This window comes from Rana temporaria, chromosome 11 (assembly GCF_905171775.1).
Source record: "Rana temporaria chromosome 11, aRanTem1.1, whole genome shotgun sequence".
Classification (NCBI taxonomy): domain Eukaryota; kingdom Metazoa; phylum Chordata; class Amphibia; order Anura; family Ranidae; genus Rana; species Rana temporaria.
Genome location: NC_053499.1, coordinates 162,303,613 through 162,364,560, shown reverse-complemented (window position 1 = coordinate 162,364,560; position 60,948 = coordinate 162,303,613). Strand labels below are relative to the sequence as shown.

The following is a 60,948-nucleotide window of genomic DNA, read 5'->3' as shown; positions in this document are numbered from 1 at the left end:
TATACACACACATACAGTATGCATACACACACAGTATACATACAGTAGGCATACACAGTATATATACACACACATACAGTATGCATACACAGCATACACACACACACACACAGTATACATACAGTAGGCATACACAGTATACAGACACACAATATACACAGTATGCATACACAGTATACACACACAATATACATACACAGTATACACACACACATACAGTATGCATACACAGTATACAGACACACAGTATACACACACAGTATATACACACACACTGAGAAGGTACTGGAGAGGCGGGGCAGTTATAATCTTGGGGTTTTTAGACCAAAAGGATGTCGGTAACTCGGTAAGGACATTTCAGGGACAGTAAAAAAAAAAACCCACAGATTTTGACATGCTGTCCCTGGTTTTACTGAGGCTGGCAACCCTGATGGGGCCCCCTAGAGGCATGGGGCCCTCGGCAGCACCCGAATGGTCAGTCCGCCCCTGCCCTTTGTCCATTTACTATTGTAAACATTTTTTTTTTACCAAACCAATTAGTCAATGAGACTTACGCAGTCATTTCTTTCTGATCACGCCAAGAACGTCTCAACCGTACAAAAATAGGTGAATAGTTGTCCCGTCATAAATATATACACTTCACATTCCTTCAGCGAGGTTTTCCTGCAAAGCCTGGTAAGGATTGTTCCCTGATCGATAAACTTCAGCTGCGCCTCCAGCTTCAAAGTTCGGCGAAGAATGAAAGTCTTGCGGTAGAGTCAGGGCTTTGGGGCTCAGCGGTCACTCGTGTCCATACATGTCGGCCAGGCGGCGGAAGCGCGGACCCCAATCCTCCAAATAGTCGTAATCCTGATTGGGGTCCCCCTCGCTAGATAAGATGGAGCTCAGAGTGCCGGCCACGGAACCCTCCCCCTCATAGTCGTAAATCAGGGCCGTGTCATAGGGTGGGACGCTGGGATCGGAATCTGCGGTCCGCAAACCCTGGAAGGAGATGAAGGAGGTGCGCTTATTAGAAACCAGCCAGTAAAAGAAACAGGAAAAATATTCGGCGTTGGCCAATACACAACGCACCACATCACTATTCGTATAATCCGAAAATAAGAAGATGTGACTTGCATGAGAGGTGCAAAAACTTCCCCAAAGACAACATGTTTTATTAGGGGGACCCAATAAAGGGGGTCCAACCCGCTACTAGCAAGGGGGACCTAATAAAGGGTGTCTGACCCGCTACTAGCAAGGTGGACCTAATAAAAGGGGTCCAACCTGCTACTAGCAAGGGGGACCTAGTAAAGGGGGTCCAACCCGCTACTAGCAAGGGGGACCTAATAAAGGGGGTCCAACCCGCTACTAGCAAGGGGGACCTAATAAAGGGGGTCCAACCCGCTACTAGCATGTGGGAACTAATAAAGGGGGTCCAACCCGCTACTAGCAAGGGGGACCTAATAAAGGGGGTCCAACCCGCTACTAGCAAGGGGGACCTAATAAAGGGGGTCCAACCCGCTACTAGCAAGGGGGACCTAATAAAGTGGTCGGTAAGTGTATGTGTTAATATATGATACATGAGTACAAGGTGTACATTGTTATGTATGAGGTTGAGCGGCCGGAGTTATGCTTAGGAGCATGTACATAATAAATGTTGTTTTTAGATATAAAATGTGAGAAGTTTTCGCACCTCTGAAAGTCTCGCCTTCCGCTTCGTTATTTTATTTTTTTATAGTAAGGGGGAAAAAAATGCTAATTTAAAAAACTCACATCGTGTATGAAGTCTGCAATGTCGGAAGGACGGTCGGATGGTCTCCGCGGGTAGCGAGGCAATGTCTGGCTGTAGGGTGCGTCTCTGCGGATGGGGGGCTTCAGACGGGGTGATGGCGGCACTGGCATGGAGGGGTTCCTGAGCCGATTCATATCATAGGCATCCTGTTTAAGCACAACAGATTGTATTATTCCTAATGAGACTCTCGGGTCATAACCATTAGTTCATTACTGAATCAGACAAGGAAAGCCTTAATATAGGTTGCAAGCTTGCCCCAGGTAGAGTGGTCCTTACCTTAGTTTTGGGGGGGGGGGGGTGCTCGTTCCCTTATTTTCAATAGTGGTTTCAGGTTTGCAAAGTCAAGTTGATCTTCAAGGACCCCACTGCCTGACCACCAGATAGAGAGGCAGCCCACATTCTGGATGACACGAGAGATTCCCAATAATTGTTCTAGGTCATGGGGGCTCAACTTGTGGCCCTCCAGTTGTTGCAGAACTACAAGTCCCATGAGGCATTGCAAGCCGCTGACAGGTACAAGCATGACTCCGAAAGGCAGAGACATGATGGGACGTGTAGTTCCGAAACAGCTGGAGGGCCCCCAGGTTGAGCACCCCTGTTCTGGGACTTGCCTCTGTTTTCATTACTACCCGCACTAGATGCACCAACAGAGCTGAAAAGCACAACCATTGTGCAGCACTACAAAGCAGAGCCTCAGTATGTAATGACTACATATATACATATATGATTACAAGTTCTACATAGAAACAATCTGAGGAATGAACTGAACGCTCTGCACCATTATACTGTCAGGAGTGATGTGCACCACAATAACTAAGCACATAGAAAACCACCACACAGGTTCCCTCCAGGTGTGACCGACAGGACAGGATTTGGGCTCACATCCCTCTCTCTGCCCGTGTATTGATTACACAACACAAGCAGAGCCTGCAGGGTCAACAACCCTCCACCCTCCCGCTCTGAGCTGAGCGGGGGATGGGGATGACAGAGAGATCGGAGCATGCAGCTCCAGCTCTGTATAGAAAAACGGCACAGGTTCCCTCCAGGTGTGACCGACAGGACAGGATTTGGGCTCACATCCCTCTCTCTGCCCGTGTATTGATTACACAACACAAGCAGAGCCTGCAGGGTCAACAACCCTCCCGAGCTGAGCAGGGGATGGGGATGACAGAGAGATCGGAGCATGCAGCTCCAGCTCTGTATAGAAAAACGGCACAGGTACACAGCAGGCAGTGGCGGCCCACTCATTAGGGGCGCAGGGGTAATAATGTCATCCTGCTTCTCCTCCCAGCCAATTAAGAAGTGGCTCCTGAGACCTGGTTCTTAGGATGGATCTCAGGACCCGCCTCCTGTTTGGCCCGGTAGGAGAAGCAATGCCCCGGGCAGCAGCAGTCTCTTCTTCCTACCCCTGATACAGCAGAGCATGGCCACCTTGTCCTCCTCTCTGCACCTCTGCGAGAGGATTGTGTAGTGCCAGTCACCCCATTTTGATGGATCGGGAGCCGGGGGGGTTTGGGTTGGAGGTGCAATTAAGGGGGGCATGTCTGCTTGCCACCCCCCCCCCCCCAAAAAAAAAAATTGACCACCAGCCTCCACTGCTGCCAGGTGTGACCTTACAGGATAAGGGCCCACATCACTCTCTCTGCCCGTGCAGTGATTACACCACACGAGCAGAGCCTGCAGGGTCAACAAACCTCTTCTTACCTGCTCTGAGCTGACAGAGCGATCAAAGCACACAGCTCTCCATTCTCTGTGCTGCCTGACACAGAACAGAGAATCGATCACTCCTAACTAACAATAGGGGTTTGCGCCCCTTTGTTACCTAGCAGCGGCATCTGCTCCATTTTTTATGTTTAGGAGAGTGGTGCAAGCTTGTGCTTCCACAACTTTGTAAACCCCCCCCCCCCCCCAATGCATCCCCTTGACCCCCCTGTGTCAATGAGCAGTGGTTGCAGGGGAGAGGAGGGAGCACCACCAACAACAGCTGGGACAAGGAAGCCTATGGGTGACAACACCGCTCCTGGAATTCCCTGCTGTTGTTCAGCGCTCCCTCCTCTCCCTTGCAGCCGCCGCTCACTGGCTGACACATGGGGATCATATGACCAGACTGGAGCGGACTAAAATAGGTAAGTGTGCACATCTTTTTTTACACAGAGTAGGCAGGATAGGAAGCGGGAGGGGGGGTGGGGGTAATAGGGACATTTTTAAGGCATAGTTAGACTTAGGCTGGAATTCTACTGTAATTCACCCATCAGCACTCCATATTAGTATGACGGAAAGGGCAATATGATGCCGGTAGGTGATTGGTCTACCTACCTGGTCCTCTTCTCCTCCTCCCTGTTCATTGTAGTTGAACACATTGTCCCGCACGTCATCCTCCGATTCGGACAGTAACCCCTTGTTGGCTGCATTTCTGGAGTTGCATCGAAACATGAGAAGCAGCAGGACCAACACTGCAAATATATAAATACAACGTTACATACCGTATATACTCGAGTATAAGCCGACCCCAATATAAGCCATGGCACCTAAAAAGAGGGTCAACAATGCCCATCTGCAGTCTCACTGTGCCCATATATAGGGGGTACTCACCCATAAGGGGGGCAATGCTGCTCATGATGATGATGAGGGCAGTTAGGCTGATGCCACCCCTGAGCTGGGTATAGGGGGTACTCACCCATTAAAAGGGCAATGCTGCTCATGATGAATGATGATGATGAGGGCAGTTAGGCTGATGCCACCCCTGAGCTGGGTACATGGGGCACTCACCCAGTAGGAGGGCAATGCTGCTCATGATAATTATGAAGGCGGTTAGGCTGATGCCACCCCTGAGCTGGGTATAGGGAGCACTCACCCAGTAGGAGGGCAATGCTGCTCATGATGATGAAGGCGGTTAGGCTGATGCCACCCCTGAGCTGGGTATAGGGGGCACTCACCCAGTAGGAGGGCAATGCTGCTCATAATGATGATGAGGGGCGGTTAGGCTGATGCCAGCTCTGAGCTGGGCATAGTGGGTACTCACCCAGTAGGAGGGCAATGCTGCTCATATTGATGATAAGGGTGGTTAGGCTGATGCCAGCCCTGCGCTGGGCATAGGGGGCACTCAACCAGTAGGAGGGCAATGCTGCTCATGATGATGATGAGGGAGGTTAGGCTGATGCCACCCCTGAGCTGGGTATAGGGGGTACTCACCCAGTAGGAGGGCAATGCTGCTCATAATGACGATGAGGGCAGGTTAGGCTGATGCCACCCCTGAGCTGGGCATAGGAGGTACTCACCCAGTAGGAGGGCAATGCTGCTCATAATGATGATAAGGGTGGTTAGGCTAATGCCAGCCCTGAACTGGGTACAGGGGGCACTCACCCAGTTGGAGGGCAATGCTGCTCATAATGATGATGAGGGGCGGTTAGGCTGATGCCAACTCTGAGCTGGGCATAGTGGGCACTCACCCAGTAGGAGGGCAATGCTGCTCATGATGATGAGGGCAGGTTAGGCTGATGCCACCCCTGAGCTGGGTACAGGGGGCACTCACCCATTAGGATGCAATGCTGCTCATAATGATGATGAGGGGCAGTCAGGCTGACGCCACCCCTGAGCTGGGTATAGGGGGTACTCACCCATTAGAAGGGCAATGCTGCTCATGATGATGATGAGGGCCGTTAGGCTGATGCCGGCTCCAGAGCTGAAGAGAGAGGCTGCGCTGCCACTACAGATGCCCACCGCGTCACACTGGCACACGGTCACATTCAGCATATAGAGCTGTGCCAGGGGCGGATCTCCAGAGTCTGACACCAACAAAGGCAGCGGGTGAAGGCCGGGTTCCACCTCGGTCAGCAGTTCCAGCATGGCGTGGGTACCTGGGGAGGAGAGATCAGAATCACATCAGTACCGGTGCCCATCATCTGTCTGCAGTCCTCATCTCCTGATTTATGAGACACATTTAAGCTTGTTTGAGAGTTGAGAAAAAAGGGGGAGGAGAGGTGAAGTTACACTCTGCAGAGCTCAGTGAGAGCTGATTGGGGGAGGGAAGGAACACCCCACCCCCTCCCCCCTTCACACAGCACACAGGAACAGAGCTGAGGCTGTTAATCACAGGCTGTGTGCTGGAGCTCCTTCTCCTGTCACCTTTTTATCTCTTGGTGTCAGAAGTGACTAGATAGAAGAGGGAGGAGGCAGCAGACAGAAATGACATTTAGTGCTCTGGACTGAGACAAGTACACACTATAGAGGGCTGTGCTTTGTTCAGATTTCATGTCTGAGGTTTACAAAAAACTTTAATCCAGTTTCTGCTTTTGTGAAAAAAATCGAAAAAAAAATCACTCCACAAATTGCTTTGCGTATATTGTGAGTCCCCTTTCCCTCTCTCTCTCACCATTGAGGTCGCTGACACTCCAGTTCAGGGTCCAGGCCCCGGAGGACTCATCCAGCTGGTAGTGGAAGGGGTGGGCCTGGGGCGGCAGATCTTCATCGGCGGCGCTCAGTAGGGCGCCCTGGCCCAGGCGCGGGTCGCTGCACAGCTCCACGGAAAGCTGCTGTAACACCGGAGCGTGGTCGTTCAGCTCCACCACCTCCACCGAGAGCGTCCCCGTGGCACTGAGAGGGGGTGCGGCTGTGAGAAATAAAGAGCGGATCTAAATGGCATCTTTGTATTTATCACCTGAACAGTCAACTTCTCCTAGTGGCTCCATTGTGTTCTGTTCAATATACAATTAGAAGCATCAGTGGGAGGAATAGTGTCCCTTCATTGGTGTCAGTGGGAGGAATAGTGTCCCATCATTGGTGTCAGTGGGAGGAATAGTGTCCCTTCATTGGTGTCAGTGGAAGGAATAGTGTCCCATCATTGGTGTCGGTGGGAGGAATAGTGTCCCATCATTGGTGTCAGGGGGATGAATAGTGTCCCATCATTGGTGTCAGTGGGGGGAATAGTGTCCCATCATTGGTGTCAGTGGGGGGAATAGTGTCCCATCATTGGTGTCAGTGGGGGGAATAGTGTCCCATCATTGGTGTCAGTGGGAGGAATAGTGTCCCATCATTGGTGTCAGGGGGATGAATAGTGTCCCATCATTGGTGTCAGTGGGGGGAATAGTGTCCCATCATTGGTGTCAGTGAGAGGAATAGTGCCCCATCATTGGTGTCAGTGGGAGGAATAGTGTCCCATCATTGGTGTCAGTGGGAGGAATAGTGTCCCATCATTGGTGTCAGTGGGAGGAATAGTGTCCCATCATTGGTGTCAGTGGGAGGAATAGTGCCCCTTCATTGGTGTCAGCGGGAGGAATAGTGCCCCATCATTTGTGTCAGTGGGAGGAATAGTGTCCCATCATTGGTGTCAGTGGGAGGAATAGTGTCCCATCATTGGTGTCAGTGGGAGGAATAGTGTCCCATCATTGGTGTCAGTGGGAGGAATGGTGTCCCATCATCGGTGTCAGTGGGAAGAATAGTGTCCCATCATTGGTATCAGTGGAAGGAATAGTGTCCCATCATTGGTGTCAGTGGGAGGAATAGTGTCCCATCATTGGTGTCAGTGGGAGGAATAGTGTCCCATCATTGGTGTCAGTGGGAGAAATAGTGTCCCCATCATTGGTGTCAGTGGGAGGAATAGTGTCCCATCATTGGTGTCAGTGGGTGGAATAGTGTCCCATCATTTAGGATTTTTCACCATTGTCGGTGGCTCTGATCAGCGCCGTGTACCACCCCCCCTGCAGGAAGGGGGATTTCGGGTCCATGGTGAAAGTGGTCCATATCTTTCCAGTCTGTGGATCCAGGAGCAGCCAATTTGCCGGGTCAGAGACCACAGAGTACCTGGAGGGGGAGAAGACGGGGATTCATTATCGGACAGATCTGTAATATCAGACATTTCACAGTTCCAGGAATTTGTCGCCACCACAAAGGTGCATTTAACAGCCCAAACCAACCCAAAGTCGTCATTGAAAAGCCTTTAACTGACATGTTGGAAAAGCCCGGGCCCCAAAGTTGTCATTGGAGAGCCATTAACTGACATATTGGAAAAGCCCGGGCCCCAAAGTTGCCATTGAACAGCCTTTAACTGACATATTGGAAAAGCCCGGGCCCCAAAGTTGTCATTGGAAAGCCTTGAACTGACATGTTGGAAAAGCCCGGGCCCCAAAGTTGTCATTGGAAAGCCTTGAACTGACATATTGGAAAAGCCCGGGCCCCAAAGTTGTCATTGGAAAGCCTTTAACTGACATATTGGAAAAGCCCGGGCCCCAAAGTTGCCATTGGAAAGCCTTTAACTGCCACTGCTAAGCTCAGACATTAATAATGGATCTATGGTGCCAACATCAAAGCACAGGGGACAACGTCTCACCGGATGTCCTGGGCCAGACCACTGTCCGGATCCACCGCCACGTACACCGCGACGTCACTTCCCGGGGGGCTCCCCTCTTTCACTCTCGCCATCATGGGATTTTCCAGGAAGACGGGGGGCTCATTTAAATTCTTCACGATCACAGTGACGCGCGCTTTGGAGCGGGACGTGCGGGGAACGGAAGGAAGGAGCTGGGCCTCGTTCTGAACGGACACGGTCAGGTTATACAAGGCCGTCCCCTCGTGATCCAGAGGCTGCAGAATACAAGATGGAAAGACGTTTTACTGAGCGCTGTGATGTCATTGGATACATTACAATACAAAGCGAACACACCTGAACAACATGTGAAGCTCCTGCTGCAATACTCACCTCCTATCCAGTGCTGCCCCCCCCCAGCAGACTTACCACCCAGAGATCTGGTACTGTCGGTCTTCTTCAAGGTTGGGTAACGTCTAGCGCCATTCCACCCGCTTCCCTTAGACAGTTGTACCGACATTAGAAGGAAGCAGAGAATGGCGCCGACGTCATCGCGTCATAGGTTCATGTTACAGGAGGCGGAGTCATGAGCTTGTACTTACCATCCTTGTGATCCCCATTCTAAAAAATATATATAATTGTCATCATGGCTAATGATGACTTTGCTTCTTTTTACAAACTATTGTGGAGGGGATTTCCGACTTCACAGAAAATGTTGTCCTTTCCGACTTCATTTCAAATTCTTTATCTTTTCTTTTTCCATTTCTCTCTCTCTTTTTCTATCTTATGTCTCTCTTTTTTTAATATTCAATTATAGGTTGTAATTAGCTTTTTCCATTTACCTTCCTGTACATATTATTTTTTCCTTTTCCATTATATTTTTAAATACATATCCCATTTTATTTTATTTATTTTTCTCTTCTTTGTATTATTTTTTTTTTTTCACGGATACATATTATTTATGCATTAATATGTAGTAATAAATGATAATTAATTTACCTTTTTTAGTATGTCTTTTTAAGATATTGTATTTGTTACACAATACACGTTGGAGTGATATTTTATCATATGTATTTGTCAATATCTGTATATTATCTTGTCCCAGGATACTGTGTTGTAAAGCGCTGCGCAAACTGTTGGCGCTATATAAATCCTGAATAAAAATAATAATTCTAATGTTTATTAATTGCTGTCCTATTGACCTATCACACTTGTTTTTTTTTGTTTTTTTTTAATAACATGTACACTTACAGCCTTGATAAAAAGTTTAATTAACCACTTAAGACCCGGACCATTAGGCAGCTAAAGGACCCGGCCAGTTTTTGAGATTCGGCACTGCGTCGCTTTAACTGACAATTGCGCGGTCGTGCGACGTGGCTCCCAAACAAAATTGCTGTCCATTTTTTCCCCACAAATAGAGCTTTCTTTTGGTGGTATTTGATCACCTCTGTGGTTTTTATTTTTTGCGCTATAAAACAAAAATAGAGCAACAATTTTGAAAAAAAAATCAATATTTTTTACTTTTTTCTATAATAAATATCCCCGAAAAATATATAAAAAAAAATTTTTCCTCAGTTTAGGCCGATACGTATTCTTCTACATATTTTTGGTTAAAAAAAAGTTGCAAAAAGCGTTTATCGATTGGTTTGCGCAAAATTTATAGCGTTTACAAAAAAGGGGATAGTTTTATTGCATTTTTATAAAAAAAATTTTTTTACTACTAATGGCGGCGATCAGCAATTTTTTTTCGTGACCACGACATTATGGCAGACACTTCGGACAATTTTGACACATTTTTGGGACCATTGTCATTTTCACAGCAAAAAATGCATTAAAAATGCACTGATTACTGTGAAAATGTAGCAGCAATTCTTAGAATCAGTTACGCATAGATATCCATTAGATCCAACAGGTGTAAGTCTCTTACGCCATCGGATCGTAACTGCATTTTTAAGCTGACCGCTAGGGGCGTGTAAGCTGATTTACGCGGCGAAATATGTAAATCAGCAAGATACGCGAATTCACAAACGTACGCACGGCCGGCGCAGTAAATTTACGCCTTTTACGTTAGGCTTTTCCCGGCGTATAGTTGCCCCTGCTATATGGTGGCATAAGTGCGGCGTAACAATGTTAAGTATGGCCGTCGTTCCCGCGTCGAAGTTTAAAAATTATGCGTCGTTTGCGTAACTCGTCTGTGAATGGGGCTGGACGTAATTTACGTCCACGTCAAAACCAATACGTCCTTGCGGCGTATTAGGAGCAATGCACACTGGGAGATTTCCACAGACGGCGCATGGGCCGTTCGTGAAAAACGTCAATCACGTTGGGTCACAGAAGATTAACATAAAACACGCCCCCCTGTCCCACATTTAAAATTGGGCGCGCTTATGCCGGCCGATTTACGATACGCCGCCGCAACTTACAGAGCAAGTGCTTTGAGAATACAGCACTTGCCCGTCTAGGTTGCGGCAGCGTAACGTAAATCGGATACGTTACGCCGCCGCAAACATACGCGCTCCTACGAGAATCTGGCCCTATAACTTTAGTGAAAAAACGATCAATAAACGCTTATTGCTATTTTTTTTTAACAAAAATATGAAGAAGAATACGTATCGACCTAAACTGGGAAGAAATGTGTTTTGGTTTTTTTGGGATATTTATTATAGCAAGAAGTAAATGTCACTTTTTCTGCTACAACATGAAACATCAGCACGTAGAGATGCAGCAAATGGCGCCATCTATTGTCTGTTTTTAGGTACTGCACCGAATTACAGAATGCAAGAGGATGTTGTTTTGCACACATTGTAGAAGTTCCCAAATCTCTCACTTTACTGATTGGATGAAGTAAATGGTCTGATCTGTCAAAAGATTTGTCTGGTAGACAACACAGCCAGGAGGGTGACACCACTTTCTCAGTTAGCATTAAAGAGGAAGTAAACCGCCGCCTTTTTTCCCCCCTTTACATCAGAGTCTGCAGAGTTTCCCTTTACATCAGAGTCTGCAGAGTTCCCCTTTTACATCTGAACTCGCAGAGTTTCCTTTCACTGTAAGGCAGAACTCTGGGGACTCTGACATAAGGGATGCTCTGGGGACCCTGATTTAAGGGAGAACACTCTGATGTACAGAGAAGACTCTGATGTAAGGGGGAACACTGTAGCCTCTGGTGTAAAGGGGAACTCTGATGTAAGGGGTGCTCTGAGAACCCTGATTTGCCTTGGTGTACTCACTCAGAGACAGGAGAGAGAAGGGGACTTCAGTCACAGACAGGGATGGATGGTGAGCTCACTCACCCCTTGGCAGTCAGCACCTCTCACCCAGATGTATCTGAGGCTGCTGGACTTCAAATTTCCCACCCCCCACTTTCCTTTTCTGAGGCACAGCGCCGGGGATTGGAGTGTGGGCAGACACAGAGGGGAAGGGGTGCAGATTGAGCCCTCTCTCCTCTCCCGTCTGTGTGGTGTGTGTGTGGGGGGAGGGGGATTGTTAGTGTTGGCTTTGAGCAGTGTAAAAGAGAGTGTACCAGACACTCTCAGCTTACAGCCAGCAACCCTACTGGGAAGCCATAGTCCGGTCTGAATAATGTGTCCGGGTTTCAGGTGGTCTGAACCCAAACTGTCCAGATGAATCGCAGACAGGTGGCCACCACACACTGCCCCCCCCCCCCCTGTATGGCCCAATGTAAGTCCGGATACTGCACTTACCTTGACGACAGACAGGATCCCCTCATTGGTCTGGGGGTCTGTATGAATTGAGAAGGCCCCCTGGGGGTCCCCAGCGGTGATAGAGAATTGCACCAGCCAGTTGGGGGAGCCGCGGAGGTCCCGGTCTACGACGCTCACTCTGCCGATATCCACACCGCTGGTCTGTTCAGGAACCTCCAGGAGGAACTGCAATGAAGAGCGAAAGGAAATGAGACGGGAAAACTACAAATATAAAGAGACTCCCATTGCTGTCCGGGTACAAAGAGAAAACAAACTGTCAATTCAATGTATTTATGTCTTCCTTGGACTCTCGTTCCTTTACAGTTTACCGGCCAGAACATCGTTTTGGATGATGCATTTGATAGACTTTTGTATTTGCTTTATTTGTGAGTCTGAAAAGGAGGGGTCATGAATAGCGATCCGATAATCGGATGGTGCCGCCTGCCTTACCTCACTCTGTGTGAACTCCGGAGCGTTGTCATTGAGATCTCCTATAGAAATGACCACTCTGGCGCTGTTGGCGAGCCCTTCCCCCATCATATCGGCCACTTGGACAGTAAGGTTGTACGATCCCACTGACTGCAGAGACAAAGAGAGGAATTCATTTCTATAGTGCCAACATATACCATAGAGAGTACAGAGCAATCTGCATCCATCTAATGTTCCAAATACAACTAGAAATACTAATCAGTTTACCGACCTGTATATATATATATATATATATATATATATATGTGTGTGTGTGGGTGTGTGTGTCTGGACCTAAAGGCGGATCCCGCAAAAACACAGGAAGCTGGCTAATAAAACCTGAGTACCAACGCAGCATAGCCAATCCATAGCCAATCCATAGCCAATCCATAGCTAATCTACAGCCAATCTACAGCCAATCCACAGCCAATCCATAGCCAATCCACAGCCAATCCATAGCCAATCCACAGCCAATCCATAGCCAATCCATAGCTAAGCCATAGCCATAGTTAATCCATAGTCAATCCATAGCTAATCCATAGCTAATCCATAGCTGATCTACAGCCAATCCATAGCCAATCCATAGCTAATCTACAGCCAATCCATAGCTAATCCATAGCCAATCCATAGCTAATCCATAGCCATAGTTAATCCATAGCTAATCCATAGCCAATACATAGCCAATCCATAGCTAATCTACAGCCAATCCATAGCTAATCCATAGCTAATCTACAGCCAATCCATAGCTAATCCATAGCTAATCCATAGCCAATCCATAGCTAATCCATAGCCAATCCATAGCTAATCCATAGCCATAGTTAATCCATAGCTAATCCATAGCCAATACATAGCCAATCCATAGCTAATCCATAGCTAATCTACAGCCAATCCATAGCTAATCCATAGCCATAGCTAATCCATAGCCAATTCATAGCCAATCCATAGCTGATCTACAGCCAATCCATAGCTAATCCATAGCCAATCCATAGCTAATCAATAGCCAATCCATAGCTAATCCATAGCCAATCCATAGCCAATCCATAGCCAATCCCTGTGTTTTATGTAGGCAATGAGTTCAGTGAGGCAATAGTGGTGCGCTACATGAGGAACTAAGGTGTGTGCACAGGGTGTGCTGGGTGTGTCTGGGCACAGCCTAATCACCCTGTGTTCTGCAGATTCCCCCTGCTACTCCCCCCCTTCGTGTTTTCCCCATCCCCCGCAGTGCTGCCAGCTTCCATCCTCTCCTTTCCCACCAGCTGCTGCAGGGGATGTTTCAGGATGGAGAATTCCTGAATAAATAGAGTAAATAAATTGTAAAGAAAAAATGTAATAATAAAAAACTTCTGACACCACCCACTGCCTTACTGACAGTGTTCATGTGTGTTTGCATTGTGTGTGCCTGTGTGGTGTATATATACAGGGCCGATCCGCCCTATAGGCTCACTATGCAAGCCGCTTAGGGCCCCAGGGAGGTCAGGATCGGCACTGTATATATATATATATATATATCTTACCTCTCGGTCCAGTCCCACTTGAACGGTCCGGATCTCGCCGCTGTCCTGGTTAATGCTGAACATTTCTGGACTCTCCTGTTGGACGATGGAGTACTTGAGGTGCGCGTTGTCCGTCGTTACATCATCAGCGTCGGTAGCTATGACCCTCATCACCAGGGTGCCTGAGGAACACAAGAGATTTGGTGACGGGTGGTAGTTGTCTTAAAGGAACACTTCACCACAAAGTGAAATGTTAGACTCTGAGTGGAGCATATTGAGAAGAACCCATATACAGTGGCGCATCTAGGGTAAGACAGCCATGGCAAGTGCCATGGGCGCCATATGAAGGGGGCGTTGTTGAGTGGCTGGGCGGCAAGGCACTTACCAGTGTCTGTCTGAGGATCTCTTCTTCCCTCCTCCCGAGCATGGGCAGGATCTCCTTTTCAGCATCTTTGCTAGTCCCCCGATCATTTGCTAATCATCATCTATGTGGTATCTATGTATTATATGGGCCATATACCCCATAAATGATGATATAACAGGTTCCGCCATGATTCTAATCGGACTATAGGACAGACACCACTAAATGGTGGACCGCGGTCCGCATCCGGACCGAGTCACTGTCCCATCCGGACCCATGGCGGCATAAAGGATTACTGGGTGGGGGGTAAAGTAAAAGGGCAGACAGCACTGGTATAGGGGTGTGACCACTGGAACGGACAATCCCAGTGATCAGGAAGTCTGCCAGCAGGGTAGGAAGGGGTTAAACAGACAACACCTGTATGTACATGCGCAGGGATTGTCCAGACATGCGCTTTAATCCTAACTCACCAGGAATCGCATTCTCCAGGATGTATCCTTTGAAGACGGCCTGAGAAAAGACGGGACGGTTGTCGTTTTGGTCCAGAACCACAATTTCTAGATCTGTGGGGTCTTCAAGGGGAACGCCGTCACTGTCCAATGCAAACGCACGAAGCTGGGGAGGAAAAACAGGCAGAAAGGGGGTAAAAATTTACTGAGAACCGACCAGTCAGCTGCAGGGGAGCGCTCCGGAACCAACTAGAATCAGACACATTGTAACCAATCTGTCATTGGCTTCCATTGCTGAACCAGAACACCGACAACTAAAATGTAATTGGCTGCCAAGGATCACTGCTTTTCTTCAGCCTTTGTACTATACAAGCAATAACTGACACACTGCAATAACTGACACACTGTAATAACTGACACACTGTAATAACTGACACATTGTAATAACTGACACATTGTAATAACTGACACACTGTAATAACTGACACATTGTAATAACTGACACACTGCAATGACTGACGCTGGAAATAGATTTCATACCTTGAAGCGCTCCATCTTCTCACGATCCAGCACTGCATTCAGGTAAACAATTCCAGTTGTTTTATTGATATTAAAGAATCCTTTGGGTTCCTCATCCACTCCCGGCCCCTTGATGCTGTATATGACACTTCCCAAATACTGCTTGTCTGATTTTATCTGAAAAAAAAGAAAAAGGAAGGAAGGCGCCTTATATCATTTGTACCTACTGTACCTAAGGATATGTCATTTCCAGCCCGTGATTGGACAATGGAGGAGCAGCAAGAGGCTGATGAGTGTCATTTCTATTCAGCCAGACTAGTGACTGTTATATGACCGCTGACACCAGAGATCTTTATAGTTGTCTGTAACTGGGGCGTCCTCCCCACTGATCACCAATGTAAGGGGTGTCCTCCCCACTGATCACCAATGTAAGGGACATTCTTCCCACTGATCACCAATGTAAGGGACATTCTTCTCACTGATCACCAATGTAAGGAACATTCTTCCCACTGATCACCAATGTAAGGGACATTCTTCCCACTGATCACCAATGTAAGGAACATTCTTCTCACTGATCACCAATGTAAGGGACATTCTTCCCACTGATCACCAATGTAAGGGACATTCTTCTCACTGATCACCAATGTAAGGGACATTCTTCTCACTGATCACCAATGTAAGGAACATTCTTCCCACTGATCACCAATGTAAGGGACATTCTTCTCACTGATCACCAATGTAAGGAACATTCTTCCCACTGATCACCAATGTAAGGGACATTCTTCCCACTGATCACCAATGTAAGGGACATTCTTCTCACTGATCACCAATGTAAGGGACATTCTTCTCCCTGATCACCAATGTAAGGAACATTCTTCTCACTGATCACCAATGTAAGGGACATTCTTCTCACTGATCACCAATGTAAGGAACATTCTTCCCACTGATCACCAATGTAAGGGACATTCTTCCCACTGATCACCAATGTAAGGAACATTCTTCCCACTGATCACCAATGTAAGGGACATTCTTCCCACTGATCACCAATGTAAGGGACATTCTTCTCACTGATCACCAATGTAAGGGACATTCTTCCCACTGATCACCAATGTAAGGGACATTCTTCCCACTGATCACCAATGTAAGGGACATTCTTCTCACTGATCACCAATGTAAGGGACATTCTTCTCACTGATCACCAATGTAAGGGACATTCTTCTCACTGATCACCAATGTAAGGGACATTCTTCTCACTGATCACCAATGTAAGGGATATTCTTCCCACTGATCACCAATGTAAGGGACATTCTTCTCACTGATCACCAATGTAAGGGACATTCTTCCCACTGATCACCAATGTAAGGGACATTCTTCCCACTGATCACCAATGTAGGGGGCGTCCTCCTCACTGATCACCAATGTAAGGGGCGTCCTCCCCACTGATCACCAATGTAAGGAACATTCTTCTCACTGATCACCAATGTAAGGGACATTCTTCCCACTGATCACCAATGTAAGGGACATTCTTCCCACTGATCACCAATGTAAGGGACATTCTTCTCACTGATCACCAATGTAAGGGACATTCTTCCCACTGATCACCAATGTAAGGGACATTCTTCCCACTGATCACCAATGTAAGGGACATTCTTCCCACTGATCACCAATGTAAGGGACATTCTTCTCACTGATCACCAATGTAAGGGACATTCTTCTCACTGATCACGAATGTAAGGAACATTCTTCCCACTGATCACCAATGTAAGGAACATTCTTCTCACTGATCACCAATGTAAGGGACATTCTTCCCACTGATCACCAATGTAAGGGACATTCTTCCCACTGATCACCAATGTAAGGGGCGTCCTCCCCACTGATCACCAATGTAGGGGGCGTCCTCCCCACTGATCACCAATGTAAGGGACATTCTTCTCACTGATCACCAATGTAAGGGACATTCTTCTCACTGATCACCAATGTAAGGGACATTCTTCTCACTGATCACCAATGTAAGGGACATTCTTCTCACTGATCACCAATGTAAGGGATATTCTTCCCACTGATCACCAATGTAAGGGACATTCTTCTCACTGATCACCAATGTAAGGGACATTCTTCCCACTGATCACCAATGTAAGGGACATTCTTCCCACTGATCACCAATGTAGGGGGCGTCCTCCTCACTGATCACCAATGTAAGGGGCGTCCTCCCCACTGATCACCAATGTAAGGAACATTCTTCTCACTGATCACCAATGTAAGGGACATTCTTCCCACTGATCACCAATGTAAGGGACATTCTTCCCACTGATCACCAATGTAAGGGACATTCTTCTCACTGATCACCAATGTAAGGGACATTCTTCCCACTGATCACCAATGTAAGGGACATTCTTCCCACTGATCACCAATGTAAGGGACATTCTTCCCACTGATCACCAATGTAAGGGACATTCTTCTCACTGATCACCAATGTAAGGGACATTCTTCTCACTGATCACGAATGTAAGGAACATTCTTCCCACTGATCACCAATGTAAGGAACATTCTTCTCACTGATCACCAATGTAAGGGACATTCTTCCCACTGATCACCAATGTAAGGGACATTCTTCCCACTGATCACCAATGTAAGGGGCGTCCTCCCCACTGATCACCAATGTAGGGGGCGTCCTCCTCACTGATCACCAATGTAAGGGGCGTCCTCCCCACTGATCACCAATGTAGGGGGCGTCCTCCCCACTGATCACCAATGTAAGGAACATTCTTCTCACTGATCACCAATGTAAGGGACATTCTTCTCACTGATCACCAATGTAAGGGGCATTCTTCTCACTGATCACCAATGTAAGGGACATTCTTCCCACTGATCACCAATGTAAGGGACATTCTTCCCACTGATCACCAATGTAAGGGGCGTCCTCCCCACTGATCACCAATGTAGGGGGCGTCCTCCCCACTGATCACCAATGTAAGGAACATTCTTCTCACTGATCACCAATGTAAGGGACATTCTTCTCACTGATCACCAATGTAAGGGGCATTCTTCTCACTGATCACCAATGTAAGGGACATTCTTCCCACTGATCACCAATGTAAGGAACATTCTTCCCACTGATCACCAATGTAAGGGACATTCTTCTCACTGATCACCAATGTAAGGGGCATTCTTCCCACTGATCACCAATGTAAGGGGCGTCCTCCCCACTGATCACCAATGTAAGGAACATTCTTCTCACTGATCACCAATGTAAGGGACATTCTTCTCACTGATCACCAATGTAAGGGGCATTCTTCCCACTGATCACCAATGTAAGGGGCGTCCTCCCCACTGATCACCAATGTAAGGGACGTCCTCCTCACTGATCACCAATGTAAGGGGCGTCCTCCCCACTGATCACCAATGTAAGGGGCGTCCTCCCCACTGATCACCAATGTAAGGGGCGTCCTCCCCACTGATCACCAATGTAAGGGGCGTCCTCCCCACTGATCACCAATGTAAGGGGCGTCCTCCTCACTGATCACCAATGTAAGGGGCGCCATTTCTTCCATTGATTCTTAATTTAAGGGGCATTCTTCCCACTGATCACCAATCTAACCAATATAAGGAGCATTCTTCCCACTGACCCCCAGTGTAACCAATATAAGGGACATTCGTCCCACTGACCCCCAATGTACCTAATCTGTACCTAATTAAGGGAGCATTGTTCCCATTTACCACCAATGTACCTAATGCAAAGGGCATTCTCCCCACTTACTACCAGTGTAACAAATGTAAGGGAATTTTTATAACAAAGTAATCAATGTATGGGCATTCTTCCTTTGACTGTAGGTAAAAATGTTGATAAAGTCTGGTCTTTAGGGCAGCACCAGACCGAAGTTAATACTGTCCCCACCCCCCACCCCATACAGCTCACCCATGCTTTTCATACCTGTACAACCAGGGAGGGGATGTTTTTCAGGTTCTCTGACACCGAGATAGTAGGGATGACCCAGGCTCTCCTAAACCTCTGTGCCCCAGCCATGTGATGTCTCCATGGATGAAGAAGGGGCACATCTTGTGTGAGCTCTTCCTGTGATGTTGTGCCAAGGACCTACAGGAGAAGAAATGTAGAAAAGAGGGATCAGTCAAATACAAGTCCCCTAACCACCTCCAGAAACTTCATCCCCAACAGTCATCAAGTCCCCTAATCACCTCTAGAACTCACATCCCCGACAGAGCCACCAAGTCCCCTAACCACCTCCAGAAACGTTATCCCCAACAGTCATCAAGTCCCCTAATCACCTCTAGAACTCACATCCCGACAGAGCCACCAAGTCCCGTAATCACCTCCAGAAACGTTATCCCCAACAGTCATCAAGTCCCCTAATCCCCTCTAGAACTCATATCCCGACAGAGCCACCAAGTCCCCTAACCACCTCCAGAAACGTCATCCCCAACAGTCATCAAGTCCCCTAATCACTTCTAGAACTCACATCCCCGACAGAGCCACCAAGTCCCCTAATCCCCTCTAGAACTCACATCCCCGACAGAGCCACCAAGTCCCCTAATCACCTCCAGAAACGTCATCCCCAACAGTCATCAAGTCCCTTAACCACCTCCAGAAACGTTATCCCCAACAGTCATCAAGTCCCCTAACCACCTCTAGAAACGACATCCCCAACAGTCATCAACCTCTAGAAACGACATCCCCAACAGTCACCAAGTCCCCTAATCCCCTCTAGAACTCACATCCCCGACAGAGTCACCAAGTCCCCTAACCACCTCCAGAAACTTTATCCCCAACAGTCATCAAGTCCCCTAATCACCTCTAGAACTCACATCCCCGACAGAGCTACCAAGTCCCCTAACCACCTCCAGAAACTTCATCCCCAACAGTCATCAAGTCCCTTAACCACCTCTAGAAACGACATCCCCAACAGTCATCAAGTCCCCTAATCACCTCTAGAACTCACATCCCGACAGAGCCACCAAGTCCCCTAACCACCTCCAGAAACTTCATCCCCAACAGTCATCAAGTCCCCTAATCACCTCTAGAACTCACATCCACGACAGAGCCACCAAGTCCCCTAATCACCTCTGGAACTCACATTCCCGACAGAGTGACCAAGTCCCCTAACCACCTCCAGAAACGTTATCCCCAACAGTCATCAAGTCCCCTAATCACCTCTAGAACTCACATCCCGACAGAGCCACCAAGTCCCCTAACCACCTCCAGAAACGTCATCCCCAACAGTCATCAAGTCCCCTAATCACTTCTAGAACTCACATCCCCGACAGAGCCACCAAGTCCCCTAATCCCCTCTAGAACTCACATCCCCGACAGAGCCACCAAGTCCCCTAATCACCTCCAGAAACTTCATCCCCAACAGTCATCAAGTCCCCTAATCACCTCTAGAACTCACATCCCGACAGAGCCACCAAGTCCCCTAATCCCCTCTAGAACTCACATCCCCGACAGAGCCACCAAGTCCCCTAATCACCTCCAGAAACGTCATCCCCAACAGTCATCAAGTCCCTTAACCACCTCCAGAAACGTTATCCCCAACAGTCATCAAGTCCCCTAACCACCTCTAGAAACGACATCCCCAACAGTCATCAACCTCTAGAAACGACATCCCCAACAGTCATCAAGTCCCCTAATCACCTCTAGAACTCACATCCCGACAGAGCCACCAAGTCCCCTAATCCCCTCTAGAACTCACATCCCCGACAGAGTCACCAAGTCCCCTAACCACCTCCAGAAACTTCATCCCCAACAGTCATCAAGTCCCCTAATCACCTCTAGAACTCACATCCCTGACAGAGTCACCAAGTCCCCTAACCACCTCCAGAAACTTTATCCCCAACAGTCATCAAGTCCCCTAATCACCTCTAGAACTCACATCCCCGACAGAGCTACCAAGTCCCCTAATCACCTCCAGAAACTTCATCCCCAACAGTCATCAAGTCCCTTAACCACCTCTAGAAACGACATCCCCAACAGTCATCAAGTCCCCTAATCACCTCTAGAACTCACATCCCGACAGAGCCACCAGGTCCCCTAACCACCTCCAGAAACTTCATCCCCAACAGTCATCAAGTCCCCTAATCACCTCTAGAACTCACATCCCCCCAAAGTGACACCTAGTCTCAACCAGGACCTTCCAGAATTTCAATACATATTTTTAATTCCCATACTTTTCTTGTGTGATGATAAACTTATTTTGTTACTGTTGGGGTATGGAAGGTTTTAGAAGAATTTACCGGGCCCTGCTCTCAGTAAGGTTGGGTCCATCATGTGGGGTTTATATCTACTTTCATTAGGGAGCAGCTGCCTGGCATGACCTTAGTGTTTATAGACAGATTTACTTCATTTTATGGTTATAAGTATCAGCCTGAAGCAGATTTGATTACTAGGAGAAGAGAACTGTATCTAGCAGGAAATAATGAAGGAGAAATTTCCTGAGGTCAGGTATATTGCAGAGTCCCATAACCAGCGACTGACCTGGGTATAGCCAGTTGGTAAATCTGCTTTCAATGACTGGCACTGTCACATAGTATCTGAGGAGACATGGCAATCTCAGGTTAGCTGGGCACCTTGATGGCAGTACATTGTAGGGCATGGGACACCATATGCTGAGGGAACAGCTGCTGGAGCCACCAGGTGTCACAACACTGGTACCCAGGGGACCACATGAACCTCTTAGACGGAGAGTAGCCAGGTGCTCCCAGACTCCGTCCCTACCATGTGCAGAGCGGGAGCCTCCTCTAATCTTACAACGACAACTGGAACAGGTGTAACGGTAAGAATTTGTCTTACCGGATCTTCTGGCGGCACACTGACCCTTAGGCTGGCCATACATTCTGCCATCATTCAGTCAAATCACTTAGTTCAAAAGCCCCTCCAACTGCTATTTCAATGGAATCCCAGATGTATTAAACAGATTTTGTTACAATAATGTATTTATGATTTTTTTGTGTGCAATTTTCCCCCATTCAGTTAAATCTCAAAATGGAAAAGAAACAAAAAAAAATGTTACTCCACAAAGTCAGACTTTAAATCCGAAGCTAAAACTGGTATAAGAACCAAATCATTTAGACTCACCGTAGGGGTAATTGCCCTACTTCGTGGTCTTACTCTCTATTGTGGAGATGATCTGGGGTGGGGGGGTCATACTGGTAGAGTAACGTTCATACATCAGCCGTGGTTTTTTTAATTTTTTTATTTAATCCCAGAGACTTCCCAGGAGAGATCTCTCTGTACCGCTGAAGGAAATGGCCTGACCCCTCACTCTGTGTAGGTGCAACTGGAGATTCAGAGGGCTGTGATGGGCCTGGGCGGACCCCTTACTGAATTACCTATGCAGGGTGATGCGGCAAGTGTAAAACCTAATGTGACGGGGAGGCCACATGGGCCCCCTGGAGCATGGGCAGGGTGACCATTGCAACCCCTTAAGCTCCGCCCATGTACATGCCTCTTGTAAATGTGTGGCTATGAGGCATGGAATGCCCCCAGGTGACAGCTTCCCGGTGGGCTTCAGATCTACTGGGGGGGTTCATCCTGTGGTTTTTATAGACATTAAAGTGGATGTAAACCCAAAACTCCACAACAGCTGCTGCGTCTTACAATGCCAGAGCCAGGAGGAGCAAGCCATCAATATTAGAGCAGTTTGGGGATTTTCTCTAGGGGAGCCCCCCCCCCCCCCCCCCACCCTCATGAGATGGAGAAGAGAGATGACTTTGTAGTAAACCTGGGCAATGACGTCAGCAAAGGTTAAAGTGTTTTTTTTTTTTTTTTATGTCACAATGTAGAGAATAAGATTTCCTATCATCTGTGCCCAGTCTTGCCACATATAGTTAATCCAGCTCTGAGCAATCCTCTTTTTATTGTTCAGTGAAATAAAACAGACTTCCAGATAAAGACCAAAGTCCTTGCTTGAGTGACAGGTTATTTACATATCTCGTGCACTAGCTTGCAGACATGCACAGCTTCTTGTCTATGTATATTCTGATGGCTGCTTACACTGAACTGTGGATCACCCCATGTTTTGAAAACATTTAATCAAAACACAGGAAAGACAGCCAATCGTGGGAGAGCTGGACAAGAGAAGAGGGGAGGACAGGGGAGGGGAATGTGAATTGTGCACTTTACAGAAGCTGTGCATGTCTGCAAGCTAGTGCACGAGATATGTAAATAACCTGTCACTCAAGCAAGGACTTTGGTCTTTATCTGGAAGTCTGTTTTATTTCACTGAACAATAAAAAGAGGATTGCTCAGAGCTGCATTAACTCTGTGTGGCAAGACTGGGCACAGATGATAGGAAATCGTATTCTCTACATTGTGACATCAAATTTTTTTATTTTGGGGGTTTTCATCCACTTTAACCTTTGCTGACGTCATTGTACGCCATTGCCCAGGTTTACTACAAAGTCATCTCTCTTCTCCATCTCATGAGGGTGGGGGGGGGGGGAGAAAATCCCCAAACTGCTCTAATATTGATGGCTTGCTCCTCCTGGCTCTGGCATTGTAAGACGCAGCAGCTGTTGTGGAGTTACGAGGACCAGACGTGACTGCAGGGCACATTATGGGCTTCCCAAGTGCTGCATAAAGTTTTACAGTCAGACCGGAGTCCTCCCTTAATGCAGCCCAGGTGGACGTCGCAGCCAAATAAGTGGAAAACAGAAGCAGCGCCGAGGTCCATGATGCACACGGATCTGATGTATCAGAAAGAACCCCAACAACAGCTGAGACATTTCATTACAGATCCAATAACCCTTCACACTCAGCTTTACATAAACGACGCAATGACGGGGGTCACCCCCGATCTTCACAGATTTATTTGTATCGTTTTCCTTCCACTTCACAATTATGTGACACTTTGTGTCTCTCACATAAAATCCCAATAAAATACATTAAAATGTTTGGTTGTCACATGACAAAATGTGGGGAATTTCAAGGGGTATGAATACTTTTTCAAGGCACTGTAGTAAGTAAAATTTTGATTGGTTGGTTTTGGGTAATGCAGACAACCAATGGCAGGATCCCTGGCTGCTTTTCATACATTGATTATAATGTGAATCATGAAACCCTCTTCAAATGAGCACCAAAGTGCTGCAGGGGGGGGGAAATGACATATAGGCCCAGATTCACAGACACTGGCGCACATTTATGCCGCCGTAGCGTATCTCCTTTACGCTACGCCGACGCAGCGCAGAGAGGCAAGCACTGAATTAACAAAGCCAGTGCTTCCAAATCTGCGCTGGGTTTCCAAGGCGCAAGTCGGCGTAAGTGGAAGTGGGTGTGAGCCATGCTAATGAGGCGTGACCCCATGCAAATGATGGGCCGAGCGCCAGACAGATACGTATCGCCAACTGCGCATGCGCCGTACCGTGGGCGCATCTCAGTGCTCATGCTCACAATCACGTCAGAACAACTGCCTAAGATACGTCGGATCACTCCCTATGGCGTGAACGTAACCTACGCCTAGTCATATTCACGTCCAACGTAAAATACGTAAAATACGACGGCTTGTGTTCCCTGGTGCAGCCCTTTGCATGGATGCTGCTGAGTTACACCTCCTTTATGGGGCATAACTTTACGACGGACGTATGACTTTACGCGCACTGCGTCGGGCGCACATACGTTTGTGATTTGCCATATCTCCCTCATTTGCATATGTGAATAGAAAATCAATGGGAGAGCGCCAAATACGCCCAGCGTAAATATGCGCCCACTCTACGCCGGCGTAGGCAAGTTACGTCGGTCGGAGGAAGCCTGTTTTCAGGCGTATCTTAGTTTTGTGGGCACGGCGCACAGATACGACGGCGCATATTTGCACTTATCTCGAGATATGTCGGCTCAAGTGCTTTGTGAATCCGGGCCATACTGTATATATTACAACCCCTCCCCTCTGTACTACCTAAATAACAACAAAAAAGGTAAATAAATAATAATTAATAATCCTAAAAATAACCATAATAATAATAACAATGATATATAATAATAAATAAATATGTGTATGTTTGTTTGTATAAAAATTGCTTTAAATAAAATAAAGAATAAATAAATACATAAATAAAAAATGAATAAATACACACCAGGGTAAGGCTAAAAAAAAATAATAATTTAATATATTTTTATTTTATTTTTTATTAAAGGGCCAATTTTTTTTTTTTTAGGGGTCCGGAGGTCCCCAGGGGCCCGGATGACAACCCCTTTTTTTTAAAAAAAACAAAAACTTTTTTTTATTTATTTTATTATATATATATATATATATATATATATATATATATATATATATATATATATATATATATATATATATTATTAAAGGGCCCCGGATTTCAACCCCCCCCTTTTTTTTAATAAAAAAATGTAATTATATTTTTTTAATAAAGTGCTCAGAGGTCACCAGGGCCCTGGATGGACACTCCCCCTTTTTTTTTTATAAATGTTTATTTTATTTTTTTTATATATTTTGTTTTTATTTTTTATTAAAGGGCCCAGGATGGCTACCCCCTTTTTTTATATATATTTTTCTTTATTTCTTCTTCTTTTTTTTGTAAAGGGCCCCCCCGCTTCTCAATTCGCGGCAGCCCATGTACCCCCCCCCCGGTTCTCTGCTCCAGGGGGCCCTGTCCATGTCATTATGTGTCCCCCCCCCACCCTGTCCATGTCATTATGTGTCCCCCCCCACCCTATCCATGTCATTATGTGTCCCCCCCCACCCTGTCCATGTCATTATGTGTCCCCCCCCACCCTGTCCATGTCATTGTGTGTCCCCCCCCCCACCCTGTCCATGTCATTGTGTGTCCCCCCCCCACCCTGTCCATGTCATTGTGTGTCCCCCCCCCCCACCCTGTCCACGTCATTATGTGTGTCCCCCCACCCTGTCCATGTCATTGTGTGTCCCCCCCCACCCTGTCCATGTCATTGTGTGTCCCCCCCCCCACCCTGTCCATGTCATTGTGTGTCCCCCCCCACCCTGTCCATGTCATTGTGTGTCCCCCCCACCCTGTCCATGTCATTGTGTGTCCCCCCCCCCCACCCTGTCCACGTCATTATGTGTGTCCCCCCACCCTGTCCATGTCATTGTGTGTCCCCCCCCACCCTGTCCATGTCATTGTGTGTCCCCCCCCCACCCTGTCCATGTCATTGTGTGTCCCCCCCCCACCCTGTCCATGTCATTGTGTGTCCCCCCCACCCTGTCCATGTCATTGTGTGTCCCCCCCCCACCCTGCCCATGTCATTATGTGTCCCCCCCACCCTGTCCATGTCATTATGTGTCCCCCCCACCCTGTCCATGTCATTATGTGTCCCCCCCACCCTGTCCATGTCATTATGTGTCCCCCCCACCCTGTCCATGTCATTATGTGTCCCCCCCACCCTGTCCATGTCATTATGTGTCCCTCCCACCCTGTCCATGTCATTATATGTCCCCCCCACCCTGTCCATGTCATTATGTGTCCCCCCCACCCTGCCCATGTCATTATGTGTCCCTCCCACCCTGTCCATGTCATTATATGTCCCCCCCACCCTGTCCATGTCATTATGTGTCCCCCCCACCCTGCCCATGTCATTATGTGTCCCCCCCACCCTGTCCATGTCATTATGTGTCCCCCCCACCCTGTCCATGTCATTATGTGTCCCCCCCCCTGCCCATGTCATACAGATATTTACATTGCTGTCAGCCAAGAGAGCCAAATGGTGGAGTCAGAGGGGTCAGGAATGGAGGAAGGTCCATCTGTTGTATCGGATCCACCAACCTGTCATCAGATGGTCATTCCCACATCCAATCCCTCCTGATGGAGATAACAGAGGGGGAGGGGAACATCGACTTTCTAACATTCCCTCATACATGACGTGATTGTAGGCGTATCAATTGTGACCGAGAAGATGGAGTTCTGTCCGTGATTATTTTTATACAATTTTTCAGGACAAGCTTTCGGGGTGTTTCCCCTTCTTCAAGGTCCAAGCAGAGTGGGAAACGCCCCGAAAACTGAAGGGACAAGACACTGACACCCCGAAAGCTTGTCCTGAAAAATCGTATGAAAAAAGTATCTCAACTTTCTCTGACATTCCCTCCAAATTCACCAATCACAGATATTTCCAGTCTTGCTGTCCCGTATTTCACCAGATTTGGATCATTTTATTTCATACACTCCTTCCAGTCATCTTGTTATCACTATAAGGCCCCGTACACACGGCCGAGGAACTCGACGTGCCAAGCACGTCGAGTTCCTCGTCGAGTTCTGGGATGAAGCCGCCGAGGAGCTCGGCGGGCCGCCTTCTCCCATAGAACAACGAGAAAATAGAGAACATGTTCTCTATTTTCTCGTCGAGCTCCTCGGCGGCTCCATCGAGCCAAAACTGTACAGACGACAGAGTTTCTCGGCAGAATCCGGGTTTTGACCGAGTTTCTCGGTGAATTCTGCCGAGAAACTCTGTCGTGTGTACGAGGCCTAAGAGACTGCAGACGTGATACAAGAGATGGTCAGAGACTGCAGACATGATACATGAGATGGTCAGAGACTGCAGACATGATACAGGAGATGGTCAGAGACTGCAGACATAGTACAGGAGATGGTCAGAGACTGCAGACATGATACAGGAGATGGTCAGAGACTGCAGACATGATACATGAGATGGTCAGAGACTGCAGACATGATACAGGAGATGGTCAGAGACTGCAGACATAGTACAGGAGATGGTCAGAGACTGCAGACATGATACAGGAGATGGTCAGAGACTGCAGACATAGTACAGGAGATGGTCAGAGACTGCAGACATGATACAGGAGATGGTCAGAGACTGCAGACGTGATACAAGAGATGGTCAGAAACTGCAGACATGATACGGGAGATGGTCAGAGACTGCAGACATGATACAGGAGATGGTCAGAGACTGCAGACATGATACAGGAGATGGTCAGAGACTGCAGACATGATACAGGAGATGGTCAGAGACTGCAGACATAGTACAGGAGATGGTCAGAGACTGCAGACATGATACAGGAGATGGTCAGAGACTGCAGACGTGATACAAGAGATGGTCAGAAACTGCAGACATGATACAGGAGATGCTCAGAGACTGCAGACGTGATACAAGAGATGGTCAGAAACTGCAGACATGATACAGGAGATGGTCAGAGACTGCAGACATGATACAGGAGATGGTCAGAGACTGCAGACATAGTACAGGAGATGGTCAGAGACTGCAGACATGATACAGGAGATGGTCAGAGACTGCAGACATAGTACAGGAGATGGTCAGAGACTGCAGACATGATACAGGAGATGGTCAGAGACTGCAGACGTGATACAAGAGATGGTCAGAAACTGCAGACATGATACAGGAGATGGTCAGAGACTGCAGACATGATACAGGAGATGGTCAGAGACTGCAGACATGATACAGGAGATGGTCAGAGACTGCAGACATGATACAGGAGATGGTCAGAGACTGCAGACATAGTACAGGAGATGGTCAGAGACTGCAGACATGATACAGGAGATGGTCAGAGACTGCAGACATGATACAGGAGATGGTCAGAGACTGCAGACATGATACAGGAGATGGTCAGAGACTGCAGACATGATACAGGAGATGGTCAGAGACTGCAGACATGATACAAGAGATGGTCAGAGAGTGCAGACATGATACAAGAGATGGTCAGAGACTGCAGACATGATACAGGAGATGGTCAGAGACTGCAAAACGTGATACAAGAGACGGTCAGAGACTGCAGACATGATACAAGAGATGGTCAGAGACAGCAGATATGATACAAGAGATGGTCAGAGACTGCAGACATGATACAAGAGATGGTCAGAGACTGCAAAACGTGATACAAGAGATGGTCAGACTGCAAAACGTGATACAAGAGACGGTCAGAGACTGCAGACATGATACAAGAGATGGTCAGAGACAGCAGATATGATACAAGAGATAGTCAGAGACAGCAGATATGATACAAGAGATGGTCAGAGACTACAGACATGATACAGGAGATGATCAGAGACTGCAGACATGATACATGAGATGGTCAAAAACTGCAGACATGATACAGGAGATGATCAGAGACTGCAGACATGATACAAGACATGGTCAGAGACAGCAGACACGATACAGGAGATGGTCAGAGACTGCAGACATGATACAGGAGTTGGTTAGAGACTGCAGACATGATACAGGAGATGGTCAGAAACTGCAGACATGATATAGGAGATGGTCAGAGACTGCAGACATGATACAGGAGATGGTCAGAGACTGCAGACATGATACAGGAGATGATCAGAGACTGCAGACATGATACATGAGATGGTCAAAAACTGCAGACATGATACATGAGACGGTCAGAGACTGCAGACATGATACAAGAGATGGTCAGAGACTGCAGACATGATACAGGAGATGGTCAGAAACTGCAGACATGATATAGGAGATGGTCAGAGATTGTAGACATGATTCAGGAGATGGTCAGAGACTGCAGACATGATACAGGAGATGGTCAGAGACTGCAGACATGATACAGGAGATGGTTAGAGACTGAAGACATGATACAGGAGATGGTTAGAGACTGAAGACATGATACAGGAGATGGTCAGAGACTGCAGACATGATACAGGAGATGGTCAGAGACTGCAGACATGATACAGGAGATGGTCAGAGACTGCAGACATGATACAGGAGATGATCAGAGACTGCAGACATGATACATGAGATGGTCAAAAACTGCAGACATGATACATGAGACGGTCAGAGACTGCAGACATGATACAGGAGATGGTCAGAAACTGCAGACATGATATAGGAGATGGTCAGAAATTGTAGACATGATTCAGGAGATGGTCAGAGACTGCAGACATGATACAGGAGATGGTCAGAGACTGCAGACATGATACAGGAGATGGTTAGAGACTGCAGACATGATACAGGAGATGGTCAGAGACTGCAGACATGATACAGGAGATGGTTAGAGACTGAAGACATGATACAGGAGATGGTTAGAGACTGCAGACATGATACAGGAGATGGTCAGAGACTGCAGACATGATACAGGAGATGGTTAGAGACTGAAGACATGATACAGGAGATGGTTAGAGACTGCAGACATGATACAGGAGATGGTCAGAGACTGCAGACATGATATGGGAGTGAAGTGAAGTGATTAGCAATCTCTTGGGCAGTGAGTAAGTTAGTGGGTGGAGGATGAAGTAGAGCAGGGATATGCAATTAGCGGACCTCCAGATGTTGCAAAACTACAAGTCCCATCATGCCTCTGCCTCTGGGTGTCATGCTTGTGGCTATCAGTGTCTTGCTATGCCTCATGGGACTTGTAGTTCTGCAACAGCTGGAGGTCCGCTAATTGCATATCCCTGAAGTAGAGCGTTAAAAAGGTAGAAAAGAGTTGACGGGGAGATGGTTGCTGTCGGCTGATGAAAACGCAGGTCGGTTGATATTTCTGCACATGGACTGTCTGTGTTCCTCTCCTGACCAACCCAACCAAGGAAAACCGTCCAGCAGGAAAACACAAACCGAAGTGGATTTATGGCCCGGCGGGGTTAACCCCTCGATGGAGCGACGGGCAGGTGTGAACGCTGCCTCCTCCCCCGCTTAGTGTGGTAACTGATTACCCAGCTGTCCAGAATGGGAGGGGAACAAGTGTGGGGATTAACCAGTCCCCAGAGACCCAGTAAGTACCAGCTGCTGCCCCCCCCCCCCATGTATGGTTGGGGGGGGGGGGTACGATCGTATTACAGGCGTCCCGAGAATTTACCTCATTCCTGAACAAGACAAAGGCGGAAGTATGCGCTGTATGTTCTCCGCAGCCCAGACACTTATTTATACCGGGTGATAAACTCCTCTGGATCCAGAGCCGGGAGCGAGGCGGAGGCGCTGTAAACGCACGATTCGCACGATTCGCCAGTTATTAGGACAGCATTTCAAAGCAACGCAGCGGAATCTTTACATAAACCCAATTCCAGTTTTTAGGACTCATTCGCACCTTTCCAGGACGGCGGTACATCGCCGCCACGCCGTGCCGTTCATTTGGAGAAGCTGCTCCAACACACATGCGTCGCAACGCGCCACAACACCCCGTAATGCGATATCCTTACATTGTGGTGCAATGAGATGCCAAACTATTCTTTTTTTTTTTTTATTCTGACTCGGTGTCCCGCGATTGTGTCACGGAGCTGCAGAACGGGGGGATGCCTTTCTAAAACTAGACACCTCCCCGTTCTGCCTAGTGACAGGACACTGATCATCTGTTCCCTCTCATCGGGAGCGGCGATCAGTGTCGTGTCACAGTAAGCCCCCCCCCTCTACAGTTAGAATCACTCCCTAGGACACATTTAGCCTCTTCCTCGCCCCCTAGTGTTTAACCCCTTCACTGCCAGTCACATTTACACCGTAATCAATGCATTTTTATAGCAGTATGAATGACAATGGTGCCAAAAGCGTCCGATGCGTCCGCCATAATGTCGCAGTCACGATAAAATCGCTGATCTCCGCCATTACTTGTAAAAAAAAAATAATAATAATAATAAAAATGCCATAAATCTTATCCCCTATTTTATAGACGCTATGGCCCAGATTCACAAAGCACTTACGCCGACGTATAACACGTTACGCCGACGTAAGTGCCAATATGCGCCGGCGTATGTGTGCGGCAGACCCACGAACCAACATGCGCCTAAAAACAGGCTACACCCCGGGGTGGGCGCACATATGGGCTTAGGGATTAGCCGTTCAAACATGCAAATGAGGGAAATACGCCGATTCACGAACGTACATGCGCCTGACGCAGGCTACGTGATGTGCGTGTAAGTTGTACGTCCGGCGTAAAGTTATTCCCCATAAAGGAGGTGCAACCCGGCAACAGACATGCTCAGGTCTGCACCAGGGAACACAAGCCGGCGTATTGTGCGTTGGACGTGTGTCTGGCTGGGCGTACGTTATGTTCACGGCGTACGCGGTGATCCGGCGTAGCTTAGGCAGTTGTGCCGGCGTGGTTGTGAGCAGGCGCAGGGGGGTGCTGTGCATGCGTCCACGTCACGGCGCATGCGCAGTTCGTGATACGTACCTGTCTGGCGCTCGACCCATCACTTGCATGGGGTCACGCCCACTTGCACCTACGCCGGCGTGCGCCTTGGAAACCTACGCCACACTGGCGCAGCGTTGGGAGCGCTGGCTTGCCGAATGCAATGCTTGCCTCTCCGCGATACGTTGGCGTGGCGTACGGTGTGTGCTCTACAGCGGCGTAATGTGCATCTGGGCCTATAACTTTTGCGCAAACCAATCGATAAACGCTTATTGAAAATTTTACCGAAAATATGTAGAAGAATACGTATCGCCCTAAACTGAGGAAAACATTTGTTTTTTTTATATACTTTTGGGGATATTTATTATGGTATAAAGTAAAAAATATTGAATTTTTCTCAAAATTGTCGCTCTATTTTTGTTTACAGCGCAAAAAAAACAACAAAAAATAAAACCGCAGAAGTGATCAAATACCACCAAAAGAAATCTCTATTTGTGGGAAAAAAAAGACGTCAATTTTGTTTGGGAGCCACGTCGCACGACCGCGCAATTGTCAGTTAAAGCGACGCAGTGCCGAATCGCAAAAAGTGGCCTGGTCTTTGATCAGCCAAATGGTTTGGGGCTGAATTTACCCAACCTTATTCATTCATCCCTCCCTTCCCTGACCCTGAGTATAGCGCCCCCCTCTGTCCTCCATTTCCTTAAACAGAAGAGCCGGTGCTTTCCCATGAGGCAAAAATAATCTCTCATGTATCCAAATAGTTTCTAGAAACCTTTTTTTTTTTATGTGTTCCAGAAATACACAAATTTGGAAACTTTCCTGCGCTTTAACCCCTTGTCCACCGCGCCTATTCTGGCACTGGGGATCAGGCATCAGCGGGCACATTGGGCATCAGTGGGGATCGGGCATCAGCGGGCACATGGGGCAGCAGTGGGGTATCGGGCATCAGCGGGCACATTGGGCAGTGGTGGGTTTTGGGCATCGGAGGGCACATCAGGCAGCAGTGTGGATTGAGCATCAGCAAGCAGGCACATTGGGCAGCAGTGGGGATCGGGCATCAGTGGGGATCGGGCAACGGTGGGGATCGGGCATCAGCAGGCACATTGGGCAGCAGTGGGGATCGGGCAACGGTGGGGATCGGGCATCAGCAGGCACATTGGGCAGCAGTGGGGATCGGGCAACGGTGGGGATCGGGCATCAGCAGGCACATTGGGCAGCAGTGGGGATCGGGCAACGGTGGGGATCGGGCATCAGCAGGCACATTGGGCAGCGGTGGGGATCGGGCAGCAGTGGGGATCGGGCAGCGGTAGGGATCGGGCAGCGGTGGGGATCGGGCATCAGCGGGCACATGGGGCAGTGGTGGGTTTTGGGCATCGGAGGGCACATCAGGCAGCAGTGTGGATTGAGCATCAGCAAGCAGGCACATTGGGCAGCAGTGGGGATCGGGCAACGCTCTGAGCCCCCTCCCCATTGAAGCACATTAGAGCCTCAGACTCTAATCAGCTGATTCAACCCCCCCCCCATAGAAATTCATGCACCCGGCATCCTGAAAGGGGGCTGGGCGCATGGGTAGGGTGGGCGGCGCCTGTGTGCCCACAACGGATGTGCCGCCCCTGCAGACCGCCCACATGGCATATTAGAAGAACTGCATTCAATAAATAAAAGGGCCGGGGGCAGTCAGGCGGGGGAGGGAAGAGGCGGGGCTCTATCTGACTCGCTGCAGCTTCTAATGCACATTGTGAGAAGCTCACAGTGTGCAGTGAAATCACAATCAGCCATTTCAGTCCAGGAAAGGAGTCGGTACACCTGTGTGGGGGAGGGGTTGGAGTTCTGCTTTAACAATGGCTACACGATCATCACTCATCTAATAATATTCCATCGTTCATTTCCAGCCGGAGACTGGGGGAGGGGCGGAGAGGCGGGCACTGGCAAGCTGGTGAGCTGCTGAATGCATCTTTCCCAGGGCCGGTGCCAAGGCGGGATACAGAGCGGCGTGCTGCGTCTGGGAATGTGCGCAGAGCACAGAGCCGCCATTACCGAGCAATAGAAAAAGAAATCTCAGCTACATTGTATCAGAAACCTCCATACTGGTGAATACAATGTATAGGGGCTGACACCTAGGTCACATGATCGAGTTCATACAGCCAATCACGTGTGTCGTCGCTCACAATCGAGTTTTCGAGAATTAACCCCTTCCCGCCTGAGGGCAAAACCAATCCTAACCACTTCCGGACCGCCCACCGCTACTTTGAAGAGGAATACCGTTGTTATGGCAGCAGCTACCTCTTCTTGGTCTCTGTGGTGGATTCGCCGCAAGATCACTTGTCTTGGCGGCGGGAGAGGCCCCCCCCCGCCGCTGCATACCGGAGCCACCGGCAGCGGCGATCGGGTGCTTCTACGTCAGCGGCCTGGAGACAAGTGAGGGGAAGATGGCGCCCCCCACCGGTCTCCATATCACTGGGACGTCACTTCCGCCCAATGCTCTTAAAGGGACATTTATTTTTTATTTTTTTAAATGACATTTTTTAGTGCATTTTAGTGTAAATATGAGACGCAACGTCTTTTTGACCCCTCCCCCGGATCTCATATATAAGAGGACCTGTCATGCCTTTTTCTATTACAATGGATGTTTATATTCACAGTAATAGGAATAAAAGTGACACCATTTAATTTTTTTTTAAAAACTGTGTAAAAAAAAAAAGTAAAATAAAGAAGGAAAAAAAAAAAAAAAAAAGCCCCATCCCAACGAGCTTACGCGCAGAAGCGAACACGTACGTGAGCAGCGCCCGCCTATGAAAACGGTGTTCAAACCACACATGTGAGGTATCGGTAGAGCGAGAGCGATAATTCTAGCACTAGACCTCCTCTGCAACTCAAAACATGCAACCTGTACAGGTTTTTAATGTTGTCCAAAGTTTGCCGCCATTCCACGAGCGGAGCGCAACTTTGAAGCGTGACATGTTGGGTATCAATTTACTCAGCGTAACATTATCTTTCACAAGATGATAATCCCATCTCCGCACCGCACACAACTCCACCCTGACCTACTTATTACTTCATAGTGGAACTACAAGTCCCAGCACTCCCAATGAGACGCTCACGTCATACCAACCTCACAGTGCACCCTGTGGATCAGTGCACATAAATGATGCCAATCAGTGCCCATCAGTAATGCCTGCCAGTGCCTCCTTACCAGTGATGCCTATCAGTGCCACTGACAGACGTGATTAAAGGAGAGCCAATCGGCTGCTCTCCTAACAGGGGGTTTTGATTATTAGTGCAGCCCCCCCCCCCCTCCCCCACCGAGGATGCCCACACAGGATCACCAGGGATGCCAATCAATTCCCGATAGGGATGGCACTCAATGCCCATCAGTGATGCCTGCCAGTGCCTCCTGATCAGTGCTGCCTAACAGTGCCGCCCACCAATGCCCATCAGTGCCACTTATCAGTGCCACCTATGATAAAAATGATATGCCCTTCACTAATTTGTAAGTGGGCAAACTTACACAATCTACAGGGCATTACCCCCCTCCCCCCTCCCCTATGGGACACCTGAAATTCTCAGATTGGAATTATCAGTAATAAACATTCCAGATTCCAGGAATTTGTGTCCCGTCCATCTGCCCTCTCCCAGGGCACTCGGGTTCCTCGGATTCCTGCGCCATCCCCACCATGGATAAATAGACACACATTTGGTCCTCACTGAGTCACCAACACAAAACATTCCTGACATTTCATGGCTGTCCCGCATTCCCTGTGCCGTGTCTGTGTGTCCCAATGATGGGACACTATTCCTCCCACTGACACCAATGATGGGACACTATTCCTCCCACTGACACCAATGATGGGACACTATTCCTCCCACTGACACCAATGATGGGTCACTATTCTTCCCACTGACACCAATGATGGGACACTATTCCTCCCACTGACACCAATGATGGGACACTATTCCTCCCACTGACACCAATGATGGGACACTATTCCTCCCACTGACTCCAATGATGGGACACTATTCCCCCCACTGACACCAATGATGGGACACTATTCCTCCCACTGACACCAATGATGGGGACACTATTCCTCCCACTGACACCAATGATGGGGACACTATTCCTCCCACTGACACCAATGATGGGACACTATTCCTCCCACTGACACCAATGATGGGGACACTATTCCTCCCACTGACACCAATGATGGGGACACTATTCCTCCCACTGACACCAATGATGGGACACTATTCCTCCCACTGACACCAATGATGGGACACTATTCCTCCCACTGACACCAATGATGGGGCACTATTCACTCCACTGACACCAATGATGGGACACTATTCCTCCCACTGACACCAATGATGGGACACTATTCCTCCCACTGACACCAATGATGGGACACTATTCCTCCCACTGACACCAATGATGGGACACTATTCCTCCCACTGACACCAATGATGGGGCACTATTCCTCCCACTGACACCAATGATGGGACACTATTCCCCCCACTGACACCAATGATGGGACACTATTCCTCCCACTGACACCAATGATGGGGCACTATTCACTCCACTGACACCAATGATGGGACACTATTCCTCCCACTGACACCAATGATGGGACACTATTCTTCCCACTGACACCAATGATGGGACACTATTCCTCCCACTGACACCAATGGTGGGACACTATTCCTCCCACTGACACCAATGATGGGACACTATTCCTCCCACTGACACCAATGATGGGACACTATTCCTCCCACTGACACCAATGATGGGACACTATTCCTCCCACTGACACCAATGATGGGACACTATTCCTCCCACTGACACCAATGATGGGACACTATTCCTCCCACTGACACCAATGGTGGGACACTATTCCTCCCACTGACACCAATGATGGGACACTATTCCTCCCACTGACACCAATGATGGGACACTATTCCTCCCACTGACACCAATGATGGGACACTATTCTTCCCACTGACACCAATGATGGGACACTATTCCTCCCACTGACACCAATGATGGGACACTATTCCTCCCACTGACACCAATGATGGGACACTATTCCTCCCACTGACACCAATGATGGGACACTATTCCTCCCACTGATACCAATGATGGGGCAATTTTTCCTCACTGATGTTGGAACGTGTTCTTTCCCCAATGGTCAGTGTTTTCTCCCGAAAACCAGAGTAACAGTAAACTGTCCCATTTTGGCCTAAATTTATAAAGAAATTCAATTTTTTTTAACTGGATATGTTTTATAGGAGAAAGTAGCAGAAAAATGGCCTGGTCGTGAAGGGGGGGGTAAAATCTCCTGGAGCTCAAGTGGTTAAACAACATACAGCAGCTCTGAATGCAAACATCCCATTGGGATATCACAATCTTGTGTGCTAGGCAGGTCAGTTTACAGTGGCCCGGATTCAGGTAGAATTGCGCATTATTTACGGAGGCGCAGGGCAACGTTTTTGCCCTGCGCCCCCGCAAATTTGCTCCGCTGCCCTTGATTCACGGAGCAGAAGCTCCGTAAATTGCGCAGGCGCGCCGGCAAAATGCCCGGCGCAAGAGCACGCAATTTAAATGATCCTGTAGGGGGCGGGAATCATTTAAATTAGGCGCGTTCCCGCGCCGATCGTAGAGCGCATGCTCCGTCGGGAAACTTTCCCGACGTGCATTGCGGCAAATGACGTCGCAAGGACGTCATTTGCTTCAAAGTGAATGTGAATGGCGTCCAGCGCCATTCACGATTCACTTACGCAAACTACATAAATTCAAATTTCGCAATGCGGGAACGACGGGTATACGTAACATGGACTGCCCATAGCAGGGGCAGCCTTGCGCGAAAACCGCCGTACGTAAACGACGTAAATTGCGTACGCAGGGCTCGCGCAACGTTGTGAATCGGTGTTAGTATGCAATTTGCATACTATACGCTGAGCACAACGGGAACGCCACCTAGCGGCCATCGCAAGAATGCAGCCTAAGATATGCGGGCATAAGAGCCTTATGCCGCGCAGATCTTAGGCTGCAGTCGGCGTAACGAGGTTCCTGAATCAGGAGCATTCGTAACGCCGGAGCAAGTAAGCAATTGCGCCGTGTAACCTATGGTTACACAGGCGCAATTGCTTCTTGAATCTACCCCAGTGAGGTCTGCTAAAGCACAACCGGACATACCTAGATTCAGCTCTAGGGGGCAGTGCAGAGCCTCCTTTTTATGACCGGATTCTGAACTGTTCACTGACTTTATCTTGGAAAAATGTGGATAATACTTTGTAATAATGATGATAATAAAATGACGGAGCTCCTTCCGTTTCACCTGCATGCGTAGCGGGAGAGAACACAATGGAAGACGATGATGATCATGCGCGTTGTTTGTTTGTTCGGCGCGGTTGATGAGGTAATAACACGGCGGTATCATTCATCTCCTCCGACAGATAAAAGCCGGGACACATCTGTTTCAGTTCACAAGCGAATGCGAGATCCCGCAGAAATTATCGTAAAGATTCCCATTAATCAAACTGTTACCAGCGGGAGGGCGAAACCCGTCACTGGGGGGTAATTTATGCCGCACTGTCACTTTAAAGGCCAATTATAACGACACCGTCTACTGGCTGCTTACTGATTACTTTCTATATCCATATAGATAGCAGTGGCGGCTGGTGCCCAAATATTTTCAAACGCTGCCACTGTGCCCATAAATTGCCGCCACTGTACCCATCAATTGCTGACACTGTGCCCATTAAATGCAGCCACTGTGCCCATCAATTGTTGACACTGTGCCCATTAAACGCAGCCACTGTGCCCATCAATTGCTGACACTGTGCCCAATAAACGCAGCCACTGTGCCCATCAATTGCAGCCACTGTGCCCATTAAATGCAGCCACTGTGCCCATCAAGCGCAGCCACTGTGCCCATAAATTGCCGCCACTGTGCCCATCAAACGCAGCCACTGTGCCCATCAATTGCAGCCACTGTGCCCATCAATTGCAGCCACTGTGCCCATCAAACCCAGCCACTGTGCCCATCAAGCGCAGCCACTGTGCCCATCAAACGCAGCCACTGTGCCCATCAAACGCAGCCACTGTGCCCATTAAACGCAGCCACTGTGCCCATCAAACGCAGCCACCGTGCTCATCAAAGCAGCCACTGTGCCCATCAAGCTGCCCATCAAATGCAGCCACTGTGCCCATCAAGCGCAGCCACTGTGCCCATCAAATGCAGCCACTGTGCCCATCAAATGCAGCCACTGTGCCCATCAAGCGCAGCCACTGTGCCCATCAAAGCAGCCACTGTGCCCATCAAGCGCAGCCACTGTGCCCATCAAATGCAGCCACTGTGCCCATCAAGCGCAGCCACTGTGCCCATCAAAGCAGCCACTGTGCCCATCAAGCGCAGCCACTGTGCCTATCAAATGCAGCCACTGTGCTCATTAAATGCAGCCACCGAGCTCATCAAAGCAGCCACTGTGCCTATCAAGCTGCCCATCAAATGCAGCCACTGTGCCCATCAAGCGCAGCCACTGTGCCCATCAAAGCAGCCACTGTGCCCATCAATTGGCGCCGTCGTAAGCCCTTTGAAAATCTGGGCCATAGTGTCATTTCTTCAGTGTTGTCACATGAAAAGATACATGAAATGTGCCCGAGGGGTGTACTTACTTTTGTCAGATACTATATATACACACCACAATAATCATGCAGTGAGTGAGCGCCGATCGGCTCATTCCACGGAGAGATCGGATATTCATACAGGACCAGAATATTCCCACACAGATCCGTCTCCCCAGGAATGCCGCAGGAATATTATTTTTAGCCTCCAGAATTCAGCATTTGTCGCGCCGTTCTGTTTTTTTTTTTTTCGATGTGCGGTAACCAACGGCAACCACAAGCTGAAGGGTAACCGACGGCAACCACAAGCTGAAGGGTAACCAACGGCAACCACAAGCTGAAGGGTAACCGACGGCAACCACAAGCTGAAGGGATTTCTCCAGCTCGCAGGAACCTCATGTTTGATCGTCGGGTATTTCCTAATATTCCATAGGGAACAATCCCTGACTGTACAATGAGCAGACATTCCATCCCACCAGCCCAGGGCCGTCTTAAAGGGGAGTTCCAGCCTTTTTTTTTAGTTTATTAAAAGTCAGCAGCTACAAAAAGTGTAGCTTCCGGCTTTTATTAAACTGACACTTACCTGCTCCACGGCTCCAGCGACGCGCCGGCCGGGACTCCACTCCTCGCCCCCCCTCCCCTCATTCTTAGTGTGGGCACCCGGCAGTGACAGCTTTCGGCTTCACGACCGGGCACCCACTGTGCATGCGCGAGCGGCGCGGCGCCGTCCGATTGGACAGGCGCTCGCCTACAGGGAGGGGCTGTGAAAAGGCGATTAAGCTAATCGCCTTTCCAGCCCCTCGGCGGAAGGAGGAAGTGGGACAGGAAGTCCCCTTCTCCTGAAGCCCCCCCCCCCCCAAAAAAAATGACATGCCAAATGTGGCATGTAAGGGGGCGAGGAGTGGGTTAAGCGGAAGTTCCATTTTTAGGTGGAACTCCGCTTCAATGCCATCATGGGCCCCTGGGCTAAGTAATGCACTGGGGCCCCTACCAGCCGCACCCGATTTATGCGCCAGCTCTCAAGAATTTAAGTATAAAACTGGAATTGATGAAATTATATATTCATTAGCAGTGGCGGCTGGTGCTCAACATTTTTTGGGGGGGGGGGCACAAACGAGAAAAAAAATTGCAGCCTCACTGTGCCCATCAAACGCAGCCACTGTGCCATCAATTGTCACCACTGTGCCTTTTAATTGTCGCCTCTGTGCCCATTGTCGCCACTGTGCATGTCCCCCTGAGCTGTGCAGCTCCTCCAGAGTTACCATGGGACCTCTTGGCTGCTTCTCTGATGAATGCTCTCCTTGCCCGGCCCGGTCAGTTTAGGTGGACGGCCATGTCTTGGTAGGTTTGCGGTTGTGCCATACTCCTTTCCATTTTCCGATGATGGAGAACAGAAGCTCCGTGAGATCTTCAAAGCTTGGGAGATTTATATATAACCTCCCCCTGCTTTATACTTCACCACAACTTTATCCCCGACCTGTCTGGTGTGTTCCTCGGCCTTCATGATGCTGTTTGTTCACTGAGGTTCTCTAACAAACGTCTGAGGGCTTCACAGAACAGCTGTATTTATACTGAGATTACATGACACACAGGTGGAATCTATTCACTAATTAGGTGACTTCTGAAGGCAATTGGTTTCTCTAGATTTTAGTTATCAGAGTAAAGGGGGCGCCATACAAATACCCCTCCCCCCACACTTTTCACAGATTTATTTTTATCATTTATCATTTTCCTTCCACTTCACAATTATTTGACACTTTGTCTCTCACATAAAATCCCAATAAAATACATTTACGTTTTTTGGTTGTCACCTGACAACACGTGGGAGATTTCAAGGGGTATGAATACTTTTTCAAGGCACTGGCCCAGATTCTTAAAGGACTTACGACGGCGCAGCGCCATGTACGCCGTCGTAAGTCCTAATCCGGCCCGTCGTATCTATGCGCCTGATTCTTAGAATCAGTTACGCATAGATATCCATTAGATCCGACAGGCGTAAGTCTCTTAAATGCAATTTTTTTTGTTGCCCGCTAGGTGGCGCTTCCGTCGATTTCCGCGTCGAGTATGCAAATTAGCTAGATACGCAAATTCCCGAACGCACGCGCGGCCGACGCAGTAAAGTTACGACGTTTACGTTAGGCTTTTCCCGGCGTATAGTTGCCCCCGCTATATGGTGGCCTAAGTGCGGCGCAACAATGTTAAGTTGCGCCCAGACTATGGAACGCTTTACCAACCAGCATTCGGTTGGAGGAGAATCACTTGGCGTTCAGGAGAAAGATCAAGACTCATCTCTTTTGATACCAAAGGAGACAGGAACAACAAGCGCCCAGAGGCGATTAAGTTCGCATGTGTTGCGCTATATAAGTTTTCATTCATTCAAGTATGGCCGTTGTTCCCGCGTCGAAATTTTAAAAAAGTTACGTCGTTTGCGTAAGTCGTCCGTGAATGGGGCTGGACGTCATTTACGTTTACGTCGAAACCAGTGACGTCCTTGCGACGTCATTTGGAGCAATGCACACTGGGATATTTTAGGGACAGTTCGTTCGGCGCGGGGACGCGCTTCATTTAAATGATACACGCCCCCCACCCCGCCGAATTTGAATTCCGCCGCGTGATTTACGCTACGCCGCCGCAACTTTACAGGCAAGTGCTTTGTGAGTAAAGCACTTGCCTGAAAAACTTGCGGCGGCGTAACGTAAATCGGATACGTTACGCCGCCGTATAGATATGCCAGTCTACGAGAATCTGGCCCACTGTATATAGAGGGGTATGAATACTTTTTCAAGGCACTGTAATTCATTCACTACTTTAGTGTGACTTTTATGAGGTTCATGGACTTCAATGTTAGAAAAGTTGCAGGAAAGTCGCAGCTGAAAGTTCTACAAGCAGCAGGGAGTGCGGCTCTACAGAGGGACAACAAGTCGCAAAGTCGCTGGACTTCGGAGTCGCAGAAGATAAGATGAACGTTACATTGTAGCGCGTAGTAAAGACTTCCTAAAAAAATCCACAAAAACCTGCGACTAGTAGAAGAAGAACAAAAGCGCAATCAGTGAGAAGCGGCCCCAGCGGGCGGCGCGGCGCACTTACCTGGCACCAAAGGGGCACGAAGACGCACATGGCCAGCAGCATCGGACCCTCCATCCCAACCGGCTCCGAGGATATCCTCTGTCTGTGGGACTGCTCTCCGCCTGTGTGTGACTGACAGCACAAGTGTTGTGAAGTGTAACTTTACTCCACTCCATGGGGTGGGAGGGGGAATCACAGGAGGGGGCGGGGGGGTGTGCGATGGGATGGGGGGTAGCAGAGCCTGCAGCTGTGCCCGTTACACGCTCGCCTCTGTTCAAGGTCACTTCCCGGCTCACAGCCCCCCCCCCCCCAGTATTATTGGGGCGATCGGGACGCTGCGGAATGCGGAGACAATGCAAAAAAAACGCCACCTGTTCCCAAATCAACCGTATCAGATTTAAAGGGCGGCCGCCGGACGCCACAGAAATAATCGCAAAAAAAATAAAAACACACATCGCTTCCCGTTATGCGGTGGAGTCATTGAGACCGAAAAATTGGGGGGTTTTGGAGAATTCTTTATTGGTTTTTTTTGCTTTCCTCTGGATCACCTGCGGGTATAGGATTGTATATATAGGACCGTGTGTGTGTATATAGGACCATACGCGTGTGTGTATATAGGACCATACGTGTGTGTGTGTGTGTGTATAGGACCATACGTGTGTGTGTGTATATAGGACCATACGTGTGTGTGTATAGGACCATACGTGTGTGTGTGTGTGTGTGTGTGTGTGTGTGTATAGGACCATACGTGTGTGTGTGTGTGTGTATAGGACCATACGTGTGTGTGTATAGGACCATACGTGTGTGTGTATATAGGACCATACGTGTGTGTGTATATAGGACCATACGTGTGTGTGTATATAGGACCATACGTGTGTGTGTATAGGACCATCCGTGTGTGTATATAGGACCATACGTGTGTGTGTATATAGGACCATACGTGTGTGTGTGTATATAGGACCATACGTGTGTGTGTGTATATAGGACCATACGTGTGTGTGTATATAGGACCATACGTGTGTGTGTATATAGGACCATACGTGTGTGTGTATATAGGACCATACGTGTGTGTGTATATAGGACCATACGTGTGTGTGTATATAGGACCATACGTGTGTGTGTATATAGGACCATACGTGTGTGTGTATAGGACCATCCGTGTGTGTATATAGGACCATACGTGTGTGTGTATAGGACCATCCGTGTGTGTGTATATAGGACCATACGTGTGTGTGTATATAGGACCATACGTGTGTGTGTGTATATAGGACCATACGTGTGTGTGTGTATATAGGACCATACGTGTGTGTGTGTGTGTATAGGACCATACGTGTGTGTGTATAGGACCATCCGTGTGTGTGTATATAGGACCATACGTGTGTGTGTATATAGGACCATACGTGTGTGTGTATAGGACCATCCGTGTGTGTATATAGGACCATACGTGTGTGTGTATATAGGACCATACGTGTGTGTGTATAGGACCATCCGTGTGTGTATATAGGACCATACGTGTGTGTGTATAGGACCATCCGTGTGTGTGTATAGGACCATACGTGTGTGTGTATATAGGACCATATGTGTGTGTATATAGGACCATACGTGTGTGTATATAGGACCATACGTGTGTGTATATAGGACCATACGTGTGTGTATATAGGACCATACGTGTGTGTATATATATATATACACACACACACACACCTTTTTTTTCCTTTTATTGGTTGAACTAGATGCGTTTTTTTTTTCAACCAGATTAACTTTGTAACTTTGTAACTATATTAACCACTTGCCCCCCCCCCCCCCCAGGCGAATTCCACCTCCTCTCCTACATGTAAAAATCGTCATTTAATTTTTTTTGGCTAGAAAATTACTCAAAAGCCCCAAACATTATGGGCCAGATCCACGTAGCGCGGCGCATTTTTACGTCCGGCGTAGCGTATCTCAGATACACTACGCCTCCGTAACTTACATCGTATTTTCCGTATCCACAAAGAATTTGCGCCGTAAGTTACGGCGGCGTAGTGTAAATGTGTCGGCGTAAGGGCGCGCAATTCAAATGACCAAGTTGTGGGCGTGTTTTATGTCAATACGTCTTGACCCCACGAAAATGACGTTTTTTTTTTTTTTAACGGCCCATGCGCCGTCCGTGGGGGTATCCCAGTGCGCATGCTCCAAATTAACACGCAACAAGTCAATGCTTTCGACGTGAACGTAATTTTACGCAAAGCCCTATTCGCGAACGTTTTACGCAAACGGGGGAAAATTCGTCGCTGGCCCGACGTCCATACTTAACATTGCGTATGCCTCATAGACCCAGGGGTAACTTTACGCCGGAAAAAGCCTTACGGAAACCACGTAAAAAAATGCACCGGCCGGACTAACGTTTGAGGATCGGCGGATCTAGCTAATTTGCATACTCAACGCGGAAATCAACGGAAGCACCACCTAGCGGCCAGCGTAAATATGCACCTAAGATCCGACGGCGTACTAAGACGTACGTCAGTCGGATCTAGCCCACATTCAGGCGTATCTTGTTTTGTGGATACAAAACAAAGATACGCCGGAGCATCCTAGAAGTTACGCGCCGTAAAAAAAAAAAAAACATAGTGGTGATTAACTCCTTCAATACCGGGCACTTTCACCCCCTTCCTGCCCAGGCCGATTCTCAGCATTCAGCGCTGTCATGCGACATCGCCCAAGAATGAGGGAGGACCCCCCGCCCACCATCAGCCACCCAAAAAATCTCTATCTGTGTAAAAAAAAAAAAAAAAATGATAAAAATGTCATATGGATACAATGTTGCATGACCGCGTAATTGTCCTTAAAAGTGTGACAACACTGAAAGCTGACCTGGGGAGGAGCAAAGTGTCCGGTATTGAAGGGGTTAAAAAGGTCACCTGACATGTCCACTTTATGGCTGGGGTTTGTAGTCCCCCAGCCCCGGGGGGTGCATCATGTTTGTCCGCACCGGACGGCTCCTTTGTTTTCTACATCTAAAGCTTCTTAACCTTTTGCCAGATAATTGAATTTTCAGCTGCTGAGCGGCAGATTTTACCATTACCGCGCCTTTCTGATGACATCACTGCAGTCAGTTAACTCAGTCGGGGGCCCAGCAAGGATACCCCGGCAGATACCCCGATATCAGGGGGGGGGGGCAGCAGTGGCAGCGCAGCGCCTGTATCCTGACACCGCGCCTAACAGCACAGGCGGCAAAATGGAGGCTCAATCAACGCTCAGCGCCCATTATTAGCGCGACCGCAGCTGGCAATCAGAGAGTTACACCCGGGACATGGGAGGCGATAAGACGGCTGTTGTTCAGTGACTCACCTACCAGGCATCAGAAGAGATAAACAGCGAGGAGGAAGAACGCCAAATCCATCGGAATCGCATTCATTCTTCTTACAAAGGGATTGTCCTGCGTCACAAAAATAAAGCAATGAAAATATTATAGAATTATGTATTAAAATTAAAAATAATCTGACATACAAATCAACCACTTCAGCCCCCCGGACCATTTGGCTGGCCAAAGACCAGGGCCACTTTTTGGGATTCGGCACTGCGTCGCTTTAACAGACAATTGCGCGGTCGTGCGACGTCGCTCCCAAACAAAATTGGCGTCCTTTTTTCTCCCACAAATCGAGATTTCTTTTGGTGGTATTTGATCACCTCTGCGGTTTTTATTTTTTGCGCTATGAACAAAAATAGAGTGAGAATTAAAAAAAAAAATGTTTTTTTAATTTTTGCTATAATAAATATCCCCCAAAAATATATAAAAAAACGTTTTTTTGCCTCAGTTTAGGCCGATACATATTCATCTACATATTTTTGGAAAAATAAAAAAGCGTTTATTGATTGGTTTGCGCAAAAGTTATAGCGTCTACAAAATAGGGGACAGTTTTATGGCATTTTTATAAATATTTTTTTTTTACTAGTAATGGCGGCGATCAGCGATTTTTATCGTGACTGCGACATTATAGCGGACTCATCGGACACCATTTTTGGACCATTGTCATTTTTACAGCGATCAGTGCTATAAAAATGCACCGATTACTATAAAAATGACACTGGCAGGGAAGGAGTTAACCTGTAGGGGGGCACTGAAGAGGTTAAGTGTGACCTAGGGAGTGATTCTAACCGTTAGGGGGCGTGGCTTGCTGTGACACGTCACTGACCGCTGCTCCCGATGACAGGGAACAGACGATCAGTGACATGTCACTAGGAAGAACGGGGAGATGTTGTGTTTACACTGACATCTCCCCGTTCTTCAGCTCTGTGACCCGATCGCGGGACACTGGCGGACATCGAGTCCGCGGGTCCTGTGGACACGGTCACGGGGCTCGCGACTGGGTCACGAGCGCGCCGCCAGGGCAATTTAAAGGGGACGTATATATATATACACACACACACGCCCATTCGCGCAGACGTGCCATTCTGTCGACGTAAAAAGTTGTGCGGCGGTCGTTGGGTTTTTTTTTTCTAAAAAAATAAATAAAATAAGTATGAAAAAAATGTGAAAAAATAAATAAAACAGTTTTCATATTTTGTTATAAAATTTTGCAAACAGGTAATTCTTCTCCTTCACTGAGAAGTGTTGTGAAAGATGCCGATTATTTTGAAGGCCAATAAAGGGAATTTTTTATCTTCCGTTTTGTTTTCTGATGACCTTCACCCGACTTTTTGTACAGTAAAGTGTTGATGATAATGAGGATGTGTTTGGAAGGGGGAGGGGGGCTGGGGTCAGGGCCCAGAGGAGTTTATTTACCCCCCTGCTGTCTGACCCTCTTTTGCACATGTTGCCGGTATTTTGATAGTTGCCTGGAAGTCGGACCATTTGTCACATGAAGACAATGCGATGCCGGGCCAGCCGTGTCTTCTGGGACATCAGGAACGGCCCCCGATACATTGTTACTTTTATTTATTAATCTTTACCAAACTTTCTCAGACTTCCCACCCCAGAGGAACCCTTGAAATAATTTTCTGGTCTTGGGGAACCCCCAGATAAAATATTAAGGATCAGTAAATTGTACCCAGACTTGTCAGAATGATTTTAACGACCCCCCCCCCCCCCAGCCCCCCTCCTCACCTCCTGGGAAAACAATTTGCCTTCATAATGAACTTAGTGATTGTAAACAATCACTTTAAAAGAATTACTCTCTATCCCCCCCACCACCTCCCTGTTCTTTCCCTTCCCCCTCCTCTCTCTTTTTTTTTTTCTCTGTTTTTATTTTTATATTATTTTTTTATTATTATTATTTAAAAACAGGCCACAAAATGAAAACCACATCACAAAAGTCAAAATAATAAATTTTCATCTATTAGGCCTCGTACAGACGGGCAAACATGTACGATGAAAACGGTCCGCCGGACCGTTTTCACCGTACATGCCCCGCCCGGAGATTTCTGTATGATGGCTGTACACACCATCGTACAGAAATCCGCGCGTACACGATACGTGGCGACGAGGCCGCGACGATGACGCAGCGACGTGCGCGGCCCTGGCAGTTCAATGCTTCCACGCATGCGTCGAAGTCATTCGACGCATGCGAGGGATGGCGGCCGCTCGGACATGTACGTTAAGTCTGTACAGACGACCGAACATGTCCGACGGAGAGGATTCCAGCGGGCATGTTTCTAAGCAAGTTTAGAAACATTTGCCCGCTGGAAAACGGTCCGGCGGGCAAATGTCCGCTGGAATCCTGTCCGCTCGGCTGTACAGACGACCGAACATGTCTGCTGAAACTGGTCCGCGGACAAATATCAGCAGACATGTTCGGTCGTCTGTACGGGGCCTTAGGTGCAATAAAAACTGGAAAAAATAAATAAAATAAAACTGTGTATGTTTAAAATAAGTTTCTTAGCATGCCAAGAAACTTGTCCGCTGGAAAGCTGTCCGTCGGACATGTCCGCTGGTTAGTATGACTCATCGGACATGTCCGCTGGTTGTGACGTATAACCAGCGGCCCGAAATCCCGCGCATGCGTCGAATTGATTCGACGCATGCGTGGAAGAATTGTACTTCCGTGTCAGAGAACGTTGGTGTCGTATACGTCACTGCGTTCTCTGTCCGCGGGGATTTTGGTCTGATGGTCCGGACATGTCTGGTCGTGTGTACAAGGCCTAAGTGTAGCAATAAGTTGCTAAATGTTGTCCCTTCATTACATGTAACCATATTGCTACACTTAGAGGCGGAGCCTCTCTTCTCTTTTATACTCAGTTGTGACGCTACTCTTATACCAAGACATCGCTTGTATATCAAGGCAAAATTAATTTAACATTTTTGCTTGTCTTGCAAAACACTCTCAAACCAAGTTACTCTCAAACCAAGGTTTTACTGAAATAAAAAAAGAAAAACATTCCCAGCACAGCAAGAGCTGACCACGCTGTGCTCTCCTGCTTAGTGTGGTCAGTCTATAATAGGGGATCAGAGGGACTGGCAGGAACACCAGGGATTTCACACAAAGGAAGTACAGTGGAACCTCGGTTTACAAGTGTTGTCTTGCAACACAAGCAGAATTCAAGCTAATGGGGTGTGCAGTACCACATTTGGCCAGAGGTGCAGGTGACACTAGGAACAGTTCGGAAACCGTTTGGAAATACTCGGAATCACTCCAAAAGACTCAGTTCCCGGGTGTTTCTGAGCCTTTACAAGGGTTTCCGAGATCAACCGAGCTGTCCCCGATCATTTCTGAGGCTCTCTGGTGCCCCCCCCCCCACCTCATGGCCACATGCGGTATTGCATCCTATTGAAGTCAATGCGGAACAAATTATTTCCATTGACTTCAATGGGGAAACTCGCTTTGATATGCGAGTGCTTTGGATTACAAGCGTTCTCCTGGAATGGATTATCCTCATAATCCGAGGTTCCTCATTAATACAAAGAGAAAAGGAGACTTTCTCATACCAGTACATGGGGCGCAGGCCACATATCAGGGGGAGGGAATGTTGGGGTAACAAACACTTTAATATTAGGAAAATAATAATAGCCAGAAAGAGAAGCACAAAAAGGGAAAACACTTTAGTGTTCAATCATAACTGAGGTCAGTGGTCCCTTCAGGTGGCCAGACATGTATGGAAATTTCGATCCACGTGTGGCCACTGCGGTGGAACAGAAATCAATCTACCAATTGAAACAAAGTCTAAAATAATTGCTGATGACAGGTCCTCTTCAGACTACAGTCTGCACTGTTTAGCTCTGGTGATTATTTAGAACAGACAGCTCCACCTGGAGGTCAGTCAAAATATTACATTAACAACAACAAAAAATTGCCTTGGAGGGCATCTACAGCTGAAGGAGAAACTGAAGTGCTACAGATAAGGAAGAACAAGTGAGATCTTCAAGCTCTAAGCCTTATATATGGATCAGTGGCGGCTGGTGCTCAAAATTTTTGGGGGGGGGCGCAAACTAAAAAAAAGTTGCAGCCTCACTGTGCCCATCAAATGCAGCCACTCTGCCATCAATTGTCACCACTGTGCCATGCCATCAAACGCAGCCACTGTGCCATCAATTGTCACCACTGTGCCATGCCATCAAACGCAGCCACTGTGCCATCAATTGTCACCACTGTGCCATCAATTGTCACCACTGTGCCATGCCATCAAACGCAGCCACTGTGCCATCAATTCACACCACTGTGCACTTTAATTGTCACCGCTGTGCCCTTTAATTGTCACCACTGTGCCCTTTAATTGTCACCACTGTGCCATGCCATCAAACACAGCCACTGGTCCATCAATTGTCACCACTGTGCCCTTTAATTGTCACCGCTGTGCCCTTTAATTGTCACCGCTGTGTCCTTTAATTGTCACCACTGTGCCTATTGTCGCCACTATGCCCATTGATGTAGCCGCTGTGCCCTGTAAAGTGCCCCTCCCCCCCCCCCCCGCCCGGCACTTACCTTTACTGAAGTCAGCCATCCACGTCCCTCGATGTCTTCTACCGCCCTCGATGACTGACAGGCGTCTCAGCCAATCAGGTTACCGGTAGCCAGAATCAGCCAACCTGATTGGCTGAGACGCCTGTCAGTCTTATCCAAGGAGCGCATCCCTAGTGCATTCCGAGGATAAGCTTCCGAGACACGAGGGCTCTACTCGGAAAAGCCTATCAGAGTCGTTGGCTCTGATGGGCACTTCCGTACAGCCAACCAGCTGCCGTTATTCAGATGGCCGGACATGAGCGCCGACCATCTGAATAGAACAGCGGCGATAAGAACATAGATTTGTGCAATGCATGAATCTGTTATTAGACTCAGTGGCGGTGAGAGACAGAGGGGGCGGCGCTCCAGCGCCCTCTATGGACGAACCGCCACTGATATGGAGTACAGTAAAACCTTGGTTTGAGAGTAACTTGGTTTGAGAGCGTTTTGCAAGACAAGCAAAATGTTTTAATACATTTTGCCTTGATATACAAGCGATGTCTTGATATAAGAGCAGCGTCATGTCACCACTGAGTATAAAAGAGAAGAGAGGCTCCGCCTCTAAGTGTAGCAATATGGTTACATGTAATGAAGGGACAACATTTAGCAACTTATTGCTACACTTAGAGGCGCCTCTCTTCTCTTTTATACTCTGTAAAAATAAAAAATAGTGCTTTGGATTACAAGCCTGTTTCTGGAACGAGTTTTCCTCGCAATCCGAGGTTTTACAGTATATATTTCCAGGGCTTGTCTGTAAAGAAAAAAAATCTTAGACACGATTTCCTGCGCCGTCGTATCTTAGGGTGCAATATTTCCACTGGCCGCTAGGTGGCGCTTCCGTTGAGTTCGGCGTAGAATATGCAAATGACTAGATACGCCGATTCACGAACGTACGCTTGCCCGTCGCAGTAAAGATACGCCGTTTCCGTAAGAGGTACGCCGGCGTAAAGATAAAGCTGCCCCCTAGGTGGCCTAGCCAATGTTAAGTATGGCCGTCGTTCCCTCGTCGAAATTTCCAAATTTTACGTTGTTTGCGTAAGTCGTCCGTGAATGGGGCTGGACGTAATTTACGTTCACGTCGAAACCAATACGTCCTTGCGGCGTACTTTGGAGCAATGCACACTGGGATATGTCCACGGACGGCGCATGCGCCGTTGGTAAAAAACGTCAATCACGTCGGGTCACAAGTAATTTACATTAAACACGCCCCCTTCATCCTCATTTGAATTAGGCGCGCTTACGCCGTCCCATTCACGCTACGCCGCCGTAACTTAGGAGGCAAGTGCTTTGTGAATACAGCACTTGCCTCTCTGACTTACGGCGGCGCAGCGTAAATACGATACGCTACGCTGCCTCAAAGATGCGCCCAGCTACCTGAATCTAGCTAATAGAAATTAACCACTTACAGACCGGAAGATTTCCCCCTTAATGACCAGGCCATTTTTTTTGCGATACGGCACTGTGTCCCTTTAACCACTTACCGACCGCTTCACAAACATTTACATCGGCAGAATGGCTCCTGTGGGCAAAGCAACATACCTTTACGTTGCTTTGAAAATCCCGCGTGCGCCCACCCGCCGCAAGCTTCGTGACCGTGCCCGCGGGACCCGATTACTCGATGTCCGCCAGTGTCTCGCGATCGTGTCACAGGGCTGCAGAACGGGGAGATGCCCTTGTAAACAAGGCATTTCCCTGTTCTACCTGGTGACAGGACACTGATCTACAGCTCCCTGTTATCGAAAGCAGTGATCAGTGTCGTTTCACTTGTAACAGGTAAGTCTGGTAAAATGTTCTAATACACACAGTGCATACTACCAATGGTACTTACCTGCAGAGGACCACAAGCAGTCCCAAAACTGCGCTCCACCTCCAGAGGCGGCAATACTAATCCAAGAAATAGGAAGCAATTTTTTTGTTTTTAAGCGATAGTAAATTTTGTAAAAAAATATATAATTGAACCCCTTCAGGTTATTAAGTCAAGATAGGAAGACGAACGCCCGGAATGCGTCTTTGTAGAAAACATACAGAACTTTTATTAGCACAACGGATGAAATTGCAGCCAGAGAAGATTTCATGGTTTGGTAATAATCGGAGAAACTCAGCAATGTTACTGGCTGGGCTAATAAAAGCAGGTCGGGTGGACATCTTCCTATATTACTAACCTGCAGGGGGTGTGAGAACATTCTTCTTTTTTTATTTTTTTTACAGAATTTACTACTGCTATAAAATAAAAAAAGAGTGAGAAAGAGAGAGCAAATGACAGTGAGAGGGAGAGAGAGAGAGAGAGAGAGAGAGAGAAAGGAAGAAAGAAAGAAAGAAAGAAAAAGAGAGAGGGAGGGGGAGGGAGAGAGAGAGAGAGAGAGAGAGAGAGAGAGAGAGAGAGAGAGAGAGAGAGAGAGAGAGAGAGAGAGAGAGAGAGAGAGAGAAAAAGAGAGAAAGAAACAAAGAAAGAAAGAAAGAGAGAGAGAGAGAGAGAAATAAAGAAAAGAGAGAGGGAGAGAGAGAGAGAGAGAGAGAGAGAGAGAGAAAAAGAGAGAAAGAAAAAGAGAGAGAGAAAGAAAAAGAGAGAGAGAGAGAGAGAGAGAGAGAGAGAGAGAGAGAGAGAGAGAGAGAGAGAGAGAGAGAGAGAGAGAGAGAGAGAGAGAGAGAGAGAGAGAGAGGGGGGGGGGAGAGAGGGGAAAGAGAGAAAGAAATAAAGAAAGAAATAAAGAAAGAGAGAGAGAGGTGAGAGAGAGGGGGAGAGAAAGAAAGAAAGAAAGAAAGAAAGAAAGAAAGAAAGAGAGGGAGAGAGAAAAGGAGAGAAAGAACTAAAGAAAAAGAAATAGAAAAGAGCGATAAAGAAAGAAAGAAAGAGAGAAAGAACAAAAGAAAGGGAGAAAAAAAACAAAGAAAGAGAGAGAGAGAAAACAAGAGAGCAAGAACAAAAGAAAGAGAAAGAGAGAGAAGAGAGAGAGAGAGAGAGAGAGAGGGGCGAGAGAAAGAGAAAGCGGAAGAGAGGGAGAGAGAAAAGAACTAAAGAAAGAGAAAAGAACAAAAGAAAGAAAGAGAGAAAAGAGAGAGAAAGAGAGAGAGAACTAAAGAAAAAGAGAAAAGAGTGAGAAAGAAAGAGAGAGAAAATATATATAGAGAGAGAGAGAGAGAGAGAGAGAGAGAGAGAGAGAGAGAGAGAGAAAAAGAGAGAGAGAGAGAGAGAGAGAGAGAGAGAGAGAGAGAGAGAGAGAGAGAGAGAGAGAGAGAGAGAGAGAGAGAGAGAGAGAGAGAGAGAGAGAGAGAAAGAAAAAAGAGAAAGAACTAAAGAAAGAGAAAAGAGCAAGAAAGAAAGAGAGAAAGAACAAAAGAAAGAAAGAGAGAGAAAGAAAGAAAGAAAGAAAGAAAGAAAGAAAGAAAGAAAGAAAGAAAGAGAGAGAGAGAGAGAGAAAGAGAGAAATAGAAAAGAGAGAGATAGATAAGAGAGAGAAAGAAAGAAAGAAAGAAAGAAAGAAAGAAAGAAAGAAAGAAAGAAAGAAAAGAAAGAAAGAAAGAAAGAAAGAAAGAAAGGTGTTCTCATTACCACTAGGTGGCAGCAAAGACCAATGATACCAAAGTAATACTTTACAAAGCAGATACAACAACTGAGTAGCGGAATTCTTTAGGCAAAACACTGAAATCGCGATGCCTTTAAAATCCCAACATTGTTGGCGGTCAGAGAGTGAGGACAGGATACATTGTTGGTAGTCAGAGAGTGAGGACAGGATACATTGCTGGGGGTCAGAGAGGGAGGACAGGATACATTGTTGGAGGTCAGAGAGTGAGGACAGGATACATTGTTGGCGGTCAGAGAGTCAGGACAGGATACATTGTTGGTGGTCAGAGAGTGAGGACAGGATACATTGTTGGTGGTCAGAGAGTCAGGACAGGATACATTGTTGGTGGTCAGAGAGTCAGGACAGGATACATTGTTGGGGGTCAGAGAGTGAGGACAGGATACATTGTTGGAGATCAGAGAGTGAGGACAGGATACATTGTTGGTGGTCAGAGAGTGAGGACAGGATACATTGCTGGGGGTCAGAGAGGGAGGACAGGATACATTGTTGGCGGTCAGAGAGTCAGGACAGGATACATTGTTGGTGGTCAGAGAGTGAGCACAGGATACATTGTTGGTGGTCAGAGAGTGAGGACAGGATACATTGCTGGGGGTCAGAGAGTGAGGACAGGATACACTGTAGGAGATCAGAGAGGGAGGACAGGATACATTGTTGGTGGTCAGAGAGTGAGGACAGGATACATTGTTGGCGGTCAGAGAGTGAGGACAGGATACATTGTTGGCGGTCAGAGAGTGAGGACAGGATACATTGTTGGCGGTCAGAGAGTGAGGACAGGATACATTGTTGGCGGTCAGAGAGTGAGGACAGGATACGTTGTTGGTGGTCAGAGAGTGAGGACAGGATACATTGTTGGAGGTCAGAGAGTGAGGACAGGATACATTGTTGGCAGTCAGAGAGTGAGGACAGGATACATTGTTGGTGGTCAGAGAGTGAGGACAGGATACATTGTTGGCGGTCAGAGAGTGAGGACAGGATACATTGTAGAAGATCAGAGAGGGAGGACAGGATACATTGTTGGTGGTCAGAGAGTGAGGATAGGATACATTGTTGGCGGTCAGAGAGTGAGGACAGGATACATTGTAGGAGGTCAGAGAGTGAGGACAGAATACATTGTTGGGGGTCAGAGAGAGGACAGGATACATTGTAGGAGGTCAGAGAGTGAGGACAGGATACATTGTTGGTGGTCAGAGAGTGAGGACAGGATACATTGTTGGCGGTCAGAGAGTGAGGACAGGATACATTGTTGGGGGTCAGAGAGTGAGGACAGGATACATTGTTGGAGATCAGAGAGTGAGGACAGGATACATTGTTGGCGGTCAGAGAGTGAGGACAGGATACATTGCTGGGGGTCAGAGAGTGAGGACAGGATACATTGTTGGCGGTCAGAGTGAGGACAGGATACATTGTTGGAGGTCAGAGAGTGAGGACAGGATACATTGTTGGTGGTCAGAGAGTGAGGACAGGATACATTGTAGGAGATCAGAGAGTGAGGACAGGATACATTGTAGGAGATCAGAGAGTGAGGACAGGATACATTGTTGGCGGTCAGAGAGTGAGGACAGGATACATTGTAGAAGATCAGAGAGGGAGGACAGGATACATTGTTGGTGGTCAGAGAGTGAGGATAGGATACATTGTTGGCGGTCAGAGAGTGAGGACAGGATACATTGTTGGAGATCAGAGAGTGAGGACAGGATACATTGTTGGAGATCAGAGAGTGAGGACAGGATACATTGTTGGGGGTCAGAGAGTGAGGACAGGATACATTGTTGGGGGTCAGAGAGTGAGGACAGGATACATTGTTGGAGATCAGAGAGTGAGGACAGGATACATTGTTGGGGGTCAGAGAGTGAGGACAGGATACATTGCTGGGGGTCAGAGAGTGAGGACAGGATACATTGTTGGTGGTGAGAGGACAGGATACATTGTTGGCGGTCAGAGAGTGAGGACAGGATACATTGTTGGCGGTCAGAGAGTGAGGACAGGATACATTGTTGGAGATCAGAGAGTGAGGACAGGATACATTGCTGGGGGTCAGAGAGTGAGGACAGGATACATTGCTGGGGGTCAGAGAGTGAGGACAGGATACATTGTTGGTGGTCAAAGAGTGAGGACAGGATACATTGTTAGCGGTCAGAGAGTGAGGACAGGATACATTGTTGGTGGTCAGAGAGTGAGGACAGGATACATTGTTGGCGGTCAGAGAGTGAGGACAGGATACATTGTTGGTGGTCAGAGAGTGAGGACAGGATACATTGCTGGGGGTCAGAGAGTGAGGACAGGATACATTGTTGGCGGTCAGAGAGTGAGGACAGGATACATTGTTGGTGGTCAGAGAGTGAGGACAGGATACATTGCTGGGGGTCAGAGAGTGAGGACAGGATACATTGTTGGTGGTCAGAGAGTGAGGACAGGATACATTGTAGGAGGTCAGAGAGTGAGGACAGGATACATTGTTGGCGGTCAGAGAGTGAGGACAGGATACATTGTTAGCGGTCAGAGAGTGAGGACAGGATACATTGTTGGTGGTCAGAGAGTGAGGACAGGATACATTGTTGGTGGTCAGAGAGTGAGGACAGGATACATTGTTGGCGGTCAGAGAGTGAGCTCACGTGTCAGGAGGCGGAGCTCAGACTCCTTACGGTAATAATTGCAGACATTTGCGGCGATGTACTTTGCAGGTGAGCGGCGGCGGCTGGAGAACATCTTTGTAGGGTTGTTTTTTCCTCCATTAGACGAAGGTTCACCTCCGCGCCGGCGTCTGTCATATCGTCTCACGTCACAGAACTCAGCTAATCAGCATGCATTGTGTGAATAAACACAGATAGGCGGCAGCGTTGCCGCCGCAGGCTGTAGCGCCGTAGAAAGCCCTCCTGGCTCCTGCTGTCACAGCTCATATAGTCACAGAAGCCGTGCCACACAGGATGCCCGCAGGCTGTGCCATCTTGTCAGCCCACATATGCTCAGCTTATGTGACGGGAGCTGGAGGTGAGAGGAAGAGCCAACGAGCGTCCGCCGCCCACGTCTCCCTCACCTGACCGTCCTCAGCCGCTGATCATCCTGCCGCAATCTGAGGGGGGGAGGGGAAATGCCTGCATTGCTCATAGCAACCAGACGTGATACTACAACCCCCTCCATCCCCCCAACCTACGCAACCAGAATCTGCCGGTCCCCCAGACTGTGTGTGGGGTCCTCACTCAGAACCCGGCGATACAAGCGCCCGCCCCCCCCGCGCCAATTTATTATATATACACTCACCGGCCACTTTATTAGGTACACCTGTTCAGTCGCTCGGTAACACAAATTGCTAATCAGCCAATCACACGGCAGCAACTCAATGCATTTAGGCATCTAGACCTGGTGAAGACGACTTGCTGAAGGTCAACCCGAGCCTCAGAATGGGGGAAGGAAGGGGATTTCGCGACTTAGAACGTGGCGCGGTTGTTTGGTGGCAGACGGGCCGGTCTGAGCGTTTCTGGGATTTTCACACACAAGCATCTCTCAGGATTACAGAGAATGATGGGAAAAGAGAAAATATCCAGTGAGCGGCGGTTGTGTGGAGGAAAATGCCTTGTTGAGGTCAGAGGAGAATGGGGCAGAGGAAAGAAAGACAACAGGAACTCACATAACCCCTCCTCCTTACACATGAGGTATGCAGAATACCAACGCACAACACATCCAACCTTGAAGCAGTTGGGCTACAGCAGCAGAAGATCCCACCGGGGGCCACTCCTGTCAGCCAAGAACAGGAAACTGAGGCTACAATTGGCACAGGAAGGATCACCAACATTGGACAATAGAAGATTACTAGCAAGGGGGACCTAATAAAGGGGGTCCAACCCGCTACTAGCAAGGGGGACCTAATAAAGGGGGTCCAACCCGCTACTAGCAAGGGGGACCTAATAAAGGGGGTCCAACCTGCTACTAGCAAGGGGGACCTAATAAAGGGGGTCCAACCCGCTACTAGCAAGGGGGACCTAATAAAGGGGGTCCAACCCGCTACTAGCAAGGGGGACCTAATAAAGGGGGTCCAACCTGCTACTAGCAAGGGGGACCTAATAAAGGGGGTCCAACCCGCTACTAGCAAGGGGGACCTAATAAAGGGGGTCCAACCCGCTACTAGCAAGGGGGACCTAATAAAGGGGGTCCAACCCGCTACTAGCAAGGGGGAACTAATAAAGGGGGTCAACCCTGCTACTGAAGGGGACCTAATAAGGGGGTCCAACCCGCTACTAGCAAGGGGGACCTAATAAAGGGGGTCAACCCGCTACTAGCAAGGGGGACCTAATAAAGTGGGTCCAACCCGCTACTAGCAAGGGGGACCTAATAAAGTGGGTCCAACCTGCTACTAGCAAGGGGGACCTAATAAAGGGGGTCCAACCCGCTACTAGCAAGGGGGACCTAATAAAGGGGGTCCAACCCGCTACTAGCAAGGGGGACCTAATAAAGGGGGTCCAACCCGCTACTAGCAAGGGGGACCTAATAAAGGGGGTCCAACCCGCTACTAGCAAGGGGGACCTAATAAAGGGGGTCCAACCCGCTACTAGCAAGGGGGACCTAATAAAGGGGGTCCAACCCGCTACTAGCAAGGGGGACCTAATAAAGGGGGTCCAACCCGCTACTAGCAAGGGGGACCTAATAAAGGGGGTCCAACCTGCTACTAGCAAGGGGGACCTAATAAAGGGGGTCCAACCCGCTACTAGCAAGGGGGACCTAATAAAGGGGGTCCAACCCGCTACTAGCAAGGGGGACCTAATAAAGGGGGTCCAACCCGCTACTAGCAAGGGGGACCTAATAAAGGGGGTCCAACCCGCTACTAGCAAGGGGGAACCTAATAAAGGGAGTCCAACCTGCTACTAGAAAAATGTACCTAATAAAGGGGGTCCAACCCACTACTAGCAAGGGGGACCTAATAAAGGGGGTCCAAACCGCTACTAGCAAGGGGGACCTAATAAAGGGGGTCCAACCCGCTACTAGCAAGGGGGGCCTAATAAAGGGGGTCCAACCCGCTACTAGCAAGGGGGAACTAATAAAGGGGGTCCAACCCGCTACTGGCAAGGGGGACCTAATAAAGGGGGTCCAACCCGCTACTAGCAAGGGGGACCTAATAAAGGGGGTCCAACCCGCTACTAGCAAGGGGGAACTAATAAAGGGGGTCCAACCCGCTACTGGCAAGGGGGACCTAATAAAGGGGGTCCAACCCGCTACTAGCAAGGGGGACCTAATAAAGTGGGTCCAACCCGCTACTAGCAAGGGGGACCTAATAAAGTGGGTCCAACCTGCTACTAGCAAGGGGGACCTAATAAAGGGGGTCCAACCCGCTACTAGCAAGGGGGACCTAATAAAGGGGGTCCAACCCGCTACTAGCAAGGGGGACCTAATAAAGTGGGTCCAACCCGCTACTAGCAAGGGGGACCTAATAAAGTGGGTCCAACCCGCTACTAGCAAGGGGGACCTAATAAAGGGGGTCCAACCCGCTACTAGCAAGGGGGACCTAATAAAGGGGGTCCAACCTGCTACTAGCAAGGGGGACCTAATAAAGGGGGGTCCAACCCGCTACTAGCAAGGGGGACCTAATAAAGGGGGTCCAACCTGCTACTAGCAAGGGGGACCTAATAAAGGGGGTCCAACCCGCTACTAGCAAGGGGGACCTAATAAAGTGGGTCCAACCTGCTACTAGCAAGGGGGACCTAATAAAGGGGGTCCAACCCGCTACTAGCAAGGGGGACCTAATAAAGGGGGTCCAACCTGCTACTAGCAAGGGGGACCTAATAAAGGGGGTCCAACCCGCTACTAGCAAGGGGGACCTAATAAAGGGGGTCCAACCTGCTACTAGCAAGGGGGACCTAATAAAGGGGGTCCAACCCGCTACTAGCAAGGGGGACCTAATAAAGGGGGTCCAACCCGCTACTAGCAAGGGGAACCTAATAAAGGGAGTCCAACCTGCTACTAGAAAAATGTACCTAATAAAGGGGGTCCAACCCACTACTAGCAAGGGGGACCTAATAAAGGGGGTCCAAACCGCTACTAGCAAGGGGGACCTAATAAAGGGGGTCCAACCCGCTACTAGCAAGGGGGGCCTAATAAAGGGGGTCCAACCCGCTACTAGCAAGGGGGACCTAATAAAGGGGGTCCAACCTGCTACTAGCAAGGGGGGACCTAATAAAGGGGGTCCAACCCGCTACTAGCAAGGGGGACCTAATAAAGGGGGTCCAACCCACTACTAGCAAGGGGGACCCAATAAAAGGGGTCCAACCCGCTACTAGCAAGGGGGACCTAATAAAGGGGGTCTAACCCACTACTAGCAAGGTGGACCTAATAAAGGGGGTCTAACCCACTACTAGCAAGGGGGACCTAATAAAGGGGGTCCAACCCGCTACTAGCAAGGAGGACCTAATAAAGGGGGTCCAACCCGCTACCAGCAAGGGGGACCTAATAAAGGGGGTCCAACCCGCTACTAGCAAGGGGGTCCTAATAAAGGGGGTCCAACCCGCTACTAGCAAGGGGGACCTAATAAAGGGGGTCCAACCCACTACTAGCAAGGGGGGACCTAATAAAGGGGGTCCAACACGCTACTAGTAAGGGGGACCTAATAAAGGGGGTCCAACCCGCTACTAGCAAGGGGGAGCTAATAAAGGGGGTCCAACCCACTACTAGCAAGGGGGGACCTAATA

At 48.3% G+C, this 60,948-nt stretch overlaps 1 protein-coding gene across 1 annotated transcript; it reads right to left on the bottom strand.

The window, feature by feature from the left end:
* Positions 1 to 461: 461 nt before the first annotated feature.
* CDH15 (cadherin 15) lies at positions 462 to 42,883 on the bottom strand. Its single transcript, XM_040329614.1, has 14 exons — positions 42,796 to 42,883; positions 18,995 to 19,156; positions 15,085 to 15,240; positions 14,566 to 14,710; positions 13,756 to 13,916; positions 12,224 to 12,352; positions 11,774 to 11,959; positions 8,097 to 8,350; positions 7,428 to 7,570; positions 6,144 to 6,380; positions 5,389 to 5,628; positions 4,088 to 4,224; positions 1,753 to 1,917; positions 462 to 981 (listed from the first exon to the last, which is right to left on the bottom strand). Exons 1-14 carry the CDS (start codon positions 42,847 to 42,849, stop codon positions 781 to 783), a joined length of 2,370 nt encoding a protein of 789 aa, XP_040185548.1. The 5' UTR covers positions 42,850 to 42,883; the 3' UTR covers positions 462 to 780.
* Between the last annotated feature and the right edge of the window lie 18,065 nt (positions 42,884 to 60,948).

Coding starts and splice junctions, on each gene's coding strand:
- CDH15 (XM_040329614.1), bottom strand. CDS start 42,849: ATGGAGGGTCCGATGCTGCTGGCCATGTGCGTCTTCGTGCCCCTTTGG. Junction 13,917..14,565: donor CCTGGAGAATGCGATTCCTG/GTGAGTTAGGAT, acceptor TGTGTTCCTCAG/GCACCCTGGTGATGAGGGTC. Junction 11,960..12,223: donor CGGAGTTCACACAGAGTGAG/GTAAGGCAGGCG, acceptor TCTTCATTGCAG/TTCCTCCTGGAGGTTCCTGA.